General features: G+C 37.3%; 1 protein-coding gene and 2 long non-coding RNA genes across 3 annotated transcripts; 1 reads left to right on the forward strand and 2 right to left on the reverse strand.

Annotated features, from left to right (window-relative positions):
• Window positions 1–11,254: 11,254 nt before the first annotated feature.
• On the reverse strand, window positions 11,255–16,578 carry LOC139083762 (uncharacterized). The gene is made up of 2 exons (XR_011540673.1): window positions 16,353–16,578; window positions 11,255–16,069 (listed from the first exon to the last, which is right to left on the reverse strand). It is a non-coding gene; the product is annotated as an uncharacterized lncRNA (long non-coding RNA).
• A 36-nt stretch (window positions 16,579–16,614) lies between these two features.
• On the reverse strand, window positions 16,615–36,169 carry SPESP1 (sperm equatorial segment protein 1). Its single transcript, XM_008507543.2, has 2 exons — window positions 35,959–36,169; window positions 16,615–19,590 (listed from the first exon to the last, which is right to left on the reverse strand). Exons 1-2 carry the CDS (start codon window positions 36,026–36,028, stop codon window positions 18,563–18,565), a joined length of 1,098 nt encoding a protein of 365 aa, XP_008505765.1. The 5' UTR covers window positions 36,029–36,169; the 3' UTR covers window positions 16,615–18,562.
• On the forward strand, window positions 35,946–54,889 carry LOC139083761 (uncharacterized). The gene is made up of 2 exons (XR_011540664.1): window positions 35,946–36,080; window positions 53,808–54,889. It is a non-coding gene; the product is annotated as an uncharacterized lncRNA (long non-coding RNA).
• Window positions 54,890–72,089: the final 17,200 nt, after the last annotated feature.

Here is a 72,089-nt window from a genome sequence, read left to right on the forward strand (position 1 = left end):
CCATCGACAAACATTAACTCAAAAAGGATCAATTACCTAAATATAAGAGCTAATCCTATAAAACTCAATAAAATATACAGTATCATATGTATCTTGGAAAGCAAGGGCTAAAGAAAGAATTTTAAAATGAACAAACAAAAAGAATGAACACTATAAAATTCTTAGAAGAAAACATAGGGGTTTTTAATGGCCTTGGATTAGGCAATGGATTTTTAGATATGACATCAAAAGCACAAGCAACTCAAGAAAAAATATATAAATTGGAGTACATCAAAATTTAAAACCTCTATGCATTAAAGGTCATTATCAAGAAAGCAAAAAGATAACTCACAAATTCAGAGAAAATATTTGCAAATCACATATCTGATAAGGGTCTAGTATCAGGAATATATAAAGAACTCAACAACCAAAAGACAGCTCAATCAAAAGATAGGCAAAGAACTTGAATAGATGTTTTGCCAAAGAAGATATATAAATGGCCAATGAGCACAGAAAAAGATGATCAACATCATTAGTCATTAGGGAAACGGAAATCAAAATCATAATGAGGTGCCACTTCACATCCATTAAGATGGGTACAATCAAAAAAATGGAAAATAAGTGTTGGTGAGGATGTGGAAAGACTGAAACCCTCACACATTGCTGGTGGAAATGGTCCAGCCGTCTCCAGCCACTATGGAAAACAGTTGGACATTCCTCAAAAATTTAAACACAGGAGCTGGCCCCATGGCCAAGTGGTTAAGTTCGTGCACTCCACTTCAGCGGCCTGGAAGTGGACCTAGCACTGCTCATCAAGCCATGCTGTGGTGGCATCCCACATAGAAGAACTAGAGGGACTTACAACTAGGATATACAACTATGTACTGGAGCTTTAGGAGAAAAAAAAAGGGAAGATCGGCAACAGAATTTAGCTCAGGGCCAATCTTCCTCACCAAAAAAAGAATTTTAAACACATAACTACCACGTGATCCCACAATTCCACTCCTAAGTCTATACCCCAAACAATTGGAAACAGGTAATCAAACAAGTATGTGTACACACATGTTCATAGCAGTTATTCATAACAGCCAAAAAGTAGAAACAGCCCAAATGTCCATCAACAGATGAATGGATAAACAAATTGTTGTATATACATGCAATGGTATATTATTCAGTCATCAAAAGAAAGCTTGAAAACATTATGCTAAATAAAAGAAGGTAAACACAAACGTCATATAATGTATGATTCCTATTATACGAAATATTCAGAGCAGATAAATCCACAGAGACAGAGCACAGACTGGTGGTTGCCAGGGGTTGAGGGGAGTGGGGAATGGGGAGAAACTGCGTAATGGGTGAGGAGTTTTACTCTGGAGTGATGGAAATGTTTTGGAACTAGACAGAGGTTGTGGTTGCACAACATTGTGAATGCACTAAATGCTATTGAATTCTTCACTTTAAAACAGTTAATTCTATGTTATGTGAATCTCACCTCAATAAATAATATAATCAAAAGGACACATTTTATTAAATATTGTTTCAATTTACCCTTGTTTCAAATGCATGTGTTGATATTTTTTCTTTCCAACAAATCTGACTGTAAATATTACCACTGCTGCAGAATTTAAAAATTGACAAATAAAAAAACAATTTCAATAATTGTTTAAAAATTCAACCTATAGCCCTGATGTTCGACTTATCCATAATCATTGCCAATATATGAATTATATATTACTAGGTACTGGAAATTATGTGACTATCAGTATAATAACATTTTTATAGGCCAAAATGTTCATAGGTCAGTTAAGTGAGATGTGTCCAGTTCATTAGAGTTCTCTGATAGATATCATTCAATGATATTAGTATGGTAAGGGTGGGGTTGCAAGAGGTTTTGTAAGTTATTTTTTCCCAAATTTTAAAATTTATATTTACTTCAACTATTTTATTTGCTCAATAGAAATAAGAATATCAAAAATATATACTATCTATAAGAAATATGTATTACTATGCATGTTAATAATTCAAAACAATCCTGCTGGTTTTTATTTTTTTCACTTATTTACAGTTTAAGTTTCCAATAATTAGTATGTATTTTTCATGTAATAAGAAAACAAAGTCAAAGTTATTTTAAACCCCACAATTTTTATTGAAAAGATGCTAATAAAGAAGCTTCTTTTAATACTTTGCTTGAGAAAGTTATTTTGAATAACATTTCTGCCTTTATCTACATTAAAATATCTGATTAGTAAAATTTCAATTATTTGGTCTTACTCTGTGTATTTTGGAACACTTTCTTTTAAAGACAGTCTAAGAGAGAAGTTATAGCAATAAACACCTCCATTAAGAATTAAGCACAATCTAAAATAAATAACTCTAACTTTACACCTCAAGGAGCTAGAAAAAGAACAAACTGATTCCAAAGATGGTAGAAGGAAGGAAATAACAAAGATCAGAATGGAAATAAATGAAACAGAGATTAGAAAGACAATAGAAAAGATCAACAAAACTAAGAACTGTTTTTTTGAAAAAATAACCTCAACATGATAAAGGCCATATATGACAAGACAACAGCTAATATCATCCTCAATGGTGAAAAGCTGAAAGCTTTATCTTGAAGATCAGGAACAAGACAGGGGTTCCCATTCTCACCACTTATATTCAACATAGTGCTGGAAGTCCTAGCCAGAGTAATCAGGCAAGAAAAAGAAATAAAAGGCATCCACATCAGAAAGGAAGAAGCAAAATTATCTCTGTTTGCAGATGACATGATCTTATATATAGAAAACCCTAAAGACTCCACTAATAAAAAACTATTAGAACTAATAAACAAATTCAGTAAAGTTGAAGAATACAAAATCAATACACAAAAATCTTTTGTCTTTCTATACAATAATAACTAACAGGAAAATAAATTAAGAAAACAATCCTATTCTCAATGGCATCAAAAAGAATAAAATACTAGGAATAAATATAGGCAAAGAGGTGAAAGATATGTATACTGTAATTTATAAAACACTGATGAAAGAAATTGGAGAAGACAGAAATAAATGGAAAGATATCCCATGTTCATGGATTAGAAGAATTAATATTGTTAAAATGTCCATACTCCCCAAAACAATCTCCAGATTCAATGCAATCCCTATCAAAATTCCAATGGCATTTTTCACAGAAATAGAAAAAACAATTCTAAAATTCATGTGGAACCACAAAAGACCCTGAAAAGGTAAAGCAATCTTGAGCAAGAAGAGCAAAGCTGAAAGCATCACACTTCCTGATTTCAAACTATATCACAAAGCTAGAGTAATCAAAACAGTGTGGTATTGACATAAAAACACATAGATCAATGGAACAGAATAGAGAGCCCAGAAATAAACTTATGTATATATGGTCAATTAATTTTTTACAAAGTCACCAAAAATACACAATGGGGAAAGGACAGTGTCTTCAACAAATGGTGTTGGGAAAACTGGACAGTCACATGCAAAAGAATGAAGTTTGAACCTTATCTTACAGCATACATGAAAATCAACTCAAAATGATTAAAGACTTGTGGGGCCAACCTGGTGGTGTAGTGGTTAAGTTTGCATGCTCTGCTTTGGTGGCCCAGGGTTGCAGGTTTGGATCCCAGGTGCAGACCTAGAACTGGTTGTGCAGCCATGCTGTGGCAGCATCCCACATAAAATGGAGGAGGATTGGCACAGATGTTAGCTCAGCGACAGCCTTCCTCAAGCAAAAAGAGGAAGATTGGCAACAGATGTTAGCTCAGGGCCAATATTCCTCACACTCACACACACACACACACACACACACACACACACACTCACACACACAAAATGATTAAAGACTTGATCCTAAGAACCAAAACTGTAAAACTCCTAAAAGAAAATATAGAGGATAAGTTCCTCAACATTGGTCTTGGCAATGATTTTTGATTTGACACCAAAAGCAAACGCAACAAAAGCAAAAATAAATAAACGGGACTATGTCAAACTAAAAAGCTTCTGTACAACACAGGAAACCATCAACAAACTGAAAAGGCAATCTATGGAATGGGTGAAAATTATTTGCAAGCCACATATCTGATAAGTGGTTAATATCCAAAATATATGAAGAACTCATATAACTCAATAGAAAACAAAAATAACCCAATTTAAAAATGGTCAAAGGGGGCCAGCTGGGCAGCATAGTGGTTAAGTTCTCACACTCCACTTCGGCAGCCCAGGGTTCAGATCCCAAACACGGACCTACACACCACTCATCAAGCCATGCTGTGGCAGCGTCCTGCACACAAAATAGAAGAAGATTGACACAGATGTTAGGTGAGCAACAATCTTCTTCGTCAAAAAAAAGGGGGGGGGGGGTAAAGGACTTGACTAGACATTTTTCCAAAGAAGACATACAAATGGACAATAGGTATATAAAAAGGTACTCAACACCACTAAGCATCAGGGAAATGCAAATCAAAACCACAATGAAATATCACCTCACACCTGTTAGGATGTCTATTAACAAGAGGAAAAGAGATAACATACGCTAGCAAGGATGTGGAGAAAACGGAATCCTTGTACACTGTTGGTGGGAATGTAAACTGGTACAGCCATTATGGAAAACAGTATGGAGGTTCCTCAAAAAATTAAAAGTAGAACCACCATATGATTCTACAATCCTACTTCTGGATATCTATCCAAAGGAAACAAAATCATGATCTTGAAGAGATTCTGTACTTGCATGTTCACTATAGCATTATTCACTATAGCCAAAATATGGAAACAACTTGTGTCTGTCAATGGATGAATGGATAAAGAAAATGTGATGTATATATATATACAATGGAGTATGATTCAGCCTTTAAAAAGAAGGAAATCCTGCCATTTGCAACAACATGAATGAATCTAGGGGTATTATGCTATGCTATGTGTATTTCACAAGGACAAATACAGCATGGTACAGCTTATAGGTGGAATTTAAAAGAAGTCAAACTCATAGAAACAGAGAGGGTTGGTTGCCGGGGGATGGAGGAGATGGGAAGAGGTTGGTTAAAATGTACAAACTTTCTGTTATCAGATGTACAAGCTGTGAGGATCTAATATATAGCATGGTTACTATAACTGATAATACTGCATTGTATAATTGAAATTTGTGAAGAAAGTAGATCTTAAGTGTTCTTACCAAAAAAAAGGGTAACATGTGAGGTGATGGATGTGTTAATTAACTTGACTGTGGGAATCCTGTCACAATGTATATGTATCTCAAATCATCATGTTGTATACTTTAAATATCTTACAATTTTGTCAACTATACCTTAACAAAGCTGGAAAAAATTTAAAAACAAGGAATATGACAACATAAATAATATGAAACATAATTTATAGAAAACAAACTTCCATTTTGTAAAAGAAATGCTAGCAAATTCTCACAGAAAATGTTACCAAAGTCATTAGTGTATTTTTTCTACAGAACATATTTCATTGTTTTTATATCATTTGAATCAGAAACTATCATTTTTATTGCAAGTGTCCATTACAATGCAAAATACTAAGTACTATTGGATGCATTTCTTTAAAAAACAATAAACGTGTTGGATTATTAATATAATGGGATTTACATATGCTAATCTGTGACTTTATTCTCTGAGTAGAATTAAGACATAGGTAGATTTTTGTCTATCAAATCTCTGACTACATTTCCTAATTCTACATGAGAGCAAATAGGATTGAGTAGGCTGGGAGGAACAAATACTAGACTCAATTCACAGAGATGTGGTGGGCAGTGAGGGTCAGATGCAACTATCCACACTGAAAATGTAGTCTATCAGGAAGAGCATGTGCAAAATAGAAAACAGATGTGCTGTCAGTGATTCAGCCTAGTGTAACTGCATGCCCTAGAAAGAAGCAGGTGGTTGTGGTGTAGTGATTCGCAGACAAGCATGCATCAGAATCACCTGGAGGGCTCATTATAACACACTGCTGGGCTCCACTTCCAGAACCATGGAAACAGAAACTCTGCGTTTAGGGCCCAATAATGTGAATTTCTAACAACTTCCTAGGTGATGTTCATCCTGCTGGTTTGAGGAGCACAGTTTGAGAACCAGTAACGTAGAAGAAGAGAATTTCATGGAGGCTCAGGTAAACTTGTTAGGTAGTGCCAACCCTCTGGGCTAGGACACAGAAGAGTTCTACTCCCCTAGCAGGGATTGATCTAGAGCAGGACAAAGGGAACGACAGATTACTAAATCATGGATTCAGGCACAAGGTCCTTGTTATTAAAACAGAAGCATGAGGTGGGTATGAAGTCTAAGGAATAACGAAGAAATATGGATCTCAGAACTAGTGCACAAGATCAAGGCTAGTCTAGTAGTCAAGGTGACTTGATGCTAAGTCTCAAAGTGTTGAGTTGGTGCATCTAATATTCTTCCTGCTTAAAGTCAGAGGTGGTCCTAGGGTCAAGGCCCAGTCTACAAGATGCATCAAAGGAGATTTAAGTAGGAATTAATAACAGTTTGAAATCAAGTAGAAGTTGGCTTTAATTTAAGATAATGTATCCCACCAAAACATGCACATAAAAAAGTTAAAGCAGTATCTTAAAATGCTTTAATCCAATGTAAACATTTTCTCAAAGTATAGTTTCCAGTACTATAGAAGAGATACTTTGAATGTTCTCAAATCACATTATATTACACTGGTCTTACATAATTATACAAACCTCTCTAAAGCTAACGAAGTAACACAAAGCCACCATTTATTAAGCACCTCCTATGTACTAGGCCCTTCACATGTGCTATCCCTTTTAAACCTTTTGACTCACTCAGTCTCAACAGATAACCTCAATTTCTACATCACTGAAAAAAAAATAGAAGCTACAATCTGGAATCCCCTTAATTTTTGCTACCAAACCTACAAGTTTACCTTTATCTGAGTCCATTCTTTCTCCTTCTCTACTGTTGCAATAAAGGAGATGACAATCTTTTTATCTAAAAATCTTCTACCAGTGCTCTGGATCTCATTTGCTCCACTGACTATTCCACCCTCCCACCCCATCTTCAGCCTCTCCTTTTCTACTGGTTCCTTCTCATCAGCTGCTAAGCATAGTCTAGTCTCACCTACCTGAAAATAACAAACAGACTAATATTTTCCCTGGGCTTTACTTTCCCTTCCAGATACCATCTTTTTCTCTCATTCTAGTCAGTTAAATATTTCAAGAATTGTCTATATTTTCTGTTTCCATTTTCCATCTCAACTTATTCTTTCAATAAGCCTTCCTCACCAATACCTCTACCAAAATCCTTTTTGCACTAACTTCAGTGGATGATTTTCAGTTTTTATCTTGTTTGATTTCTAAGTTACAAGAGTGTTAACTCTCCCTCTTTCTTTAAACACTTTTCCTTTGGTTTCTATTTAACTACACTTTTCCTGGTATACCTCCTACTTCTCTGACTAGTCTTACCCAGTTGCTTTAGGAGCTCCTTTTCCTTACTTATCTCTTTAAATTGAAGTTCCTTAAGTCTTAGTTCTAGGCCTTTTTCTCTTGTCTATATACTCTACCTCAATGGCGTAAACTTCCATTTATACGCAGATGGCTCTCGAATCTCTATTTACAGCTATCTCTTAAGCTCTAGACCAACTGTCTAATTGGAACAAGTCTCCTAGACACCTTAAATTTAATATATTCAAAAGTAACATTTCCAAAATCATCTTCCCAACAAACATGCTTCCTCTTTTAAACATACTGTAAGGTATCAATATTTACTGAGTATACAATTACAGGGCACACATTGTGTGAGGTGCTAGGATTACAGCAGTGAACAAAACTCTCAAGGCCCCTGCTCTCCAACACTTAGTCTGGTAAGGGGAGACAAATATTAAACAAATAATTATACAAATAACTATAAAATTATAATTGTGATAAATACTATCAGAAAACAAGGTACACTACCACCCACCCAGTGGCTCAAGTCAGAAACATAGATGTCATTCCTGACTCCTTTCCTTGTCTTGGACATCAAACAATCACCAAGTTATATGATTTTTAATTCCTAAATCTCTCTCAAATTCAACTACTTATTTCCACTTCCTCTGTTACCAACCAAGTCCAGGACATCATCTTTCACCAGATTCCTATAAGTCTTCTAACTGGCCTCTGTCTCCATTCCTGCTCCCTCCTATCCTTCATTTACACTGCAGTAAACCAGAATGACTTATAAAAAGTACTTAACATCTTTCAAAATATTCTCACTGTCTTTAGGATAAAGTACAAACTCCTGAATGCAAATAAAACCCCTGGACATTATTTATAAAACAAACATAAGCAGACTATAAAAGGTGGAAAAAAAGAAGGCATAGATCTCTGGACCCAGCTAGAGATCTCTGGACCCAAGAAACGACATAGTGGTGCATTCTCCAGATGTTTTTTGCCACATATATCCCACACTTAGAGCTAAAGAAGCTGAAAACCCAGAAACATGAGCAGGCATGAACATGAAACCCCCCCCAAAAAGCCATTTTCTCTAGCCAAAGGATCTGGAAAAGGGTAGCCTAGCAACACAGAAAACTTTTAGACAGTAACCACTCTATTCCAGCCAAATATTACAGAAAGACTGTGACCTCCAACCCAATCCCCATCCTCACCAGTAGAAGCCAAGTAGGGACCCTCTCCTCACTAGGATGGTGTCAGAGAAGGCTGAGTAGGGGACCCAGATTTTTATCTGTGATGGGTATATTGAATTCCCCCTTCATATTAGTGAAGACCATGTGGACAGCCTGGACTTCCACCCCTATCCAGCAGTAATGAGTCATCCCTCCTCCTCACCACTAGCGTGGTGTCAGAGGAGGCCTAGTGGAGAGTCAGGACTTACACCACTACTCAACAGAAATGATAATCAAGAGATGTCAACACCAAGATAACAGAGATGCTAGAATTATATGACAAAGATATTAAAGCAGATATCATTAAAATGCTTCAATGAACATTACAACCATGCTCAATACAAATGAAAAAATATAATCTCCTCCAAAAGAAATAGTCTTAGCAAAAAATTAGAAGATATATAGGAGTACCAAATGGAAATTTTAGAACTGAAAAATAAAATAACTGAAACAAAAAGCTCAATCGATGGGTTCATCAGAATAATGGAGGGAATAGAGGAAAGAATAAGCAAACTTGAAGATAGAATAATAGAAATTACTACATATGAACAATACAGAGAAAGTAGACTGAAAAAATAAGTGAACAGAGCCCCAGGGACCCATGAGACTATAATAAAAGATCTAGGATTCATGTCATTGGAGTCCCAGAAAGAGAGAAAAAGAAGATAGAGCTTAAAAAGTACTCAAAAAAATAATGGATGAAAAGTTTCCAAGTTTAGCAAAAAAAAGCATAAACCCATATATTCAAGAAGCTGACCAAATTCAACTACTTATTTCCACTTCCTCTGTTACCAACCAAGTCCAGGACATCATCTTTCACCAGATTCCTATAAGTCTTCTAACTGGCCTCTGTCTCCATTCCTGCTCCCTCCTATCCTTCATTTACACTGCAGTAAACCAGAATGACTTATAAAAAGTACTTAACATCTTTCAAAATATTCTCACTGTCTTTAGGATAAAGTACAAACTCCTAAATGCAAATAAAACCCCTGGACATTATTTATAAAACAAACATAAGCAGACTATAAAAGGTGGAAAAAAAGAAGGCATAGATCTCTGGACCCGGCTAGAGATCTCTGGACCCAAGAAACGACATAAATTTTAAAAAGGATAAATCCAAAATAATCCACACCAAGATATCCTATGGTCAAGGTTCTGAAGATTAAAGTCAAAGAAAAACCTTTAAAAGCAGTGAGAAAGAAATGGCATCTTACCAATAAGAAAAGACAATATAAATGACAGTGGATTTCTCATCAAAAACCATGGAGGTAGGAAGGAAGTGGTACAACATTTTTCAAGGAAAGAAAGGAAAGAATTATCAACCCAGAAGCCTATATCCAGTAAAAATATCCTTCAGGAATGAAGGGAAAATGAAGCTATTTTTAGAAAGGTAAAACTAATGGTACACTGGAAAATTAATGCCAATTTACACAATCTCTTCCTGAAAATAGAAGAGAGGAACATTCCCCAATACATTTGATGAAGCTAACAGTCTGATACTGAAACCAGAGGACAGCACAAAAAAAGAAAACTATAGGCCAATATTCCTCATTAATATAGATTCAAAAATCCTTAATATATATTAGCATATGGAATTAATTAGTATACAAAAATAACTAAACAACATGACTATTTTAGTTTCCTAGGGCTGCCATAACAAAGTACCACAAACTGGATGGCTTTAAACAACAGAAATTTGTTCTCTCACGGTTTTTGAGGTCAGAATTCCAGAATTGAGGTGTCAGCAGAGCCATTCTCCCTTTGAGATTCTGAGTAGAATCCTTCCTTTCCTTTTCCTAGCTTCCAGTGGTGGCTGTTGATCCTTTGGATTCCAATCTCTGCCTCTGTCATGACATAGTGTTCTCTCTGTGTGTCTCTGTCTTCACACGGAATTTTTCTCTTCTTACAAGGACACCAGTCATACTGAATCAGGGACATAACATTTGCTGATTGTTTCTTAGATATGACACCAAAGCACAAGTAGCAAGAGGAAACATAATTTGGACTATATCAGAATTAAAAACTTTTGTGCTACAAACAATACTATTAAGAAAGTGATAAGACAACTGACAGAATGGAAGAAAATATTTTCAAATTATATATCTAATAGGCAGTAAGTATAGAGAATATATAGAGAATTCTTACAACTCAATGATAAAAAGACAACCCAATTAAAAAATGGCAAAGGATCTGAACAGACTCTCCTTGAAAGATATACAAATGGCCAGTAGGCACATGAAAAGATGCTCAACATCATTAGCCATTAGAGAAATACAAGTTAAAACCACAATCAGACAGCACTTCACTCCCACAAGAATAGTTATGATAAAAAAAGAGAGACAATGACAAGCATTAGGGAAGATGTGGAGAAACTGAAACTCTCATACATTGCTAGTGGGAATGTAAAATGGTTCACCCCCTTTGGAAAACAGTTTGGCAGTCCCCCAAAGAAGTTATACATAAAGTTGCCATATGAACCAGAAATTTTGCTCCTAGGTATACACCCAAGAGAATTTAAAACATATGCCCACACAAAAACATGTATCTGAATGTCTGTAGCAGTGTTATTCCTAATATCCAAAAGGTGGAAACAACCCAAATATCCATCAACTAATGAATGCATAAACAAAATGTAGTATATCCATATAACGGAATTTTATTCAGCCATAAAAAGTAGTAAAATAATGATACATGGTACAATATGGATGAACTTTGAAAACACTGTTAAGTGAAAGAAGCCAGTAACAAAAGAACACATATTATATGATTACGTTATACAAAGTGTCCAGAATGGGCAACTCCATAGAGATAGAACACAGATTAGTGGTTGCCAGTGGCTGGGAGAGAGAGGAATGGGGAATGACTGCTAATCGGTATGGAGGTTCTTTTTGGGGTGATGAGTTTCTGGAATTAGATAGTTATGATGGTTGTCAAACTTGATGAATACACTAAAACCATTTAATTTTACACTTTAAAATACATAAATGTTTAAAAACAGTGATAACATCAAATGCTGGTGAGGTTCCAGAGAAACTCACGTGTTTCTGGTGGTTATGTGAAATGGTACAGCCACTCTGGAAAACAGTGGACAGTTTCCTGTAAAACTGAATACACGACTAGAATACAACACAGCAATTTCACTCCTGGGCATTTATCCCAAAGAAATGAAAACTTAGGTTCACACAAAAACCTGTAAATAAATGTTTATAGGAACTTTGTTTGGAATAGCCAAAAACTGGAAACAACTCAGAGGTTCTTAAACAGGTAAATGGTTAAAAAGCTGTGGAATACTACTCAGCAATGAAAAGCAATGAATTGATACACTCAACAACTTTGATAAATCTCCAGAGAATTAAGCTGAGTAAAAAAGGCCAGTCTAAAAATATTACGTACTGTATGATTCTGTTTATGTAACATTTTAAAAATGACAAAATTATGGAAATGGAGAAAAGAATAATGGTTACTGGTGTTTAGGGGAGGTGAAGGCAGGAGGGAAGTAGGTGTGGCTGTAAAAGGGCAACATGAGGGATCCCTGTGGTGATGTAGATGTTCTGTATCTTGTAGCAAAAAATCCATATCTTGGTTGCAGTACTGTACTATAGTTTTTAAAGACAGTACTATCGGGTAAAATGAGTAAAGAATACATTAACTAGATTTCTTTGTATTATTTCTTAAACTGCATATTTATAATTATCACAAAATAAAAAGTTTAATTAAAAGATAATAGGTCACAACAAGGAGACCACTGCACACCTATGTGAATGGTAAAAACCCAGAACACTGACAAGACCAAATGTCGGTGAGGATGTGGAGGAACTGAAACTCTAATTCACTGCTGGAGGGAATGCAAAACGATACAGCCATTGTGAAAGACAGTTTGATGGTTTCTATAAAACTTAACATACTCTCACCATACGATCCAGCAACTGTGTTCTTTAGTATTTACTTAAGGAATTGAAAACTTATGTCCACACAAACACCTGCACATGGATGTTTACAGAAGCTTTGCTCATAATTGCCAAAACTTGGAAGCAAGCAAAATGTCCCTCAATAGGTGAATGAATAAATAAACTGTGATACATTCAGACAATAGAATATTGTTGAGAGCTAAAATTAAATGAGCTAGCAAGCCATGAAAAGACATGGAGGAACCTTAAATGCATATGACTAAGTGACAGAAGCCTATATTAAAAGGCTACATACTGTATGATTCCAACTATATGACATTCTGGAAAAGGCAAAACTAAGGAGACAGTAAAAAGATCAGTGGTTGCCAGGGGTTAGGGGATAGAAAGAGATGAATAGGCAGAACACAAGCAATTTTTAGGACAATGAAACTACTCTTTATGCTACTGTAATGGTGGATACACGTCATTATACACTTATCCAAACCCACAGAATGTACACCACCAAGAGTGAACCCTAACGTAAACTATGGACTTGGAATTATAATGATGTGTCAATGTAGGTTCATCAATTATAACAAAGGTACCACTCCAGAGGGGGGACGTTGATAATGGGGGAAGCTATGCATGTGTGAGGGCAGGAGGTATAGGGGAAATCTCTACTTTCTGCTTAATTTTGCCTAAAACTGTTGTAAAAAACAAAGTCTACTTTAAAAAAAGGTAAAATCATTAAAACACTAGAATAAACCAGGGGAATTTTGTAAAATCTCAGAGTGGGAAAGGCAAGACCCAAACATAAAGGCCCCCAAGAAAAAAATATATAAATTTGATTTATAAATGTTTTAAATTTCTACATGGAAAAATCAAAAGACAAATAATAAAGCAGACATAATCTTTGTAAAACTATGACACAAAATTCCAATTTCCTTGTTATACAGAGAGGTTGTATCACTAAGAAAAAGTAAACCAATAGAGAAATAAACATAAACAGACCATTTCCAGAAATAAAAACATAAATATGAAAAGATGGCCAACTTCACTCATAAAGAAATATACATTAAAACAACAACTAGATAGCATTTTTAATCTATCAACTCAGCCAAAATGTAAAAGTTTGCCAAAATATTGCATGTTCACAGGTGTGAAAAAACTAGCACAAATGAAAACTTACGCCTACACAAAAACCTACACACAGATGTTTGTAGCAGCTTTATTCATAATTGCAAATCTTGGAAGCAACCAAGATGTCCTTCAAAAGGTGAATGAATGAACTGTGATACATCCATACAGTGGAATATTACTTAGCACTAAAAGAAATGAGCTGTTAAGCCACAAAAAGACACGGAGGGATCTTAAATTCATATTACTAAGTAAAAGAAGCCAATATGAAAAGGCTACACACTATATGATTCTAACTACATGACATTCTGGAAAAGGCAAAAGTATAAAGACATTAAACATATCAGTATTGCCAGGGGTTGGAATGGTGGTGAAGGGAGAGGGAAGGATGAATAGATGGAGCACCAGGGATGTTTAGGGCAGTGAAACTATTGCGTATGATACTACAATGGTAGATACGTGTCATTATACATTTGTCAAAACCCATGATCAAGGTACAACACAAAGAGTGAACCTTAATGTAAACCACGGACTTCAGTTAATAATAATGTGTCAACATTTGTTCATCAATTGTAACAAATGTACCACACTAATACAAGATATAAGTAAGAGGGGAAACTATGAGGGAGGAGAGGCAGGTATATGGGAACTCGGTACTTTCTGATCAATTTTTCTGTAAGCCTACAACTGCTCTAAAAGAATAAAGATCTAATTTTTAAAAAATAGGTCACAAACAAGTGGGACTTCATCAGACTAAAGAGCTTCTGCAAGGCAAAGGAAACCAGGAACAAAACAAAAAGACAACCCACCAACTGGGAGAAATTTTGCAAATAATATATCCGACAAGGGGTTAATCTCCAAAAATATAAAGAACTCACACAACTCAACATCAAAAAAACAAACAACCTGATCAAAAAATGGGCAGAGGCATCCCACTACTGGGTATTTATCCAAAGAGCCTGAAGTCAGCAATCCCAAAAGTCCTGTGCACCCCAATGTTTATTGCAGCACTGTTTACAATAGCCAAGACGTGGAAGCAACCTAAGTGCCCATCAACAGACGAATGGATAAAGAAGATGTGGTACATATATACAATGGAATACTACTCAGCTGCAAAACAGAACAAAATCATTCCATTTGCAATAACATGGATGGACCTTGAGAGAATTATGTTAAGTGAAATAAGCCAGCAAGAGAAAGATAATCTGTGTATGACTCCACTCATATGAGGAATTTAAAACTATGGACCAAGAACAGTTTAGTGGATACCAGGGGAAAGGTGGGGTGGGGGGTGGGTACAAAGGGTGAAGTGGTGCACCTACAACATGACTGACAAACATTAATGTACAATTGAAATTTCACAAGATTGTAACCTATCAATAACTCAATAAAAAAAATGGGAAAAAAAATGGGCAGAGGATATGAACAGACATTTTTCCAAAGAAGATATACAGATGGCTGATAGGCACATGAAAGGATGTTCAACATCACTAATCATCAGGGAAAAGCAAATCAAAACTACACGAAGATACCACCTTATACCCGTTAGAATGGCTATAATCATCAAGACAAAAAACAAGAAATGTTGGAGAGGATGTGGAGAAAAGGGAACCTTCATATACTACTAGTGGAAATGCAAACTGGTGCAGCCACTAAGGAAAATAGTATGGAGATTTCTCAAAAAATTAAAAACAGAAATATCATACAACCCAGCTATCCCACTACTGGGTATTTATCCAAAGAACTTGAAATGAAGAATTCAAAGAAACTTATGCACCCCTATGTTCACTGCAGCATTATTCACTATAGCCAAGAAGTGGAAGCAAGCCAAGTGCCCATCGACTGACGACCGGATAAAGAAGATGTGGTATATATTTAATACTACTCAGCCATAAAAAAAGACAAAATCGTCCCATTTGCAAGAACATGGACGGACCTTGAGGGTATTATATTAAGTGAAACAAGCCAGACAGAGAAAGATAAACACCGTAGGATTTCACTCATACGTGGAAGATAAACTAACAAATGAATCAAGAGAACAGTTTAATGGTTACCAGAGGGGAAGGGGGTTGGAGGGTGGGCACAAGGGGTGAAGGGGCACATATATATGGTGACTGACTAAAAATAATGTACAACTGAAATTTCACAATGTTATAAACTATTAGGACCTCAATAAAATGAAATAAAATTTAAAAAATAGGTCACCATTGGTGGATTCTATGAACAAATTATTTTGAAAATTGTTAAACAAAGATTCATGCATTTGATGTCTTTTCAACACATACCAGACCTCTGGGGAATCAAATAATAGATGAGAGGAAGTTTCTCTTTATACACACATTCCAGCTAATGAAGGAAGAAATGATATCTTCATTTTGCAAGACTCATCAATTAATCTATCCAGGTAATGATCATCAAAGGCTGCTAAAAACACAAAAGGAGACACAACCAGATAGAAGAATACAACACCATTTTGACAAAAAAAACCAAAAAACAAAACCTGAGTCTGATAAAGCCTCTCTAGATCCAATTTCAATTTACAGAAAATACAGAGGACAGGAAAACACACTAAATGGCATTATGGGGATATGATCAACAAAACCCATATTGTGTAAAACCACAGGTCAAATGACTTTTTTTTTTGATAAATAAATTTCCAACGAGGAAAAAATGGTGGAAAAAAATCTTTAGATTAAAAGAGACTTACAGGGCCAGACTGGCGGCATAGCAGTTAAGTTTGCTCTGTTTCAGTGGCCTGGAGTTTGCCAGCTGGGATCCAGGGCACAGACCTCCGCACTGCTTATCAAGCCATGCTGTGGCATGCATCCCACACATAACATAGAGGAAGATGGGCCCAGATGCTAGCGCACGGCCAATCTTTCTCAGCAAAAAGAGGAGGATTGGCAGCAGATGTCAGCTCAGGGCTACTCTTCCTCAAAAAAGAAAAAAAGACAAGTCAAATCAACCAATCTCAGTATGTGTACTTTATTTGGATCTTGATCCATTCAAACAAACTCTAAATTTAAAAAATTATTAGACAATTGGAAATGTGAACATTGGATATTTGATGATATTAAAGAATTATTAAATTTTTATGTGTGATGATATTGTGGTAGCGGTTTTTCAAAAAGCTTATAGAGCTTCACACTGTCATATTTGCAGATGAAATGAAAAAGTACCTGGGATTTAATTCAATATAAGACAGGAAAAAGGGAATGGGGTGGGGGTTTAGGTGAAGACTAGTAGATAATTGTTGAAACTGGATGACACGTACCTGGGTTTATTATATTAATCTGTTTAGTTTTGCACGTGTTTGAAATTTTCCATAGTAAAATTATTTGTAAAAATAAACAACAGTAAACAGTAAAGAGTGTTATTATGAAATAAAACCTATGTAGTCCTTTTTATAATATAGCTAATTGTGTGGGAATTTTTTTTGATCCCTGAAAATTCCTCAGTTCCCATATACACTCAATCATCAACTTGTGTTGTTTCTAAGTCTTCATTGCCACTGCTTTCCGCCTAGTCCAAGCTAAATTTGGCCTGTGCGCAGTGCACTTCTACTTTAGCTTATGTCCAAAACTGTAGCCAAAGTGGTTTTTTTAAAATACAAATTTGATCTTACCTATCCTTTGCTTAAAATCCACTAATGGCTCCTTGTTGATCGCAGGATAAAGGCTAAAATCTTCAATATGCACTTTAAGGCCTTGCAGGATCTATTCCAACCCTGTGTACCTCAGCAGCTCCATCTTGAGATGCTCTTCCTTGTCTTTCTAGACTCCAGCTGCTTCTTGACCTTGCCATATTCATTTTCAACTCAGAGCATTCATACATGCTGTTCTCTCTGCCTGGAATGCCCCCTGCCCCCTTACACATGCCCTCATCTTTCAGATCTCACCTTAAATCCTACTTTCTCAGGGTAGCTTTCCCAATATTCTTGGTCTAGGTGAGGTCAAATTTCTTACACCTTCATAACAACTTGTCACAACTGAAATTTAAAAATTGTTGAAGTTATTTGTTTAATGTCTGTCTTTCCTGCTAAAATATAATCTTAAAGAAAGAAGGAGCTAGGTCTTATTATTGTATCCCCAAAGCCTAGCATTTTGTCCTGCACCTAGTAAAAGGTCAATAAATCTTTATTAAACTATAAATGACTGACTTGATAAATGAACAAATAAATAAATTTAAATATAATACTGGTCAAATCATGAAAGAGAATTACCTAAACCATAATTACAATAGTACACAGTTAATCTTAAAGGTGTTAGTCATACTCCCAAATAAAAGATTTGCAAAGCTTCAATGTATACGTGAATAAACAAACAGAGGAGATAAGTGAGAATGACTTCATGACAAATCCAGGTTACAGCCCCCTGCTGATACTTCAAAAGTACTTAACAACAAAGGAACAGACATATATCTTAATATATCATCCACCTTTCAAATGAGGCACATATATCTCCAAATAAAAGTTGTTCTGATACAAGCTCCAACTATGCTATTCAAACAGAAAACTCAGATTCAATGAAAGATTACAAAGACCATATATCCTAAAATTTACATTTATATGCAATTATTTAAAACCAGCTACATATATAGACTGTACAGTCTCTTAGCTCTTATAAAATAGGTGGATTTAACTAATCTATTCAAGTAAAATCAAAGCTTAAACATTTTAAAGATTAGATCTTCGTAACTTTTTAAATTAATTAAAGAGAAAAAACTACAAACTCCTGAACCAAAATTTTATTTTAAATTATTAGGCCCTTAGTGCATATCAAAATTTTCCATAACACATGACATGTAAAGATGTTAGCATATTGAACTATAATAGAGAATATTTTCATACAACTTTTGAATCATTAAAATGGTTATTTCTCCTGTGAATAAATGCACAGTTTGCTTAAATTAACTTTGTCATGGAATATCAAGTAAATTTAAAATTTTTATATTATTGTTTAATAACTTCCTAATAAGGTTTTGAGTTTCTGCTCGACTTACACATAATATTTTTTTCAATGTATTGAATACTGTAGTAGCTCTTCTTCTCATCTCTGGTGGAACATATTTAATATCTAAATATTCAGGTAATTTAGATCTAGAATTATACAGCATGTTAATAACAGTTTCAATGTCATCAATTTCACTACTGCTTCGTCCTACTGGTGACATCTGGGATTTATACATATTTTTTAATTTATGTTCTGCTGCTGCTGCCAGAGCAAGGCTTCGTTTTAGGTGATCTCTAGAGGCTTGAATGTCCTCCCTATATTCCGGCTTGAGGCTCTCAGCAAGAGGCACCTGTTGCACCTCTGAGTTAATATCTGAAATTTTTTTCAAAATGTCATCATTATTCAAATGTTTGTCAAATGTTAGCGCTTCAGGTTTGTCCATTTCATATTCGCCTGAGAGCTGAGGAACATCCTCTGTTTCTGCGCCGGTATCCCAGTCAGTGCTCCTACCTGAAGAGGTGAGAAACGGTTTGCCTGAGGTGACATCTGGACTTGGAGATAATTGAGTAACATCTGGGAATGGCTTTGGTGCCTCCTTTTCTTTTAAAACTGGCTCTGGCTCTGGCTCTTCTTTTTCAATATAAGGTTCTTCTGCATGTAAAACAACAGAAACATTGTTTGGTTTAATCGACCAGAATGCTGTACTTTCGGTATCTTTTTTCTTCCCTATTCCCAGTGTGAAGCCGCTAGTAGGGAAAGTTGTAGGTTCTTCACTGATAGGATTGATTAAAACATCATTCTCAGTTGAAGCTCCTCCATGTGTAACTGTCTCCTCAACTTGTGATACCTTCGATCCTCTAGAATAAATATCATTTGGGGACTTTGATTTTCTCCCACGAATTGGCTCCCTAGTAGGAACACTGAGTATTAGGTTCTGTAAAACTTGTACATAATGATTCAAGTTCTGTTCTTCGTCAGGTGTCACAGTCATGCCTTAAGGGAAAAAAATAATTCAAACAATAAGTAACCTTTATTATTATATACAACATTGATGGAATCTACTGACCTAAATTTACTTCATATGCTATCACTTAAAAGTTGAGACAAAGAACCAAAAAATAAAGCACATTAGACACAATTAACTCTCAGTTAAGTGGACAAAATTATTTTTTCAGATGCTTGTTAAAACAGATAAGCAAGATTCGTGCAAAAGCTGCATATTAACACAATTCTGTATGCCTTTTTGCTTTTACTCTCCCATATAACTTATGATTCAGTAGGCAACTTATTAAAACAAAATTCTTGATTATGTCCTCCAACACAGTGCTGTGCTAGAGGAGGTTCATACTGGCTCACCAGAGCCAATTACTAAATTTTGAGGAATATTGTGAGCCAGATGTTAAACACAGACATCATTAAAAATTAAATGAATTTTCAGTTAAATAAATTATATTCAAAACAAAGGTAATAAATATTCATCCTAATAAACTCATCACTTTCTTATTATTTCATTCACTATTATCTACGCTCTTGAGGTTATTTACTTCTGGTGTATCTGTACAATACAAATGCTATGTTAGTGTGCTATTGTATATCTCTTTCTACCTCCCTGTTCAGTGATGTCAAGTGGACAGCTTGAAATCAACCATGGTGGGAGTATTTACACCATGTAAATGGACAAATGCTATAAATCAGGGCTTACCCGTTTCTCCCAAAAGCCAGCTGTTAAACATTTACCAGTATACCACTGCCTTCAACCCAGCAAATCCTGTGGTTTTATTACAGCCTATGGGTCATATTCACCCAACTGTTTTTGTGGATAAAGTTTTATTGGAACCCAGTCTTGCCCATTTGTTTATGTATTGTCTATGGCTGCTTTTGCCTGTAACAACAGAATTGAGTAGCTGCAACAGAAACCACACGGCCTACAAAGGTGAAAATACTCACTCTCTGGCCCTTTACCGAAAAAGTTTGCCGATTCCTGGTCTAGACCATAAACATTTCACTCCAACAACAAATGGTAGTTCTATTATACTGGTATTTTGCAGCATCTACATGGCGAAGCCTCTCATTTCCAATGTGGAAAATAGAAAAGATTACTGTACAAGACATTCTGAAATTCTGCTCAACTCCCCTACTCCTGAATTAGGAGTTTTTAATTTTAAGTGTGGCAATTTTGAATTACATATAATTTTGAATTGATTTTGCCATTATCATGGATACAAACTGATTTAATTCAACGAAGTAAGTCACTTTTTACTAAACTCTAATGCGTAACTCCTATCTGAACCCACCCTTGGCAGACAGAATGAAATAAGAAACTTTCTTTTCAGGAGGCACTTTTATTCAGCTCTTTGGCAAGCACAAAATAGTAAAAAGTGCTTTATATTTACATGTTTCTCCTCTCTTCCTTAACTGTTCTGTTGCACCTTAGAAAGACCAGATGGAAGTTTAATCAAAATTGAAAGCATATTTCTAAATTTTAAAAAATTCTTAGTAAGAACAGTTTATTGACACAATATGATAGTAGAAAGACACTAGTCTTGTCTGGAGATCTAGATTCTAAAAGTAGATTCTGAATTTTATGTCATTCTTAGAAGAGCCTTGCATTCTCCAAGATCCATATAATGATGACCAGGGACAAAAGGAAGATACAGAACATAAGGTAGATTTTGATATTATCCTCATAATAATTAAAAAAAAAAATCACTGACACCGTATCATACATTTTGTCTGTGAACTTTGGATTTTTTAATGGACTAGAAGGATAACATACTAAACTCATGTGGGTAGTTGCCTCTGACGAGAGGGAATGGGACTAAGCCAATTAAAGGGGACTTTAGACTTACCTATAATGTTTTACTTCCTAAAAACACACACAAACACACGAACCCCCAATCACTTAATATACTAAACCATTAAAAGTCACATTTTAAAAAGGTAAATAACTTATTTATGTATTCTCATATAGATAAAATGCAGTGTCCTGAATCTAGAGTTTTACTGAAGGAAGATATTAAGTGAAATGAATATGTAGCCTACTGTAGTGAAAGAAATCTTTGATTCTGGTCCTGGCTCTTCCACTTTCTAGCATCATGACCTTAGATGATTACTTAATTTCTCTGAACATCTACTTAACTATAAAATTAAGAGACTATATCTGTCCTTTTATCTCTTAGAACCAAATAAATCAGGTATTTGAAAACACTTTAAAAGCTACAGAGCACTACATAAGATAATCTTATTCTCTATAAAGGTAACTGCTTACATTTCTCATTTTAAAATATAAATTTAAAACCCTAAAAAGAACATTAAAATATGCTTTGGATCCTATTTAGCAAAAAACACTAGAAGCTTTCCCACTAAAGACAGGAACAAGATCAGGATACTAATATCTCCATTACTATTTAACACTATGTTGGAGGTATTAGTCAATGTAAATAAAGAAGAGAAAATAATTGGAAGTATGTGAATTGGGAAGAAAAAGATAAAACTATCTTTATATATAGATAATATAATTATATATCTAGACAATCCAAAAGAATCAATTGAAAAGCTACTACAGAGATTAATAGAATTTAGTAAACTAGCAAGTTATAAAATCAACATACAAAAATTAATGTACAAACATAAACTAGTTAGAAGATAAAATGAGAAAGCAGCAGCTATTTTGATAAAAAATGAAAGAAAATATCTAATCATAAATTTAAGAAGACATGTCCAAAATCTATATGAGGAATTATACTAGGCTGAATACAGACGTCCAGAGACCAGGTCCGAATGCCTGGAACCTGTCAATGTTACCTTCTAAGAGAAAAGGATCTTCGCAGACGTGATTAAATTAAGGATCTTGAGGAAGGGGATTATCGGGGATTATCTGAGTAGGGTCTAAATCCAGTCACAAATGTTTTTATAACAGAGAAAAAGAGAGAGATTTGATACACACACAGAAGAGGAGGAGATAATATGGAGGAGGCAGAGATTAGAGTGAAGTGTCCACAAGACCAGGAATGCTGGCAGCCACCAGAAGCTGGAAGAGGCAAAGAAAATATTGACTCCTTGAGCTTCCAGAGAGAGCACAGCTCTGCTCTACACCTGGATTTTGGCTCAGGGAAACTGATTTTAGACTTCTGGCTTCTAGAACTGTGAGAGAATAAATTTCTGTTGGTTTGAGATACAAAGTTTATGGTAATTCGTTATAGCAGTCACAGAAAACTGACATAGTAATATAATAAATTCTTCTGAAAGACATAATGGAAACTTCAACAAATGGAAAGATATACCATGTTCTCAGACAAGAGGATTCAACATCATAAAGATGCTTAGATGTCAAATTCTCTGTTCATTTATATCTTTAACATGCTCCTAATAAAATATCATTAATTGTTTTCTGGAGTTAGAAAAATGGATTATAAAGTTCATTTTAAGAGAAAATGAGTAAGAATAGCCAGAAAAACAGAGGATAGCCCTACTAGATATTAAAAAATATTATAAAGCCTCTATTATAAAAATACTATAGCATTGCACATACATATACGGATGCGTGGAACAGAACAGAAAAGACAGAAATAGACCCAATTGCGTATAGAAAAATAGCCCAAGGTGAGGAAAGGTTTCATTTTATAAACTATTCCAGCTAATAAATGAAGAAGCCACTTAGACTATGATCATTTCACAATGATTATCAACGTGAATGATTATTTATATCACAAAAAGATACACAACTAGACATTACGTGCTTCCTGATGAAAGAACACAATACCACCTATGAAGCAGTCTTGCAAAAAATGTCTAACTTGAATCTAACAGATTTCTCTAGATCTAATTAACAATATACAGAAAATACATGGGACAGCAAAGGAAGATATAAACGATACCATGGGGAAGTAATAGCAAAATCTAGACTGTGGGAAACTACAGGGCATATGCTCCAATTTCTTCAACATTACATTGCAAGGGGGAAAATAGAGATGAAGGAGGAACTATAGATTAAAAGAGAATTAACAAACATATTAACAAATTACATATATGAATCTTATTTCAACTCCAATTCAATCAAATAAACTGGAAAAGAGAAAGAGAATCAGGAAAGTTTGACCACCACCAGATATTTGATAATATTAAGGAATTACTATCTTTGTTAAATTGGTAACATTGTTATTGTTTAAGTACTTACATTTTAGTGCTTCATATTTGAAATATTTACTGATAAAATTATATAATGTCTGGAATTTGCTTCTAAATAATCCAAGCCTGAGAAGTTGGGAAAACGGACCAGGGGGGTGAGGGGGAAAATAATGTGGGTAGAGATATCGATGAAACAAGATTAGTTATGGCTTAATAATAGTTGGAGCTAGTTATAGATGTTTGGAGATATATTATACCATTCTTTCTACTTGTGTACATATTTAAATTTTTCCATAATAAAATGTTTTTTAAAATCTGTTTTGAAAAAATTTCAATTCTGGGCAACTATTCATAAGCAAATCTAAAATCTATAACCAAGAGAGGCTTAGATGCTCTTAAAAAGACATTGCCATTAGATTATAGTCTGCTAAACTTTAAATATTTAATCATTTAACTTGTCTCTTCTCGAAGTAGTAAATAGGGTACCCAGGTTGCTATTAGGTGAATTATACTGTTAAAGGACAGGAAAAGGAGATACTGCTAGTTGATTCCTAAAAAAACAGCAGTACTCATTCTCTTTATACTGTTCCTTAGGCAACACTAAAGAACCTGTTCGTCGCTGCCTAACAACAGAGCACCCTACATTCTACCTTGCTTTTCCTCTCGTTTTCATTTACCCTTTGTTTCCACATTGTTATATTGTTAAATCTATTCTCTCCCCACACACTTCCCACCTCCTGTTTTTGTCCCCCCTAAAAAACCTACATATTTCGTGTTGACCTCCTCAGTTCTGTTAAGCAGGACAGCTCTTGCAAATCAATTTCATCTTTATAAAAATGTTTGCAGGCAAGGTAGTAAAAGATCGTCAAGCCTCAAATATCCCTATAAACGGCAGTGACCACAGCGAAAACCTGCTTCTCCCCATTCTTCAGGAGATGCTAGAAAGATGAACAAAATTCAAATTCTTACAAAGATCGGATTACTCTGCTAGAAATTGGGTTACTATACTTTGGATATTTGTAGTCTACACTGTTGTACTTTATCACTTCCCTTCTATTTTCACCAGGTAGTAATCCAACCAAACATAGCAATATCTCAGGATGTGGCTAACATAAGAATCTCTTCCACCTTGGGAAACCATAATGCCGCTTTCTAGTTCACCTCTGGTAAGCAGGATGGCTACCTGCTAAGCAGGCTTGAGGTTTAGCAGGAATCACCCATACGGAGGTTATAGCTGAGTTTGAGGCTGTCTGCATTTCTCTTCTTAAAATAATACAGGGAGAATCAGTCACATGATAGAAATAATATGAAAGTAAACAAAACGGTAAAACAACTGTAGGAACAAAAGTGGAATGAAATCTGAAGAGGAAATTGGAAAATAGTGATTGAGAAGACCATAACAGCTCTGACTGATTGAGTGATTACTATGTGCCAGGCACTATACTAAGGGCTTTGAATGTAAGGACTGTTTTTAAAAAGAGGAAAAGGAGGATACTTAGAAAGGGTAAGTAATTTGCTTAAGACTATATTCAACTTGTAAGTGGTAAGAATGAGATTTGAACATAGGCTACCTTACTTCAAAGCAGGTGCACATAACAACTACACAATGTATAAAAAGATGACACAAGGATGCTGCAAAACGGGAGGAGTATGATGATAAAATTGTCCTGGAGGAATATAACTCTATTTTAAAATACATATGAATATTAAAATACAATAAGTAAATAAATAAGTAAATATACAAAATTTTGCTCTACCGTCAACTGGACCAAAATGCATCTCTTTCATATATTAAGATGTATTTGCCAATATTAAAAATAACTGATCCAAATTTAATACATTTTATTACTACAAAGTATGGGTAGGAGCTGACAGTCAATAACTTACAAAACAATAAATTCACTTCACACAGAGGTAAAAGGCAAGTTAATTAGTTTTGAGTTTATGCTGAGGAAAATAATAAAACAATTTAAAATGAGCAATGAAATATAAAACTTCAATCAACAAACAATACATTCAAAACACATATTTCCTTCTCATAGAATGGCCAATTAAAGAAGGAAGAAGAGGATAAAAGGAATAACATAAAAGCCACTTAGCACGAAAACTTGCTAAAATTCATTGTTCATAAAAGAAATGCAAGTTAAAAACAATTTTTATTTTGCCAGTCAAGTAGGCAACTTTTCTTTTAATAATAAAACCTAGGATTGTCATGTGTATATGTTACTTCCTTAGTAAAAGAAGTAATTTCCTTATACGGCCCTTATGGTCCCCAGATCCTTCACTAGTCTCTCTCGAGCATGCTGATCTTAGGATAATTTTAACTATACATATTTGTTTAATGTTTGTTAACTGTACATATTGTGAGCTCTTTGAGAGCTGCGACCACATCTTTTTTGTTCTCTATAGACTCTGTTCTAACCAGTGCCTGGAGCCATAGCAGACAGTCAAAAGCATTTGTTAAATGAATAAGCGAATAAATGAGCCAAGCGCTGGCAAGTGCGTAAATTAATAGTACCTCCAGTAACTTATCTTCAGGAACTAATCACAGGTTAAAAAGTTTCCAGGGGCCGGCCCCATGGCTGAGTGGCTAAGTTCGCGTGCTCTGCTTCGGTGGCCCAGGGTTTTCTAATCCTGGGCACACACATGGCACCGCTCATCAAGCCATGCTGAGGCAGCATCCCACATGCCACAACTAGAAGGACCCACAACTAAAAATACACAACTATGTACCGGGGGGCTTTGGGAGAAAAAGGAAAAAAAAAAATTTCCGTAGAAGAATGTTTTAGAGGAAAACTAAACTTCACGTGACGTTTAAAATAAATCTGCTGATCTAAAGACTATTTTTGTTTGTTTTGTTTTGTTTTGGGGTTCTTTTTGGCTAATAGTCCAATAATTATTAGGGACAAAATCTGGGCAATAAAAAATTCTTTTATTTTAAGCAAAATAGGCAGTTTTTTTAGAATAATAAAAGATACAGCTTTAACCATATTTTTCTCAATTTCTAAATTTGAAGTTTATCTAAAACATCATCACAAACATAGTAGTTAAACAGCTCCAATTTTCAGAAAGCCCCTGCACTTCTAACTGGCCCTTACTAAATGGCCTAATATAAGTTTAGATCACACAAATTTAACTAAATTTAAGTTCCATTAATTTTCTTTTATTGGATTTTATCAATCTCTAAAGTAATATTGCACTAACATAATTTTAAGTGAATTACAATCTTAAGCAATGTGAAAATAGCTTCCTGGTTTATCTAGCACATATCTTAAAGTATACAATTAAGTGGTTTTTAGTATGGTCACAGCTGTGCAATCATCACCACAAGCTATGTTTAAAACCATTTCATCACCCCCAAAAGAAACCCATTTCCCATAGCCCCTACCCCTCAGCCCTAGGCAAGCACTAGTCTACTTTCTGTCTCTATGCATTTGCCTATTCCAGACGTTTCACATAAATGAAATCATACAATGTGTTCTTTTGTGAGTGGCTTCTTTCACTTAGCATAATGTTTTCAAGGTTCATCCACGCTGTAACATGTATCAGTATTTCATTCCTATTATGGTCAAATAATATTCCATTGTATGGATATACCACATTTTGTTTATGCATTCATCAGTTGATGGACATCTGGCTTGTTTCCACCTTTTAGTGATTATGAGTAATGCCACTATGAACATTCATGTACAAGTTTTTGTGTGGATGTATGTTTTCATTTCTGTTCAGGATTTGCCTAGGAGTGGAATTGCTAGGTCATATGGTAATAGTATGCTTAACCCTTTGAGGAACTGCCAAAGCAGCTGCATTCCCACCAGCAGTATATGAGGGTCCAATTTCTCCATCATCCCAATACTTATTATTGTCTGTCCTTTTTTTTGCTTTTTGCTGAGTAAGATTCACCTGAGCTAACATCAGTTGCCAATCTTCCTCTTTTTTGTATGTGAGCTGCCGCCACAGCATGGCCACTGATAGACAAGTGGTGTAGATCTGGGAACCACACCCGGGTCCTTATAATTTTACAATATTGTGTAGGTTTTATAATAACCAGTTTTTAAGACATCAAGTATTTGGTTTGTAACACATTTCCAGTGAAATCCTTAATTATGGACCTATAAACTAAAACAATTTAAATTAATAATGTGTATTTATCTAAAGACTTTTAAAAGCAAAAACTTGTGGTTCAGCACCAAACAGCTTGTAAAATAAAAGAATGTTGCTAGTAAAGTAATGTATACTGGTTAATTGCCTATAAAATGAAATTTAAAGGAGAATTTTACACAAGGTCTCAAAATATTTAATTTATTTACATTCTCTCTTACTAAATTATTTAGGGTGAATTTTGAATCACTACTCGGATAAAATTCTATGTAAATAATTTAGATAGATGTCTGACAGTCAATAAAGACTTCTCTCTCCTTTCCAATAACTAGTACTTTATACACAAACTGGAAAATAATATAGACAAAAGCGCTGTAAACCTAATTCCAATATATGTTGACCAAAATTAAGAATAAAAACAGGTCATTACATAATTCCCATGTATGCTCTACCTAAGTATTGTAAAAAGTTTGCTTGTAAAACACTGTCTCTTCCATAAGCCCCAAATAACTTGTTTTAAAACCATATTATCTGGACTTCCACTGCCAAAAAGATAGAGAACATGTACTTTTTCCCTAGTCTTCCTACTAAGCAGTTAAAAACCCTGAACATTATATATAACACAAGTATGGGAAGACTCTAAAAGGTGGAGAGAAGAAGGAAGGCCAACTATGGGCTTCAGGGCCTGAGGAATGACACTGCAGTGAGTTCCCTGGATTTTCTTTTTGCCACATAGACCCCAGACTTGGAGCTGGAGAAGGTGGCAACCCAGAAACACCAATGGACACAGACAAAAAAAGCTCCAAGGAAAGACTGCTCTCTTCATAGCCAAAGGACTAGGAAAGGGGTAGCCTAGCAAAACAGAAAAATTTTAGTCAATAACTGCTCTATTCCAGCCAACACCACAGAACACACTGCAGCACTACCCTTACCAGAAAAAGCTGAGTGCAGAACCAAGACTTCCACCCTCATAAGGCTTCAGTGAGGTGCCCAACCTCTCCGCCCTTATCCCACAGACGTGCTTGTCTTCCAGCAGAGAAGACTGAATGAGGAGTGGACTTTCATCTCCACCCTGTGGTAATAAGACAACATTACTCTTCCACCGCTGAAGCAGTGTCAGAGGCCTATTTAAATCTGTAATAGAAGATTTAAATAAGATCCAGACTTACAACATCATACCCTAAATGCCCAGGTTTTAATCAAAAGCCACTGGTCAAAACAAGAACTAGGAAAATCTCAATTTAAATAAGAAAAAAACAGTCAACAGATGCTAACCCTGAGATGACATAGATGTTAGAATTATCTGAGAGAGATTTAAAAGTAGCCATCATGAAAATGCTTCAACAAGCAACAATGGGTATGCTTGAAATAAATGAAAAATAGAAAGTCTCAGCAAAGAAATAGAATATCTAAAGAAGAACCGAATTGAAATTTTAGAACTGAAAAACACTAACTGAAATGAAAAAACTCACTGGTTGGTTCAACAGCAGAATGGAGGGGACAGAGAAAAGAATCAGTGAACTAGAAGACAGAACAATAGCAATCACCAATCTGAACAAGAGAAAGAAAATGGACTGGCAAAAAAAATGAACGGAGCTTCAAGGACTTGTGAGAATGTAACACATAAACTCTAACATTCATGTCATCTGAGTCTTAGAAGGAAAAAAGAAAGAGGATGAGTCTGAAAAAGTATTCAAAGACATAACAATGGCTGAAAATTTCCTAAATTTGGTGAAAGACATAACTTAGAAGCTGAGTGAACCTCAAGAGAATAAACCCAAAGATACCAATGCCAAGATATATCGTGACCAAACTTCAGAAAACTGAAGACAAAGAAAAAAATCTTGAAAGAAACGAGAGAAACAACATCTTATCTATAGTGGAAAAACAATTTGAATTCTCATGAGAAACCGTGAGGTCTGAAGGAAATGGCATAATATTTTTCAAGTGCTGGGGGAAAAAAAGAGTGTCAACTCAGAATTCTCTGTCAAGGGAAAATATCCTTCAGGAATGAAAGGATAATCAAGACCTCGCAGATGAAGAAAAATTAAGAGAAGTTGTTGCTAGTAGACCTACCCTAAAAGAATGGATAAATGAAATTCATTAAACAGAACGATAAAAGAAGGAATCCTGGAACACTGGGGAGGAAGAAAGAATAATGGAAAGAGCAAAACTATGAGTAAATGAAACAGACCTTCCTTCTCCTCTTGAGGTTTCCAAATTACGTTTAACAGTTGAAGCAAAAATTATAATACTGTCTGATGTCGTTCTCAATGTATATAAAGGAAATATTTAAGACAATTATATTATGAATGGGAGAGGGTAAAAGGACATAAAGGGAGGCAAGCTTTCTACATTTCACTCAAACTGGTAAAATGTTGCTATCACTAGACTGTGGTAAGTTATGAATACATAATGTAATACCTAGGTTATACAAAGAGATTCACTCAAAAAGTCTGTGTCAAGATGTAATTCTAAAAAAAACCTCTCTGTCTCAATATAAGATGGGTGCGATCTGATCAGGTGCTTAAAATACAATTTATATTTTAAAAAACTAAAGCTTTGAAAACCAATAATATTGTTAATTTAAACATGCGGTTTGGTATAAGAATAAATACTTGGTAAGTTAAAGACAGTAGCAAGATGTTCCACATAAACCTGAGAGCCCAGTAAAGAGGGAAGGATAAATTTTAAGACTGTCACATAAAAACAAAAAGTTAAAGGTTGATGGAATATATCTGGTCTTTGTGCTTTAACAACTTATACGTTTTTACTTTCCCCTTGGCCTGTAAACTTATGGAAACTGGTGATTGCACATAAAATTTAACCAAGAATCATGGATGCTCATTTTTCAAAAGATTCTAATACAACTAGGATTTTTATTACCACAAGAGTGAAAAACAGAATGCCTGTAATCAATACAGAACTCATGTATATAAAGCTTAACATACACCCAAGTATTTAATCATTTATAGGTGGAACAGACTCTGGCTCAATGTCCTTAACTTCGGAGAACAAATTGTACTTTCCATCTATGTCATGAAGTAGGCTCAAAAAGAACAGGCTTCCCTTACTCTACAGAAGTTAAGTGATGCAAGCAAAAATTGATACCTGAAAGCTGCCATCATGTAAGAACTGCCAGCTAAAGCACCAACACCTTCAAATCAAAATGAACTTTAAAAATGAGCTGAAGTACTTTCAATTCAAATCAAAGTTGTAACAAGTGTGCTTCATTAGTGGGGTGTGCTCAAAGAATGGTCACAAAAGGAAACATTGTATCTTGTTATTCATCCAGCAGTTTCCCTATAATTTGTTAATTCAAATTTTAATTTTTGAAAACAGGTAAAACAAACAAGTAATTATGTTCATATTAATTAAATGTTCCAGTTAAAGAAATGTAACTTTAGGGTTAGGGGATGGGGGAAACAGGGAGAGAAGCTGGTAAAAGGGTACAAACTTTGTGTTTTTTTCCTAAAGATTTTATTTTTTCTTTTTCTTCCCAAAGCCCCCTGGCACACAGTTCTATATTTTAGTTGCGGGTCCTTCTAGTTGTGGCATGTGGGATGCCGTCTCAGCATGGCCTGACGAGCAGTGCCATGTCCTGGCCCAGGATTCGAACTGGCGAAACCCTGGGCCACAGAAGCAGAGCGCGTGAACTTAACCACTCGGCCATGGGACCAGCCCAAAACTTTCAGTTTTAAGATGAATAAGGCCTGAGGATCTAATGCAATGGTGACTATAGTTGGTGATACACACAAAAAGGTAAATATGTGAGGTGATATGTGTTAATTAACTCAATGGTGGGAATCTGTTCATAATGTATACATATATTAAATCATCACACTGTACATTTTATATATATTAGAATTTTATTTGTCAATAATATGCCAATAAAGTTGAAAAAAAAGAAATTTAACTTTATGGCTTTGCACTTCTTAGTATTTATGTTCTTGAGCTGTGATTCCCCACACTGAATATGAGCTTGCCCTATGTAATTGCCTTGGTCTATAGCACATTAGCAAGTCTGACACAGCATAGGCTTGATAAGAGCTTGCATACTGGGAGTTTGTACAGCTCTCGCTGGGAAGCAAGCTGCCACGGTATAGACACTTGAGCTAGACTACCAAAAAACGAGAAGTCATGTAGAGAAAGAACCTAGAAGATGAGAGTCCATGTTGGATGTTCTCACCCAAGTTGAGCTTCCAGTTAAATACGGCTGTATGAGTGACCCTTCAGCTCCACCATATGAAGGAGAAGAACTGCCCAGCTGAGAAATAATAAATTTCGGGGGTGGCTTTTTATGGTGCAACAGATAACCAAAACAGCTTCATAAAATTCTATTTTCAAAAAGGAATACAAATTTAGTTTGGGTGAAGAGTTAAAAATCAAGAAGTTATCATACAAGTAATGTTCAAATTTAACTGGAACCAAAATAACCTCATGACTTTGATATATATCTCTTCTAGTTCTGTTCAATAAAATGATCCAAATAACAATATCACCCCAGCACATAAGTCTGATAGGTATCCCAGTTACTTTAGTCTCTAATACCATGTTCTACTACGTCTCCTTGTAAAAAGACAGTGGAGTCCATTCAGAGCAGGGAAGACACAAAGAGGTCTTGGGACAACCAGTTAATTCAGAAAACAAGAAGCCTTTAAAAACACGGGATCCTATAAAGAAGATATGGTGTATATATATATATATATATATACATACAATGGAATACTACTCAGCCATAAAAAAGGATAAAATCATCCCATTCACAACAACATGGAGGGACCTTGAGGGTACTATTTAAGTGAAATAAGCCACATAGAGAAAGACAAACTCTGTATGACTCCCCTCATAGGTGGAAGTTAACATATAGACAAAGAGAACTGGTGGTTACCAGGGGAAAGGCGGGGTTGGGGGAGGGCACAAAGGGTGAAGTGGAGCACCTACAACATGACTAACAATAATGTACAACTGAAATTTCACAAGGTTGTAAACTATCATAATCTTAATAAAAAGCTTAAAAAAAAAAAGGAAAAAAACCCCAAACAAACATGGGATCCTATCAAAAGAATACAGAAGGCAGCTCAACAAAGAGAAAGATAGGACTTTCTCTCCCCCATAAAACATTAATGGACAGGCTAATAAAACTACTACTCCTCCCCCAAAGGCCATCCTCTGGACATTCACATATTAGATGACATGCTCCTCATCCTCTGAAAGATTAATGAAGTGTGTCATGACATTCCATTCACAGGTTTGAGAGACCCTCCCAAGCGCCAATAGCCTTGGGCCTTGAAATAGTGTAAAGTGAGCTTGCAGCACAAGAACTTTACCTTTTGAATGTACTTGAAATAAAAGGAATCTGCTTTTCCTTTGAATTTATTTGCCGATAGATTTGAACAATTATTGCTGTTTGCTGCCTTACTACTTCCCTTGCCTTCTGTGGTCCATTAGGACAAAGGCCTTCCTAAGGACAAAGATGCCAAAGACTTAGATATTTAACCTTCTATTAACACCACTCTAGAGAAGCAAGTTAAGAGGTTTTGTTATTCTAGCTTAAAATAATCCTGTATCATTAACCCTGCTGTTGCTGATCTATCCAAAGAGATGACCAGGAAAAACAATTTATTCATGAAATATTTTTTTAAAAGCCCAAAAACTAATACCTCACCTTCTTGCATTTGTAGCTTCAGGCCCATGAATATTTAGTGACTTAAAATTATAAAAGTCAAATTATATAATTTATTTTAATAGTATTTAAACATATAACTATTATGTTAATGTTACTTTAGAAATTATACATTTTTTTAAAAGCAAAAAGAAGTCTCATTAAGAAGAAAAGCAAGTCGTACAGTGCAAATACATTAAAGAGGCGTGATTTTAAAAGTTTGAAAATATTTAAAACTAAAACTATGGAAAAACCAGATATAAGGAAATTAAATGAATATACATAAATTTAAGTATATAGTAAAAAGGTGTTTATCCGGCACCATCAGGATGCATGTGTATGTAGAGGAGTATAGATTAAACTGGCACCAGCTAAACTTGGGTAGGGCCTATTTGAAAGGTAGAGGCAGTTACAAGAAGTGCTGAGGTTTTTAACAAATGTAATGACTTAATACAATACCCACGATGTTTATATAAGATAACCTCAAAACTGTCTTAGTATTCTAGAAAAAAATTGTCAAAGCTGCACTTTCCTTATGAAAACCTATGTGCCTTTTCTTCAGCATGAGAGAGCATTTTTTACATGACCCTCTCTCCAACAATTGTTGGAACAGCAGCCATATCAAATAAAGAATACATAACTGATTTAAATCAAACACAATAAGCCTGGTTTCTTTTGGTATACTTATTTCAAAATAAATAAGTAAATCAACAAAATTAAAATTACTTAAACAAAAAGAATGAAAGAGACAGAGAAATCAGCCATGTTAACATCGCTCTACATATCTCTTAATCCATTTCTGTGGAAAAGAGGTAAATTACATTGTCCAAGATATCTTCTATGACCCATGACCTGCATATATTTTCCTTATGTCTTATATCATCTATGTATCTTCAACACAAAATCATTCCTTTTTCTGACAGGTATCTTTTCATTTGGTACAAGCCTTAAGAAAGCTTAGGGAAGACGGTACAAAGAAAACGAGCAGGCTATGAAATTACGGAGTTAGGCAGGAGACTGCACTGAGTTAACTGAGTATCCAGCAACTCTCTAGCAGTCTCAGAGTGTACTGTGTGACAGTATTACTGTCATGTCAACTGAAGCCTCCATGTTAGTCACTTGTGACCTACTGATCCACAACTACCAAAATGCAGTAACTGGTGTTGGTTAATAGTGACCATCAGACATGAAGAGAAGATATCATCTTCAGTACGTTCTGTTCCTTTGCAGCAAAGGAGAAAAATTTTACAAAGATTTTTGTTTAAAATAGCTAACAATCATAAGTGCTAATATTTAAAGGGCTAACTTTAGTTATCTAGGACACTTTATCCAGAACTTTTCCCACTACTATTCACGATTTAGGTTGTGTTGTATTTTCATTTTTAACCAAGACCTTTTAACAATTCTGAAATATAGCTCCACATAACTAGCGTGCACTCTAGTACTTTTTTCACACCTGTTAAATTTTATTTATTTATTTGGTTAAACCAAACCCCAACATTACTAAATGCTACAGTGAACTACAGTTAGACTAGACGGACAAGCCTCGCAGTCATATCTGGAGTATCAGATTATCAGACATTTAACTACTTAAATACTTCAAGGTGTCCACATGATGTTAATATAGCAGTCAGCTCCCCCAGTTGGAACTTACTAGTTTTCACCTGTTGGGGAGGGACAAGTAGTGAGTTCTAACTGCATAACTAAGGGTACGACTCTGTGCACCAGAGGATGCTCTGGGGGAGCGTCAGGGGTCAGTGAGCGCCCTAGAGAGCTGCCCACAATCCACACGCTCTCCCTGTCTTACCACAGGGGCAAAGTTTCTGTAAAGGGCCAGAGAGGAAATATTTTAGGCTTTGCAGGCCACACAGCTTCTGTGGCAACTACTCAACTCTGCTGTTATAACGCGGGAAAACAGCCCTGGACAATATATACAGGAAAGAGCAGGGCTGTGACCCTGCAAAACATTATTTACGATCAATGAAATTAGAATTTCAGACTTTCCCACCTATCACGAAAGATACTTCACATTCACATCTACAAAGGTAAAAACCACTCCTAGCCAGCCAGCCGTACAAAAGCAGGCCGCCGTGGCGCTGGCCGCAGTCTGCGGACCCCGCTCCATCACGCACGGTCCAGGCGGACGAGGTCAACCCCGAGGACCATCGGCCCCGGCCCGGGATGAGGAGGTCACGCCGCGAGCCCAGCGCGCCCAGCGCTGTGCATCCGGGTCCCGTAGGGGACCCACTGCCCGGATAAGCGCCCAGCGGCGGGAAGCGCCGGGCGGAAGAGGTCGCAGGAGGCAGGAGAGGGACACGCCTCCGCTGCGGAGGCCAGCCCCTGGACAGCGGAGTCTGCGAGATTAGGACCAGGGAAAAGGAAGAGCTGGGTCTCGGGCGGGCCCCGGAAGCCAGGAGGTTCCCCCAGAAGAGCCCCGGGGTCGCCGCCTCCTCAGGCCGGTCACTCACTCGGATACGCCGGCACGGACGAAGGCCATAGCAACAGCCCAACTAGAAGGACTAAGGACTTCATAGGCATCGTCCGTAGCACTCCGCCATGCGACGGGAACGTCCTGGGGCCACCAGGCCAGGTACCTCAGGGCCGCAAGGGGAGGGCGTCAGCGGCCGACCGTCCTACCTCAGGGCCTTGGGAGCCCTGCAACGGTTGTCCCCAGCGCGCAAGCGCAGCGCGGGGGCGGGGTCGGGGGGCGCGAGCGAGGCGCATGCTCGCTCGGCCTGGGAAGCTCTGAGTTCCGCGCGCCTCGGACCCTCTGGACGCCTGGGCAACGGCTGGGGCTGTGCGGACTGTGCTGGCTGTGCGGGCTGCGTGGGCGGCGGGGCGGCCTGGCAGGCAGGGTGGCGGGGCGGCCGGGCAGGCTGGGCGGCGGGGCGGCGGGGCGGCGGGGCGGCCGGGCGGCCGGGTACGCTGGGCGTGGAGCCGGGCCTAGAACGCGGCCCTGGCGCTGAAGGAACTGTCTGAGGGAAGAGACGGGCAAACGCTCGACGACGACAGCGGTGTGGAGGTGCCGTGATACAGGAAGCGCTAGGCACCCGGAGCGCAGAGGGGCCCCCTATCCGGGAGGGCGGGCAGGAGGTTGCCTGGGTGGAGGAACGCTTGGAGCGCCCGAGAACTGAAAACAGCTCTGTCTGACTGAGGGGGAGGGGAGAGTGGGTGGAGGAGAGGCAGGCAGCGGCATCAAAGCCACTTTAAGGGGTTTGGGTTTGTTTTGTTTTTTCAAAGGGTTATATTCCCTTTTTTTCCCCCCGGAAAAACAAACTATAGCTATGGAGAATAGGTCGGTGATGGTTTGGGGTTAGGACTGGGGAAAGCTTGGCTATATGAAGGGGTAGCTTGAGGGCGTGTTTCAGACTGATGGCTAGTTGTGGTGGCCTCAAAATCTGTACACGTGTTAAAATGCATAGAACTACACACCACAAAGAATCCGTTTTACCGTATGGTACTTTAAAAAATTTGACATACACCCATGTCTCTACCTCAAGGGGCTTGGATTTTGTTCTGAGGCAATGGGGAGATACTGCAAGGTTTTGAGCTGGGAAGGGTGTAATTAGATTTGTGTTTCAGAAAGCTTGCTCTCCTTGAAGAGTCGAGAATGGGTTGGAGGAAGGAAGCAAGACTAGAGGCAGGGAGTCAAGTTAGGTGGCTGTTCCAGTAATCCAGGCACAATCCATAGGGACTTGGACTCATAGTGGCAGAGGACATGGGACGTGTGGACAGATGTGAGAGACGTTTAGAGTTAGAATCAATAAGACTGGGAAGTTGAATGTGAGGAATGAGGGAGAAGGAGATGGCGCTCATATTTCTGGCTTGGGCATCTCGGCATGTGGTGTGAGATGGGGAATACAGGATAGAGGCGGTGGAGGAAGATAAGTTCAGTTCAGCATTGTTCTGTTGAGATGGGCTTGGGATCTCCTACTGGAGAGGCCTGTCCAGGAGCAGATGGATGGCCCTGGAGAGAGCTGAGATGGAGATGGAGGTTTAGGGAGGCATCAGCATCTAGCAGTGGGGATGTATGAGATTGCCTGAGGAGAGTTTTTAGAGTGAGAAGGTCACTGAGCTTTGGACAGATCCCTGGGACACACAGGCAGGCTAGAAAGGGCGGGAGGGACTTGCAAAGGAGACTGAAGATGGGGTGAGGTAAACCAGGAGAACGTAGAAGTTTCATGGAAGAGGAGGAGTCCAAGACTGTCCAATGCTTCTGAGAAGTCAAACAAGAGAGGGACTCAGATTTAGCAACGAGATCCTTGGCAGAAACAGTTTCGGTGGAGTGGTTTGGGCAGAAGCCAGACCACAGTGAGTTGAGGAATGTGTAGGATGTGAGGAAGTGGTGACAGCTAGTACAGTAGCTAGTACAGACAACTTTTTCAAGGTTGGTGCAAGAGTTTAATGTGCTTTACCACTGCTTAATTCAAATATAGCAGCCTTCTAGAATCAAACCGTTAGAACTATTTGGAAAGCAATCTGGAATGTGTAACAAAAGCCTTAACATAATTAAATACTATGATATAAGTTATATAAATTCGGGGGGTAGGGGAATATGTCCTAAGATAACCATAATGGATCATCTACAATATAATAAAAAACAAAGAAAAACACAAAATAAGAGAATGGTAAATTATATTTGTTGGTTAGAATACTGGGCAACTATGAAATTGATGCTCATAAGCTATATCTAATTTGGGGAAATGTTCACCTTGCAGTGGATCACATTTGAGGTTTTAATTGAGGTCCTACCCTCCCTGAGCTTCCTGGTTCCATTACCTTTCATTTCACCATTGAGATATCAATGATCACCTTAATGCACTAATTCATGGTGGGGTTGAAAGTCAAAGCACTTTTATAGGAGCTGCTGCTTAGGTGAAAAGTTTTGTTTGCTTTGTTAATTCTTTTGTTGATGTTTTCAGTGGACGCACTTGACTTTGAATATCAAAAGCTAAGTAAACTGAAAAACAGGAGAGCATAAACCATAGATTAGGGGGGTATTCAGAAGATGTAAGGTCCGTTTGCCAGACGGAGGTTAAAGTTTCTGGAGGCAGAGGAAGCGGATTGCAGCTTGCAGACAGAACTCCCAAAAGGTTTTGGGGAATGCAAAGATGGCTTGTGTCTCCCTTTCCAGGGTAGAGTTCAAGGAAATTGAGGGGTTGTAAGGGAGAGGTTCAATTAAGATGTCTGTTAGGCCCAGAGCTGGGGTTGTTTCTTGCTTGGCTGTTTATATAAATGAGATAAGACCTTAATGGCTCTCATCTTACAGACGTTCAAAATGGACATGGCGAAATAGCCAAGATACATCCTTACTGTGGAATTCTACTTAAGAATGGTTTTTAACACTATGTACTTGACGATCTATGTACTGACATAGAAAAATCTCCAAAATATGGTATTCAGTTTTAAAAAAAAGAGTGCAGAAAAACACATACATCCATTTATGTAAAATCACAGCACAGTTTTATGTATAGTTCCATGAATACACTAGAAGTCATTCTGAAAGGAAACACAGCAAGCTGAAAGCAGTGCTCGCTTCTAGGAAGAGAAGAGGGAGATGGGGGAATGGGAGATTTTGAAGGGAGAGTTTTTTTACTCTAAATATTTTTCTTATCCTTTGAAATTTTCCAAACATGCATTGCTCATGCAATTAAAAATAAAAATGGTAACTTTTCACAAAATCTAGAAACTTGGAGAAGGGGGCAGCAGTAGAAATATGTATTTTATGCCTCATGCTTTCTGCTACTGACTTCACTGAAGTATTTTTAAAGTGGCTAATTCACTGCCCACCCCTGCAAAAAAAAGTATTTAGCCTGCATCTCTACTTCACCTCTGGATTCTGTACAATGTTTGATACCTGATCACACAGCATCATTTAATGTTATATGGCTTTTTTCTCAGGGGTGTATTTCATCTATATTTTAACTGGTGTAAAGTAGTTCTTCTGCTTCTCTCTTTCACACAGCACCTTGTGGGCGCTCAGTGAAGACTTAATGAATAAGCACCGGCTCATGTTCTTCCACCCTAAAGGAAGAAACCTTCTTCCCCTCCTGGTCCTGTCAAAATCCTCCCTCCTCCCTCCCATTAGAATATCTTTCCTATCCCATGTTTCCATAATGCTATGTTATAGCCATTATTTCACTGAATTACTCTATTCTATGTTTTTCAAGTCAGTCTTCTCTAGGCCAAGGCTTTGAGATCAAGGAACCAGATCTAAGTTATCCCTGCATTGTATCCTCCCAACCCAGCCAAAGTCTTGCATTCACCAGATGTTCCATAAATGCATGTTTGAGTTCAATTGAAATTAAAAGGTTGGGATATTTTTATATAGGCTTTTACAGAATCCTAAAAAGAGCTAAGAATAGTAACCCAGCTACAGAGGCAACTTCCAGCAACAATTTTCAGTCTTAAGAAGGAAATCCTCAGCTCTAAGTAACTGCATTATTCAAGTCCAAGTGAAACAAATGGCATGCAGTCTCTTCACTGGTTCTTTTCTCCATATACCCCTGCAAGTAATTCTGGACAATAAATTCCTAATTGTGGAATTGCTTTGTCCAATAGAATGCACCAATTTGCATACTCATCAGTAAAATATAGTAGTGACTTACTAATACTAGGTGTCATCTTTGAGGACCAGTCATGTTAAATATGGTATCTTGTTTTAATCTGTTTCACTTTGTTTTTCAGTGAAGCAAAGAGTTCTGCCTACTCTCTCTCCCTGTGCCCACCTCAGGCTTTCCCTATATTCCTTCTAGTGTAAGTCTAAAGCTCACATTTGCCTGCTGGGTATTCTTTCTCCTTCTAACCCCATGAATTTGAATTAATAGGCTATGGTTTGCCAGAAATATGTTTTTCCCCCTAGGGGAAGAGGCATATTTGGGAAGTCCTGCCCCCATCATCCCAGGTCACTTCCCCTTTCTTTGCCACTGCCTCAACTATTCTCCTGGATCCACTACACAGGTAGCTCTGGCTATAGCCCTTGCTTTCTAAATGCCAATGCAGATTTCATATCTCAGGTCTCAGATGTCACTTCCTAACAGTACTGGGCACAGTGCCTGGCAAAATAATTGAAATTTGGTATCTATTAAATGAGTAAATAAATGAATGAATCCACCCATCTGCCTCTCCACCCATCCACTCCACCATTCTAAAAATCACTATAGCGCTTATCAGCTGGAGAGCACCAGTAGTTTGTCAGAGAAGGGCTTCAGCCAGCTGGGGGCGGCAGAACCCCACCAATGGCTGGGATGGTACTTGTAATTACTTCAGAGTATCTCTCCAGCTGTGAGTCTGGGAACTGGATTCTGATTTTGTTCCACTGGAGCATGTTTTTCTATTGTGTGTTTTGTTTTACTCTTATGTCTTGCATTCTAAATGCACAAAATAGCATGTAGTAATATTTAAAATGATTCAATAGCAGTAACTTTTGTTGTCCAAGTGAGATTTTCTTCAGTGCAGGCTGCCTAGAGTAATGTTGCACATCCAAACCTCCTCTGATTATAAAGCTACTCCATATGCAGCTACATTGCAGATATACCTGGGCTGAAATCACTTTGTAAAATGAGACCTGGGAGCACACAGAAGAGGCAGGCTGACCCTTGGGAGTGCCCTCTTTCTACAGGTTCTGCCCCACTGGAGGTAGGCAAAATGCAGTTTTTTGTTCACAACTCAGGACTCTGAATTTGCTCTAAAGGATGTTTTTGTTTTGTTTTAATAAATGGATGGCAAAGAAATCCTGGAATGGGGATGGGAATAGCTGAGAAGCATGTGAGCCTTGGAGTGTTTTCAGTTTGTCCAGGAAAACCCTCCCTGTTTCCTTTTGGCTCCACCAAAGTCATTGTGCAGCCCTGTGAAAGTCTGAGAATGTAGTTGGTGACTTATAAACACATCAGAACAATGATTTATTGCCCCAAGGATCCACCTACCTAGGAGGGTCCTGGAATTCTAAAGGAGTCCTCAATACAAATTTAATTTGAATTCACTTAACTTTTGAAAATGGGATATGTTCCCACTAAATAGGAAGATTCTTAAGAACAGGGACTATGTCTTTTTGTGTTTGTATCCTAGGGACGTTTCATAGTGCCTGGCAGAATGTGGGCTCCATATTTGTTGAATAACATATGAAACTTTCTATTTGATGCCACTGAATCAAATAGAAGATGACCTTGGGGAAGAAGGACCTCAATGTCTCGGGATCTCATTTTCCCTATCCCTCAAATAATAACCCTTTATATTTGAATATTGGCGTTAGTCTAAACCTTATGGACTCTATATTTCCTTTTATACTCACAGCATCCTGGAAGGGTAGGCTAAACAGGTATTAGTGTCCTAGTTCCATAGATGAGAAAACTGAGGCTCAGGCTAAAATATTAGGCCAGGTCACCCAGCCACATCCTGATGCACTAAGACTGCAAACTCAGGTCTTTTGCCTCTAAGTATATCATGCTTTTCACTGTACCTCTCTGGATTATAAGAGATAATTGTACTAGTCAGTCTCTTGGAACCTTTTTTCTAGGTCCTGCAGTGGTTCCAAATCCTCACTGCACATTAGAATTTGTGCAGAGTTTTAAAAGAAATAACCAGTGATCAAGACTGTGTGGTACTGACAGAGAGATAGACACATAGACCAATGGAACAGAATATAAAATCCAGAAATAGACCCAGACATATATGCCCAACTGATTTTCTATAAAATGCAAAAGCAATTCAATGGAGAAAGAATAACCTTTTCAAAAAATGGTGCTGAAGCAATTGGACGTCTACAAGTTTAAAAAAATGAAACTCCACCTAAACCTCACACCTTATACAAAAATTAAAATGAATCACAGATGTAAATCTATAAAACTTGAAGGAAAAAAAACAGGAAAAAACCTTCGGGACCTAAGACTAGGCAGGAAATTCTTAGTCTCAACACCAAAAACATCATCTATATGAGAAAAAAAATTGATAAATTGGACTTCATCAGAATTAATAACATTTGCTCCAAGAAAGCCTCTGTTAGGATGAAGAGCAAGCTACAGACTTAGAGAAAATATCTGCAAACCACAAATCTGACAAAGGACTAGTACCTAGAATATATAGTGTTCTCAAAACTCAACAGTAAAAGAAAAAATTCAATTAGAAAATGGGCAAAAGACACAAACGGACACTTCACTGAAGAAGATATACAGATGGCAAGTAATGCACATTAAAAGCTGTTCCACATCATTAGCCATTAGGGAATTGCAGAGTAAAATCACCATGAAATACCACTACACACATATCAGAATGACTAAAATTAAAATATTGACAATGCCAAATGCTGCTGAGGATGCAGAGAAACAGTATCACTCATAAACTGCTGGTGGGAGGTAAAATGGTGTAGCCATTATGGAAGAAGACAGTTTGGCATTTTCCTATAAAACTAAACATGAAACAATTATATGACCCAGCAATTGAAATCTCGGGCACTTATCCAAGAGAATTGACAACTTGTCTTTACACAAAACCTGGACTTGGATTTTCAGTGGCTTTATTCATAATAACGAAAAAAGTTGGAAGCAGCTCAGCTGCCATTCAATAAGTAAATGGTTAAACAAACTGTGGTACATCCATACCATAGAATACTACTCAGCACTAAAAAGGAATGAGCTATTGATACCTGCAACAACTTGCGTGAATCTCCAAAGAATTATGCTGAGTGAAAAAAGCCAATCCCTACTTTCTCATAAGCCTTTTCAATATGCTCTTGAGGGGCTGGCCCTGTGGCCGAGTGGTTAAGTTTGCGCGCTCCGCTGCAGGCGGCCCAGTGTTTCGTTGGTTCGAATCCTGGGCGCGGACATGGCACTGCTCATCAAACCATGCTGAGGCAGCGTCCCACATGCCACAACTAGAAGGATCCACAACGAAGAATATACAACTATGTACTGGGGGACTTTGGGGAGAAAAAGGAAGAAATAAAATCTTTAAAAAAAAGAATATGCTCTTGAATTGTTTGCTATTATTTTGCTGAGGATTTTTATAAATATATAAATATATTGGTCTGTAGTTTTCTTTCTTGAGGTGTCATTGTCTGGATTTGGTATCAAGGTAATACTGGCTTTACAGAATGAGTGAAGAAGTGTTCCCTCCTCTTCTTTTTGGAAGCGTTTGAGAAGAATGGGTATTAATTCTTCTTTAGTGTTTCATAAAATTCATCAGTAAAGCTGTCTTGTTCTGGACTTTTCTTTATTGGGAGTTTTTTTTTTGTTACTGATTCAATCTCTTTTACTTGTTAATAATTTGTGAGATTTTGTATTTCTTCTTGAGTCAGTTTTGGTAATTTGTATATTTCTCAGAGTTTATCCATTTCATCTAGGTTATCCTATTTGTTGGCATACAGTTGTTCATAGTATTCTCTTAGGATCTCCTTTATTTATGTGAGGTCAGTATTAATGTCTCCAGTTCCATTTCTGATTTTAGTGATATATGTCTTCTCTCTTTTTTTCTTAGTAATTCTAGCTAAAGGTTTATTAATTTTTGTTGATCACTTTAAAGAACCAACTTTTGGTTTCAATGATAATCTCAATTGCTCTCTCTTCTCTATTTTGCTTATCTCTGCTCTAATCTTTATTACTTCATTCTGCTTGCTTTGGGTTTAATTTTCCAGACTTTATGTCGTTCTTAAGTTGTAAATTTAGTTTGTTGATTTGAGGTCTTTCTTTTTTTTTTGATGTAAACATGTGTGACTATAGATTTTCCTCTTAGCACTGTTCTCACTGCATCTTGTAAGGGTTGGTATGTTGTGTTTTCATTTTATTTATCTCTAAGTATTTTGTAATATCTCTTGTTATTTCTTCTTTGACCCATTGGTTGTTTAATAGTATGTTGTTTAATTTCCACAAATCTTTTTAGTTTTCCAGTTTTTATTCAGTTACTTGATTCTAGCTTCATTTCATTTTGGTTGAAGATACTTTGTATGATTTCAATCTTTTAAAATTTATTAAGATTTTCCTGTGGCCTAACATAGGGTCTACTCTGGAGAATATTCCATGTGCACTTGAGTAGAATGTGTGTTCTGCTGTTTTTGGGTGGAAGTCCTATATATGTGTGTTAGGTCTGGTTGGTTTATAGTGTTGTTCTATTTCCTTACTGTTCTTCTGTTTAGATGTTCTATTCGTTATTAAAAGTGGGGTACTGAAGTCTCCAACTGTTATTGTAGAAATGTCTATTTTCCTCTTCTATTGTGTCACTGTTTGCTTCATATGTTTTGGGGCTCTGTTGTTAAGTGTGTATGGTTTGTAATTGTTATAACTTCTTGATGAATTGACCTTCTACCAATATATAATGTTCTTATACCAATATATAATGTCCTTCTTTGTCTTTTATGATAATTTTTGACTTAAAGTCTATTTTTTTCTGATTTTAGTATAGTCACTACAATTCCCTTTTGGTTACTATTTGCATGGAATGTCTTTTTTACATCTTTTCACTTTCAACTTGTTCATGTCCTTAGATCCAAAGTGACTCTCTTGTAGACAACATATATTTGGATCGTGTTTTGTTAAATACATTCTGCCAATCTCTGCCCTTTTTGGGAGAATTTAATCCATTTGCATTTAAAGTGATTACTGATAAAGACTTACTTCTTCCATTTGCTATTTGTTTTCTGTATGTCTTGTACCTTTTTTCTTCCTTATTTTCTCCAATACTGCCTTCTTTTGTGCTTAATTAATTTTTTTTGTATTTTGATTTCCTTTTGTGTGTAATTCTTAGATATTTTCTTAGTGGTTACCATGGGGATTACAATTAATATCCTAAATTTATAGCAGTCTAGTTTGAATTGATTCCAACTTAACTTCAATAGCATAGAAAACTGCTCCTATACAGCTCCGTTTCCTCTTTTAGGTTGTTGTTTTCACAAATTACATCTTTATATGTTGTGCACTCATTGACATAGATTCATAATGATTGTTTTATGCATTTGTCTTTTAGTCATGTAGGATATAAAAAGTGGAGTTAAAAACCAAAAATAAAATAATGCTAGCTTTTATATTTATCTGTGTAATTACTTTAACTGGAGATCTATATGTTTTCATATGACTTAGTTACTGCTCAGTGTCCTTTCATTCCAACCTAAAGAACACCCTTACCACTTCTTGTACGGCAGTTCTACTAGCAACAAATTGCCTCAGCTTTTGTCTTTCTAGGAGTGTCCTAATTTCTCCTTCATTTTTGAAGGATAATCTTGCCATATACACAATTCTCAGCTGCCAGTGTTTTTCTTCCAGAACATTAAAAAATTCATCCCACTCCCTTCTGACCTCCATGTGTCTGATGAGAAATCTGCTGTTAATCTTATGGAAGATCCCTTTTTCATACTTAGTTACTTATCTCTTGCTGCTTTCAAGATTCTCTGTCCTTGGCTGTTGACAGCTTGATTATGTGTCTCAGTGTGAATCTCTTTGTGTTTATCCTTCTTGGAATTTGTTAAGCTGCTTGAATGTGTAGATTTATGTCTTTTATCAAATTTGGGGAGTTTTTGGCCAGTATTTCTTCAGACATTCTTTGTGCACCTTTCTCTCTCTTCTCTCCTTCTGGGATCCCCATTGTACATGTGTTGGTATGATGGATGGTGTCCTACACATCTCTTAGGCTCTGTTGAGTTTTCTTCGTTCTTTTTCTTTCTATTACTCAAACTGGATATTTTCAGTTGATCTATTTTCAAGTTCAGTTTTTTCTTCTTCCTGCTCAAATCTGTTATTAAAACTTTCTAGTGAGTTTTTCATTCAATTATATTTTCACCTTCAGAATTTCTGTTTCATTCTTTTTTATCATTTATATCTCTATATTAATATTTCCTATTTCTTCACATTGTTCTCCAGCTTTCCCTTATCTGTTTTTTTCATGGATTCCTTTTTAGCTCTTTGAGAATAGTAAAGACAATTGATTTAAAGTCTTTTTCTAGTAAATTCAATGTCTTCCTCAGGGACAGTTTCTGTTAATATCATCTGTTAATGGGCCATACTTTCTTGTTTCTTTTCATACTTCATAATGTTTTTGAAAACTGAACATTTTGAATATTATAATGTAGCAACTCTGAAAATCAGATTGTTTCCTCCTTCAGTAGTTGTTTTTTTTGCTTTCTGTAGGCTTTAGCTATTTGTTTGCCTAATTAGTTTTCTAAACTATTTTTGTAAAGTTTTTAATCTTTGTTATAAGTAGTCTCTGAAGTCTCTCTTTCTTTAGCTTGTGTTCAGGTAGTGTTTTGACAGGTTTCCTTGAATGCTAGGAACTTAATGGGAGAGAGAGAGAGAGAGAGAAAGAGAGAGAGAGAGAGAGAGAAAAACCTCTCCATGTCTTTGCGCATTGGCTCAGTCCTAGGGCATTCCTTCAGTACTCCTTTAACTCACTTCAACTCCTAATTTCTCTGGCTAGAACTTCCAGTATAATGTTGAATAGCAGTGATGAAAGAGGGCATTCTTGTCTTGATTCTAATCTTAAGGGGAAACCTTTCAGTCTATCACTATTGAATATGAGATTAGCTGTGGGTTTTTCATAAATCCCCTTCTTGGGTTTTTGTTGTTTTGTTTTGTTTTTTGTTAGTTTGTTTGTTTTCTTGTCAAGCCTGTACAAAATCACTGGTCTGGTTACAGAATAGAAACACTGAATGTTGGAAGTGGAAAGAACTTCAAAGTTTACAGTCCAAATCTCTCATTGTACAGATAGAGAAGCTGAAGCCTAGAGAGGCCAAATATCTTATCCAAGTTCACTAGGTTCTTAAAGGCAGAGCTTGGACCAATGATAATATCTATGTTTTATTACCTGCCTACTGAATGTCAGTTACTATACCAAATAACACTATCTCATTTACTCTTCATATTAATCTTATGAGGTAGATACTGTTATCTCTATCTTACAAATGAGGAAGCTGAAGCTTGGAGACTTTAAGAAATTTGTTCAAGGTCACACAGCTGGTAGGTTGATGAGCTGTTGAATCTGGGTGATCTTACATGAGGAAGTAAGGAAATTTTCAAAGGCTTATAAAAGCTTGTCAAAGGAATAGACCAACTTGAAAGGATTCTACTGGCCAAATGTATAACAATGTCAGCATCAAAAAACACAATGTAATTGTTTGAAATACATAGAATTCATAATGATATTATATTATAAATTCATAATGTTACTCAAATAAGAATAAAACAACAAGTTCATTTGTTACCACTGGTGGCGGCTAGAACATTAACTTTGGAAATTAGTAATTACTTTTTTACTTTGAAAATAGGTTATTAAAGGAAAATAATTAAGCATTTATCCCATGTTTTAATTAGGAACTGTTACAGGATAATCAAATAAACCTTGTTGATGAGGAGTCTTATTTATAGAAGAATATCAAATAATAAATGGAGAAGGAATGATAAAGTTATAAAATCAATTTACAGCTCCTTAATGAAATAGTTCATTAGTGCAAAGATCAACAAAAGATGTTAAAAGCATTAAGTGAAAGATTGATAGGGAACATGTTTTACATGTTTGCAGAATTTCATCTCACAGGTTGCTTGTTAAGCACAAGCCAGGAAAGTGTAATTTTACAATTCTATGATCAGGCTATTATCATCTTAACCTGAGGATCAATCTTAGCATTGCAAATATTGGGAGAACTAGATTCATACGCCTTCTAATATGATGAAATATAAAGCATACAGCACCACCTATGAAGTATTTTTTGCAAAAAAATAACTTGTAATTGAAAGGAAGGAGGATGGATGGAGAAACAGCTCATACTGCTCTATGAGGAAACAAGCAACAAATCCAGAAGGCAGGGCTTCAACAAGTGAATTATAAGACAGTTCAAGATTGAAGAGACATACAATAAGATAACAAATGAATAAGCCAGTTATAAAGATACTTTGGGGACAGTTAGAAAATCCTGAATAATTTCTGGATATTAGATTATATGAGGAAATTATGGTTAATATTGTTAGAGATGATAATGTTATCATGGTCATGTAGGGAAATGTCCTTGCTTTTTAGAGATGCCTGCTGAAATACTTGTGATGAATTATGATGATGTCTGTATTTACTTTACAACACCTTGACAGCAAGATCAATGTGGCAAATATGGTATTTTAGTTGATTGGTATATAGATATGAACTATTCCATTTTTTCTATTTTTCTTTATGTTGAAAAATTTTATCATAGAAGTTGGAGGAAGCATTCCAGGTGAAGAAGGTATCCCTGTTTGCCCTTAAGACACACCAGCATGAAAAACAAACTTCAAGGACAGTTCCAGGATGGTAGGTCAAGTCCACAAGGAAGCCAGCAGTACCACTCTATAGTGGCCAGCAAGGAAGGATGCTGGACCAAGAGCCCTGCACCTAAGATGGAAGGCCATAGCTTTGCTGTGGGTCATACTGGAAATTCTTAGCAGAGGATCTGAAGAAAAAGTGGCACGAGATGATGAAGGATGTCCTGTGGAGGGAGGAAGACCAAACACCTGCAGTGATTGGGATGGTAAAATGGGAGTAGTGGCTAGAAAACTGGAGGCTCCACATGGCAACTTTACTCAGTTCATGAAGCCAAGGAGCACATCCACATCCTTCCTGGGGAATATGGTGAAACAGGACATCACCCTGCAGGGACCCTCAGAAGCCCGAAAGAAGTTGATGAACTTAGTCACTTACTGATTTTCCTGCATTTCTCAGATTGGCTATTGAATCATAAAGCTACCCTTTGTAAGAGATAGACCATGTTCATAGATTGGAGAACTCAATATTGTGACAATGTTGCTCCTTCCCAAGAGGGTCCAGAAACAGGCACATATACTGCCACACATATACTGTCACCTGACACTTAAAAAAATGGGATTCCTGGGGTATTGATAATGTACTATTTCTTAATCTGGATGTTGGTTACATGGGAGTGCTGAGTTTGTGAAAGAAGCTGTGCATTTATTATTTGTGTACTTTTATGTTTATATAGTATACTTTAATTAAAAGTTGATCCCAGGCCAGCCCAGTGGTGCAGCGGTTAAGTTTGCACAATCCGCTTTGGGGGCCCAGGGTTCACAGGTTCAGATCCCAGATGTAGACCTATGCAGCACTTGTCAAGCCATGCTGTGGCAGGTGTCCCACATATAAAGTAGAGGAAGACAGGCACAGATGTTAGCTCAGGGCTAATCTTCCAAAAAAAAAAAAAAAAGTTAATCCCTATATAAGAGTTCAAATGATGTTTTCCAAGATTAAACTGCTATTGTTCAAAAAGTTCTCCTCAATTCTCTGCATTTTTAATACTCCCCATTAGTTCTTTGGTGGCTTTCACAGAGTACTAAGTTGATTGACAGGCATTGTTAATGGGAAGGAACAGAAGTGTCATCTTGATGAGTTACCGGTGTCATCTTGATGAGTTACCCGTGGTCTTTGCATAGTTGCTCTTTAGTCTCCTAGTAATTGTTGAGTCACTTGTTGGATCCCACAAATACATCCTGACCCACTCCATTCCCCCAGCCCATTTGGAACCTTTCAGAAATAACACTTCTTTTAGAGCCACTCACAGACAGCTTCTGCTTTCTGTTTTAAAATATCTTAAAATTTACTTTCATTGAATGGTATCTAGAGAGAGACAGATATAGAGTTAGGAAGACCAAGGGAAGTAAGAAATAACTTAGGGAAGAAGGAAAAGCATTCTTTATCCTCCAGATTTAAAATAGAGCAATATGTATAGGTATAAATATATAACTTTAATTCTTTAAATAATATATTATCTTTATTTGTAAATGACTTTCATGTGTTACCTAATTGAAACCTTTTGCCAAAAATATAGTAGGCTAGAGCAGCTCTTTTTTTTTTATCCCTGTGCCTGGGATGGTGTGGAGAGGCCTGATTTTACTTACGGGGTCCATGGTGTCTTTTTGTATACAGTAACCACTGCCTTATGTCTCTGATGTGATCAGTGCAGGGGAGAAATACAATAATTTGTCAGAGTTAGGACCTGACTGACAACATGCTCCTCAGTTCTTAAAAGAAACAAACAAACAAAAAATTCTGCTTTAAAAAACAAAAAGTAATGTTAAGTACATCCTAAAAAATTTCAAATGAAACACTCCCACTCCTAAGCATTAAACACTCTTAACAGTTTGCTATGAATATGGTATTTCCAGAATTATTTATGTGCACACATATGAATGTGTATTATTTATGTGCAAACATATGAATGTATATTCAGATTGGTTTAAATTTATTTGACAAAATAAAATCATACTACGCATACTGCTCTGCAACTTGCTATCTTCTCCCCAGTAGATCCCAGCCTTATTTCCAAATCAATGCATATAAATCCACCTCCTTCTTTCTGATCACTTCAGTATGGATCTACAGTGAAGTTTTTAACTCTATATTAAACATCTAGGTTGTCAACTTTTCACTATTACTAATATTATAAATATTCAGAAATATCTGCCCTTGTTCACGTATTTTTGCAAATCTGTGCCAGCATTTCTGTGCACCAAATTCTTAGCAATGGCTTTGCTCAGAGGACATTGTATTTAAAATTTTGTATATAGAGCCAAATTGCCCTCTGAAAAGTTTGTAGCAATTTACCTTCCCACAGACACAGATGTGAATGTGCAAACCACATCCTTGTGATGGGACCTTCTTATTTGGCTCTCCACTTTCATAAAGCTGATCCATTTTCAGTCATTCATAAACTACAGTTGCCTTTGTTCTGACTGACCTTGCAGTTTAAATCTTACTGATGCTGTGAAAGGCCAAGTTTTGAGTGGTCAGTTAGTAAAGTTTCTGTAATCTATTTATTCTTTTAACATGTTGATGATTATCTTTCAGGTCTTGAAGTCTTTTATTTTATTGTTTTTTAAGTATCAACAGGCAAAGATGTTCATCAAACTTGATCACAAATGACTATTTCAAGGCTTGAGTCTTGCTGTAAATCATTATTTATGGTTTCCCCAGGTCATGCCATTGGTTGGAGGGCAACATATGATGCATGGAAAACACCATCATTCTCTTTTACGACTCTCTGTTTCATCACAAAACCTCCACAATACAATAGCTCGGTTGTCAGTAACATTGTGTATTGATTTTTCAGTTATGTAACGCAGACAGGTTACAGTTTTAGCTGAACCGTATACTCTCCAAAGCTTTTATTTCATTACATATTCAAAAGTCTATTCCCTCAGTTGTCTTGGATATTCCAAATTTCAGCCCTGGAACTTTGGAAGTTTCTGAATTGACATCACATAGGTGTGGCAGCAGCCTCCAGGTGATTTTGAGAAAGCTAAATTTCTGCCAGGTCCTAATAAAAATTGTAAAATTTCTACATTCATCTTGTTTTTAGTTTATAAAACACTCCTGTGACTTATATAAAGCACATTATGTAATGGCATTGGTTGTCGTTGTCGTCAAATGTTCTATTTGAGTTAGAGGTTGACTTGGGAAGGAGTGGGCAGCAGTGTGTGGAGGCGTCTGTGCTTCCAGGCTGATTGCTCCTAGTGTGAGTGCTGTTTCAGTAGGATGGGGAGATGGCTTCTAGACTCAGCCAGTGAGAAACCAGCCATCCTGTAAGATCAGAGTGTGATACACTCTGAAGGGCTTAAGTAGGGTGACCAACCATCCTGGTTTGCCTGGACAGGACTGTCCTTGTGTTAGCACTGAAAGTCCTACATGCCAGAAAACCTGTGACATTGGTCACCCTAGCATTGTGAACAGGCTCAGCTACATTTATTACTTTGTCATTTTGCAGAAATGGCAAAATGGTTATAAAAATTGTAGCACGTTTAATAAAATAATCCATTTAAAACACCCCAAATGTACAATTCATTGTACCTGTGCTATTCACAAGATAATTTCAGAATTTTTAACAATAATAATTTACACACAAGTGGCCAGCCCCATGGCCTAGTCATTAAGTTGCATGCATTCTGCTTTGACGGCCCGGGGTTTGTGGGTTTGGATCCTGGGCAGAGACCTACACCACTCCATCAGCCATGCTGAGGCGGCAGCCCACATACAAAATAGAGGAAGATTGGCACAGATGTTAGCACAGGGCTAATCTTCCTCAAGCAAAAAAGAAAAAAAAATACACATGGCAGTCCAGTGATGGCACAAGTTGAAAATTGTAAGGTGAACACCTTCTTTCATTCTTTTTTTTTTTAAAGAAAACATGATTTTAAATATTCATATCTTATTTATTTCTTAATGTCAGAGTTCTCAGTCAGACTTGAAAACACTTCAAAACAAGTCCCTAGCAATCTCCAAATTATTCTTGGTGACCTTGCTATCCATCTAGACATAATCTTGGGACCAGAAGGGCATATAAAAAGTCACCTTCCTTCATTCTTGTTGGTCTATCTCTGTGACTACAGGAATCGCCTCATGTAGAAGAAACACCTAAATTGTCAATGTAAGGCCCTCTGTGAATGCCAGGTCTGGGCCATGGTAGGCTCTGATGGGGACTTGAGGGTAGTCAGTGGTCTCACCATTAAAGTGGCAAAATGCAAGAGACTTGGGAGGGTGGGTTACCATGGGCAAGAAAAGCCTGCCCATGGTGCAGACGATAGGGGAACGTTGAAGAGAATTTAAAAACAACAATAAGCCCGCCTGAAAGTTGACCTGTTTTTTATTGTCACTGTGTGCTGACAATTCTAAAAATTGTCACTGATAAAATACTTCTTGGAAAAAATATTTTGTTGGTCTGCGTTCTAACCAAAGGCAGTGATTCCTGTTGAGTTTTAGGAATTTACATGTAAGCTTTGAATTAGCACATCTGTGTATCACTTAGGCTTTGGTGATATCACGCTCTATGTGGAGGCTAAGTTGGAGAACTCCCAGTTAGACAGTTAGCCCCGAAATACTCAGCCATGCACTTTTGTTTTGAGATTAAGTTCAAACCGTTCAGCATGTTTGAGCTCTCTTTGGCACAGTGTGTGCCTCCAGCGCTTGTGATATAACATATCCCTGCACTTGGATGGTAGATGCGACATAAGCAAAGATGGCATACAGTTGTAACGATGAAGAAGCAGAGCCCAAGTTACTTAAGTTCCTTCATTCTTTGCGACCTCTTGGAGTTTTTACTTGTATATAAAATTGAAAACAGTGAAACAGCATGCCAATTGTGAGATATAATGTTTTTGTTGTAAGTGCAAGTTTTAGTTCACACATGCAGTATCTTTAAAATTTATATCAGTTCTTTTTAAATAGTTTTAAAACTAAAGAACAAATCAAGATAATTATTACTGATTATTAAAGTAATTTTATCATTAGAGGATAATGGTGTTAAATATGTTAATATTTGCACATACCTGCTTTAACATTAACTTTTTAAAATTTTGTCTTTTGTTTATAGGTCAAGTGACTTGCCCAAGATCACACAGAAACTAACTCAGCAGAAACTTAAACTGTTCTTCTGACTCTGACATCGTACTTTCCACAACTGCACAATCATCTTTCATCATCTGTTCTTGCTCATTTTTCAAGTGTAATTTAAGGTCTTAAAGATTTGGGTCTAGAAGTTCAGCTGCAAAAGAATTTATTGTTTAAAAGGCAAAATGTTTTTTATGTGCAAAAATTTATTTTGCCCAAAAGTTACTGTGGTTCTCCCAAATGTTTTCTTTTTCTTTCTTTCCAAGTATAATTTAATGTCTTTGAGACATTCCAGACAGCTCCTCCATAAACTGTGGGCCCCTCTGGAATGCTCTTCAATGAGTGCGTAGGTGAGCTTGTTGGGAGCTAGACCGGAAGCAGGAATATTCAGGCTCACAGACAAGGTGAGACCAACACAGAAAATAATCCCAAGAGTTAACTGCAGTGGTTGGGGAGAGACCCATAGCAGATGCATGAAGATTTTGTACTCAGATTGCACATCTACGTGGCCGATTCCATCTTGGCCCAATATTTAGATAGACCCTAGGCATTGTCACAGAATGGTCCATTTTGCTGCTAATGACAATTGGCAGGTGGAGATGTTTTTCATGTCCAGTGAAGGCATGGGTTGCTAAAAACCTTTCTATTTTCTTCCCAGGCTAGGTCTACCATTTAGTGTTGAAGCATACTGATGTCATAAGCCTATGAACATCATAGACGTGTTACTACTCTCTGCTTTCAAGGACAGACATTTATGAGGTTTTTTCTCCCCCATGGGGAGGGAAGATAAAACCATGTCAGTACAAACACTTTATATTTATTACTAAACATGGTAAACTAGGGTGCATGTTTAACTTTCGTTTTAGTTTAACACATTCTGGTCTAGCTAGCAGTGGGTTTTCAATGAACAGTTTTGGAACGTTTTCTGCTCTTACCATCGAAAAAGTTGTACAGCTTAGCTTGAACAATTTTGCTTGTTTGTTTACTAATTTGTAGAAGAATGAACTCAAAATGTCAGACATGTGAAAAGTGAAATATTTTAATAATAATTCAATTGATACACAATTCTGCAGTCTTACTCCAGATTATTTTTCTACTCAATCCTAGCACCTGTGGCCTCCTGGCTACTTGCTCAATTCTGACATGCAGGAATGGCTATGGAAGGCTCAGATAAATTTGGCACATAGTCCTTCTTTGGCATCATCTAACATATTTACACCTAGTGGTGTACCTATAGGCAGACAATCTTTTCACCACTGGGTTTTAAATATGTTAAAAGACATATTGCAGCAAGATATCAGAATCCAGACTTGTTGGGTTCTCACTGGGTTTCATGACTTCTCTGGAAGGTCTGGCCAGCCCACTCTGGTGCTGTCCTTGGATGGGCAGCCCTCTTCTCCTACTCCTCCCACGACAAAATTCACCTTCTCTTGATTTCTTCATGGTCCATTAGTTCAAAAGATATGTTGGCTGTTTTTTATTTTCTCTGTGAATTGATTTTTTAAAAAAAATTTTGAACTTCCTTTTAGGAGTACATTTTAAAACTAGAATCACTGAGGATTTCGTTTATAGTAATTTAAGAAATTAACTTTCCTATTTTTAGAATAGTGCATGCAAACAAATCAAGATTTATTGTTATTAGTAAAAATTAAATGATAGCTTACAAAATATGAATAGGTGAAATATTCACTAATATCAAATGCAAATGAATCAATCCCTTGTTTGTTATTCATAAGGGAGGAGAAGGCTAACCTCCATTTTTACCTCAAAAAAAACAATAAAATTGAGCAAAATATATCAAGACCAAAGCAATTCACATTTTGGCAAAATTGGTCTTTCTACATCAGCAATAAAGAAGGAACATGAGGTCTTGATGACATTATAACTTCACTTACTATTGATTACATGAAAACAGGAATTATTCAATGTAGTATGCAAGCTGTGGGTTTGTTATTTGCAGAAAGAATGAGATTTTCTATTTTCATACCTTACACTAAAAAATGTCCAGGTAGATCAAAGAGTTAAATACATAAACATCAAGCCATAAACAGAAAAAAATGGAGTTGCATATCCATCAGGTTCTATTCATCAAGCAGAATAGCTCCTTGAATAACCTCCAAAGTTTAAGAGCGATGTTAGAGACTCAAAGAAAAGTAGCAGCAGATTTAACAACATTAAAGTTTTAAAATCTATGTGAGACTACAAACAAAATTAAAAGACCAACTTGAAGCTGGAAAAAAATTGCAACAAATATGATAAATGGTAAATATCTTTACCAAATAAAGGCCTCATATATAGAAGCAAGGAAACCATTAAGCATCAAACAGAACAATGGGCAAGAAATATAAATAGACAAATTCTAAAAGAAAAAAAGAAAAAGTGGCTAATCAACAGGCAAAAAATACATTTAACCTCAATTGTATGCAGATTAATGCAATAACAAATACTATTTTGCCCAATTCAAATAGTACATTTTTAAAAACTGATTATTATAGGCAATTCTGGTCAAAGTTCAGTAAGATGTTCACTAGGGTGAGTGGGTAAATGTTTACCTTTCTGGAACTAGTTCAACCATGCATACTAATAATCTGAAAGGTGGCACTGTTCCTTGCTATAGGCTACCTTAGGCCGATTGTGTCCTTGTGCTCTTGTTTAACATGTCGGGTTTACTGGTTGATTAGAGTCAGGTTCAATGTCTTTCCTCTTTAGACAAGGGTACTGCATATCTGGTGCTGTGTACTTCCTTTTGCATTACCTCCGGAGGCACAACATATCTGGTTGTCCCATCCTTAGTAATGATAAGTAACACAAGAGTGAACCACTCAGCCTTTGCATCTAGGATGTAACTCTGTTTCTTTTTGATATAAGTAAAATAATGAAAATCAGATACGAATTACCTTAGGAGGGTAACTACAAACATAAGTTCTATTTGTAAAATAGGGAAAGGAGTGTTGTTTCTAATGTATGTTGTAAGAAATTTTTTAATGTTAAGCATGTGGTTGAATACTTCAACTTACAAAGTAGTTGATTCAAATTGGGTACAATTAGAATGCCATCCAGAGAAGCCTTCTTTCAATTTTTTATACCACATGGAAGAACCATTATCAAAATGAGTGAAGCCAGGATGCTTCTAAAAATAGAACTATAATGCATTGAATTTTGATCTGATGATCAGTCCAGGAATTTTCCAATACCAAACTCCAATGCTCAGTCTAAGGAAGGACTCTGTCCATATTTTCAGTTTATCCTCAGTTACTCTATGTAAAGGGAGTTTGGGTTCCTAGGTCACCCTCTGATCTTTGTACTACATGAAATAAGCTGTTTGCTTCTGCTGAGAAGAGCTGAATGGGAGACATCCATACATGAACTGGCAGGGTTTTAATGGTTTCCTCTTCTGGGAAATGGGCATTGGCCTATCACACTATAACCTGAATGGTCTTAAATGTGATTTTAAAAGTGTTCTTGAAGATGTATATTTACCATCAAAGAGAGTACAATTATGAGACAATAACTTTAGATTCCACATACCATATTGAATGATGGCATTTGTGATGGTCAACCAAAGCTTCCTCTCTGGTTAGCTGGCATATGATGGATGAAATCTGGGGAGAGTCCAATCATTTTATGGTACAAGATGGCTAAAACATAGTTAGGAATATTAGGTTGTCTGATATAAACCTATTTTGAAATTTTGAGGTTGTAACCTCAGTGTTTTTTTTTTTTTTTAAGATTGGCACCTGAGCTAACAACTGTTGCCAATCTTCTTTTTTTTCTGCTTTTTTCTCCTCAAATTCCCCTAGTACATAGTTGTATATTTAGTTGTGGGTCCTTCTAGTTGTGGCATGTGGGATGCTGCCTCAGCCTCGCCTGACGAGTGGTGCCATGTCTGTGCCCAGGATCCAAACCAGCGAAACCCTGGGCTGCCGAAGCCAAGTGCACGAACTTAACCACTCAGCTACGGGGCCGGCTCCCGTAACCTCAGTGTTTTGAGTCTGCCCCCAACGCCCTCCATGGCCCTGTCCTTCCCCTACTAACTGTGTGTTGGAGGTACACAAAATCCCATGCGCCTGTTCATTCATATTTCACAGGAAGAGTCTTATCCTTCTGTGTGAGTATAATAAAAACATCTTCAGACTATACTTACAGTTAAACAAAATTTTTTCTCACGTGAATAAAATTAACCTGAGTATAGTACTATTTATTTGAAAAGAAAAGAAACTCTTCATTTGGAGTCATTAGAGTCTCATGATTTTTTATAATATACTTAACTTGCTTTAATAAATTATCATTTTTTCTGAAGCTTAAATGGTCACACCTTTACTATGGCCATTCAGTTTAATATCAAAAATCCCACCTGAATTTTTTATGAAACTTGATAAGCTACCTCAAAAACTCAACTGGAAAATCAAATGTACAAGAGTGTCCAGGAAATTTTTGTAAAAAGCAATGAGGAAAGACTTTCTAGAAAGCAAAAGATACTATAAAGATATCACAATTAAAATCATGGGAGACTTGGGACCGGCTCCGTGGCCAATGGGTTAAGTTCGCGCGCTCTGCTGCAGCGGCCCAGGGTTCGGATCCTGGGCGCGGACATGGCCCCGCTGGTCAGGCCACATTGAGGTGGCATCCCACATCCCACAACCAGAAGGACCTGAAACTAAGATATACAGCTATGTACGGGGTCGGGGGGGGGGGGGGGCCGGTTTGAGGAGATAAAGCAGAAAAAAAAAGAAAAATGATTGGCAACAGTTGTTACCTCAGGTGCCAATCTTAAAAACAACAACAACAAAAAACCATGGGAGACTTTAGAGCAAATTCCTACAGACAAAAAGTAGAATGGTGATTGCCAGGGGCTGGGTGGAAGGAGGAATGGGGAGCTGTCTTTTAATGGGTATGGAGTTTCAGTTTTGCAAGATAAAAAAAGTTCTGGAGATAACTGGTGGTGATGGTTGCACAACAATGGGAGTGTGCTTAATGACACTGAACTGTAGACTTAAAAATGGTTAAAATGGTAAATTTTATGTTATTTATATTTCACATAGTTAAAAGTTTTTAAAAATATTAACAACAACAAAAATCATGTGGTACTATCACAAGGAAATGACAGTAATGGAAACATGTCTATCAGGCCATGTGTATAGTAGCCTTCATACTGCCTTTTATGGTGGGGCTTGCCCTGGACTCCATGCAGCCCAATCTGCCACAGATACTTTGAACACCATTGGACATACTGAGTTAAACAGGCTAGGGGCAGATCGCTTTCACTGCAGCCTGGTATAGCTTAAGAAGTGTTCTGTTTTTCTGGGCCTCATCTGAAGCTGGCAAGCTTTTGCTTCTCCAGAGATGTCCTATAAAGTACTGTACCTCTGTCAAGACTCTAGAGGGACACAAGATGAAGAGACTTGTCTTTCATTCTGGAGCAAGTATCCAACATAACTCAAAAGACTGGACCCCCGGAAACTGTACTGATGTGGTAGTTCCCTGATTTTTCTTGGGATTTATTTCTCATCTTCAACATGCGGTATCTTAGCAATTCAGCCAGGATACCTGCCCCTTTCTGCTGCTTCCTGCTTGTCAGGCCCTCTTAGCATGACATGTCTCTGGTTATTGGGATTGAGAAAGAAGCACTTGCCAAATTGATAATGACATATCATGGGCTGTGAAAGAGACATCTGTAAAAGCAGATGCAATTAAAGTCATTGTCATCCCATTTTCCAAGTTCTTCTAAACTGTGCTTCAGCCACATTGTCAAGTAAATTGCAGATATGATAGAAATCATCATTCCTGCATCTTTCAGGTTTTTGAGGGTGACACTAATTGCTGCAATTCTCCCAAGGATGCAGTATTACTTTTTGATTTAGTAAAAAGGGGGAAGTTTGGGTTTTCCAACCATAATTGCTCTCACTCCATGGATTAGGGATCAAGTGTGAAGATTCTGCCAGTTTCTAAGTCCCTCACTTTCACCTACACAACCAGGGAAATAATTACCAGATATGTTCAAAATACCTTACCCAGAGTTTGTTAAATTCCATGATTTAAGTAAAATAGAAGTTTATTGGCTTCTCTCGTTCTCTGCTTTCTCTCTACGTATCTGTGAGAGTAATTCTATGGGATAATTCCTAAAAGTGGAATTGCTGGGTCAAAGGGAAAGATGGAAAACACTGATTTCCATCCCTTAACCAATGTATTGACTTACCATTCAGCTTGGTAAAATGAGTATCTTGCTTTAATTTTCATTTCTTTCATTTTTAGTGATGCAAAGAGCTCTATCTAGTCTTCCCTTCCCCACCGCAAACATCTTTGAATGTCCTTAAAGTCTGTGTCCCAATGAGCCTACTATGAGATAGATTCAAATCTAAGCACTGTTTATTCCCCTACCCACTAGGAGCTCCCACCCTCACTGATGGACCACAGTGGCTGTCAAGCTCTTATATGTCCCTTTTCTCTTAAGTGTATAGTTACTTAGTCAAAGACCACCAGACTCTTTGGGGAAGGCTTGGAGTAAGATTCTCTGTTCACTCTTGTAGTGCTCATTGCTGTGTTCTTCTTCAAGGGTCCTCAGCTTCCCCTTCATTCTGGATCTGTGAATTGATTCAGACCTTGGGATCAGCAGTGGGGCCATGACTCTAGAGTGGTGGCTCAAGACAGGGCTCCATTTACTAAACCCAGACAGGGTCGTACTATTCTTGTTGTTGTACAAATCAAGGAGAACCTTAATAGGTTTCCCATTTTATGGTTGACCACATGGAAATAGTTAAGTAAATAAGATGCACCATACCATGGAATACTAGTTAAAAATAGCGAGGTTTATTTAAATGGACTGACTTGTAAAGTTCCCTAAATATATTGATGTGAAAAAAAAAAGTTGAAAATGCTTAGAATGTTCCATTTACATAAAATACACAGAGACCAAAAAACCATATATTTGTGTACATATTTGTATGTAAATGCATAGATAAAATTCTGAGAGGATCCACACCAAGCTGGCAATAGTAATTATATCTGAGGAGAGATGTGGGATTGGAGGGGAGTTGAGAGTGGGAAGGGGAAGCTTTGATTTTTTTTTTTTTTTTTTTACCCTTTATGCTTGAATTTTTTGCCAGTGTTTCAGGTATGGTTCATATAACTTTAAGAAATAATAATACTTTTTAATCCAGAAGCCTGAGGAAAAGCAATGGTAAGAATGTACCTCTCATTTCTCCCTTTGCCCTCAGCAGGCTTCTTTCCACTAAGCTTCAGATATTTTGGGCAATGCCTCTGCTCCATCTCTTGATCCTGCTGACAATATTAACACCTAATACACAGTGTAATTTAACATCTTACCTTTCTCTTGTGTGTTTTGTCTCCTTTTCATGGTGGAAAGTTCTCACACTTCTGTATTCCGCACAGCATCTAGTAACATACTCAGTATGTGCTCAGTAAAGAGTTATCAAAAAAATAAAACCTCATGCAGTTCTTTCCTTAAAGCAGGAGGGTCTTCCCCTACCACTGCCCCTGTGACAAATCTATTAAAATCCAATTAATTCTTCAAAACTGGTTCAAATGTCACATCTTCTGGGAATCTTCCTCACCCACATTTCAATTAGAATTTATTGTGCTTTTCCTTTCTCCTTGTAATGCATTTAAACACACATTCTTATACCTCTAATATTTATTTCCTTATAATTACTGTATTTGAATTTGTCTTGTGTCAACTTCCCCTGCCAGACTACATTCCTGGAGGACAGGGAGCCAGACATTACCCATTCTCATTATAATGCAGTTCTTCATCCCTCCAAAGCTCTGTATCAGCAGGTACTCAATAAGTGTGTTGAATTCAACTGAATCTAAAAGGATGAGAGAGATTGTTATATAGAAATTTTTCTACACATGAATCTGCTTTTCATAATCCTACAAGGAGCGATCACTGGTAATTCAGCCACTGAATTACTCACACAATACTTACTCTTTCTCTCTCACAGGGAAACCTCTCCTCCAGAAGGGGTCCTGTAATTTAATGATCCCCATTATTTAAGCTCAGCCATACTTCCTTTCTCTGCTAGACTCTCCACATATCTATACCCGTAATTCTCTAGGGTGACTTCCTAACTGTGAATTTGCTGAGTCAGAGAGATAAGAATTTCCATTCTCACCAGCACTGTGTATTATCCACCTTTGCCAACTGGTTTGATAAAATATGGCATCTTTTTATTTTAAGTTGCATTTCTTTGATTTTCAATGTTCCATCTTGTCTCCTTCCCCTGTCTTCCTCACCCACACACCTTTGTTCCTAGAATCAACACTTTCCTACTTTTAATGTTTTCTCATATTAATCCAATGAAATGAATAGGTAATTGTCTGTGGTCATCCAGGGATAAGCTTGTCCATGTAGGGAGGAGACCAGAGTGACATCAAGGAAGACCTGCCTCCAACTCCATGGGCCATTTGCCCAACAAGGACAGGGATACCTGGGGCAGTTAGTTGGGCAATTCAGTACATCATGACCTAGTTAACTCCAACTCACTCCTCAGATCTCACTTCCAAGGTCAGTTCTTGAACAAAAAATCCTAAAATTTTTCTGGAACCACAAAAGACCCCAAATAGCCAAAGCAATCTTGAGAAAGAACAAAGCTGGAGGCATCATGTTCCCTGATTTCAAACTATCTTACAAAGCTATAGTCATCAAAGCAGTATGGTACTGGCAGAAAACCAGGCACAGATCAATGAAACTAAATAGAAAGCCCAGAAATATACCCAGACGTATATGGTCAATTAATTTACAACAAAGCAGCTGAGAATATACAATGGGGAAAAAACAGTTTCTTCAACAAATGATGTTGGGAAAACTGGACAGCCACATGCAAAAGAATGAAGCTGGACCACTGTCTTACACTGTACACAAAAATTAACTCAAAATGGATTAAAGACTTGGATGTAAGACCTGAAATCATAAAACTCCTAGAAGAAAACATAGGCAGTAAGCTCCCTGACATCAGTCTTGGCGATGAGTTTTTGGCTCTGACTCCAAAAGTAAAGGCAACAAAAGCAAAAATAAAGAAGTGGGATTACATCAAACTAAAAAGCTTCTGTGCAGCAAGGAAACCATCAACAAAATGAAACGGCAACCTACAGAATGGGAGAAAATATTTGCAAATCATATATCTGATAAGGGGTTAATATCCAAGATATATAAAGAATTCATATAACTCAGCAAAAAACAAATGATCCGATTTAAAAATGGGCAGAAGGTCTGAACAGACGTTTTCCCAAAGAAGACATACAGCTGGCCAATAAGTACGTGAAAATATGCTCAACATCACTAATCATCAGGGAAATGCAAATAAAAACCACAATGAGATATCACCTCACACCTGTTAGAATGGCTACTATCAAAAAGACAACAAGTGCTGGTGAGGATGTGGAGGAAAGGGAACCCTTGTGCACTGTTTATGGGAGTGTAAGTTGGTGCAGACACTTTGGAAAACAGTATGGAGTTTCCTCAAAAACTTAAAAATAGAAGGACCATGTGATCCAGCAATTCCGCTTCTGTGTATTTATCCAAAGAAAATGAAAATACTAAACTTGAAAAGATATATGCACCCCCATGTTCACTGCAGCATTTTATTTACAATAGCCAAGATATTGGAAGTGTCCATTGATGGATGAATGGATAAAGAAAATGTGGTATATATACACAATGGAATATTATTCAGCCATAAAAAAGAATGAAATCTTGCCATTTGCAACAATATGGATAAAACTTAAGGGCATTATGCTGAATGAAATAAGTCAGACAGAGAAAGACAAACATTGTGTGATCTCACTTATATGTGGAATCTTAAAAAAGCTCATGGATACAGAGAACAGATTGGTGGGTGCCAGAGGTGGGGGGTAGGAGGGACAAGCAGGTGAAAAAATCAGATTCTAGCTTCTTACTAGGAAAGGAAAGCGTTTGACCATATGACAACATAAGCAAAACACAAGTGGAATTATATCAAAATGAAATGATTCTACATGCAAAGGTAAGAATTACAGAGAGAAAAAGGCAACCTACAGAATGGGAGAAAATATTTGAAAATCATATGTCTGTCAAGGGTTAATATCCAAAATATATAAGGAATTCCTACAACTCAATAGCAAAAAAAGCATGTCTCAACTTAAAAATGGGCAAAGGACTCAATTAGACATTTCTCCAAAAAAGACATACATGTGGCAGTCAGGTATATGCAAAGGTGCTCAACACCACTAATTATCAGGGAAATGCAAATCAAAACCACACTGAGCTATCACCTCAACTGTCAAGATGGCTATTTTCAAAACAGCAACAACAAATGTTGGCAAGGATGTGAAGAAACTGGAAACTAGCACGTGGTAGGCAGGAAGGCAAAATGGTGCAGCTCTTGCAGAAAACAGTATGGAGCTTCCTCAAAAAATTAAAAATTGATCTGTCATGATCCAGTAATCCCACTTCTAGGTTTTTATCTTAAAAGAATTGAAATTAGTACAATGAAGAGATATCTGCACTCCCATATTCGCTGTGGCATTATTCACAATAGCCAAGACATTTCCGGAAGCAATCTAAATGTCTGTCCATCAGCAGATGACTGGATAAAGAAAATGTGGTATATACAGACAATGGGATATTATTCAGCCTTTAAAGAGAAGGAAATCCTTCCATATGTGACAACGTGAATGAATCTGGAGGACGTTATGCTAATTTGTCAGTCACAGAAGGACAAATGCATGATTCCACTTACGTGAGATATCTAAAATCATCAAACTCATTGAAGCAAATAATAGAATGGTGATTCCATGGATTGAGGGGAGGAGGAAATGAGGAGTTACTATTCAAGGGATATAAAGCTTCAGTTACACATAATAAGTTTTAGAGTTCTGCTGTACAGAGTTGTGCCTATAGATAACAGTGCTGTGTTGTACATTTATAATTTGTTAAAGTGGTAGATCTCATGTTACATATTCTTACTACAATAAAAAAAGTAATCATTGGGGCCGGCCCCGTGGCTGAGTGGTTAAGTTTATGCCCTCCGCTTCAGCGGCCCAGGGTTTCAGCGGTTCGGATCCTGGGCATGGACATGGCACCGCTCATCAGGCCACGCTGAGGCAGGGTCCCACATGACACAACTAGAAGGACCCACAACTAAAAATACACAACTATGTACCGGGGGGGCTTTGGGGAGAAAAAGGAAAAATTTTTTTAAAATCTTTAAAAAAAAAAAAAGGTAATCATTTGGGGCCAGCCCTGTGGCCAAGTGGTTAAGTTCACGCACTCCGATTTGGTGGCCCAGGGTTTCACTGATTCAGATCCTGGGCACAGACCTAGAACCACTCATCAAGCCATGCTGAGGCAGCATCCCACATGCCACAACTAGAAGGGCCCACAACTAAAAATACACAACTATGTACCAGGGGGCTTTGGGGAGAAAAAGGAAACATTTTTAAAAAATAAATCTTAAAAAAAAAAAAATCATTAAAAATGTAATTGTCAAAAATAAAAATAAGTCTGTGGTTGAAATAAATAATGAGTAATCACAACTGAAGATGTAATTAGTGATAAACTCTCAAGTTTAATATCACTTCTAAACCCAGTGCAAAAGACTGAACCCAGTGCAAGAGTGAGGAAAAACATGGGAGAATCATTAAGGGACACAGAAGACAGATGCAGAAGTTCTAAGATACTTGAAAGAAAAATACTCAAAATTGTCATAATATATTTCTATGCAGCTGGAAGGATAAATATCAACATGTTAACGATGGTCACCTCTGAACAGTAAAAATAAAAGTAATTTTCTCCCTTTTTATAAAAAAAAAGAAAAATACTCAAAATAGAGAACTGAGATTATGGAAGGGAGGAAATGATGAAAAATAATAAAAAATAAATGGATTGAAAAGACTATCTGGGGCTAAGTGTCTTAAAATTCACAATGAAAAAGCATTTGAAAAGAATACCTAGACGTATTTGAGTATAATTTTAGGACCCGAAGATGAAAGTTTGAAGAGACAGAAAATGAGTTAGCTACAAAAGGATTTCTGTCTGTTCCTTCATCATATCAAGCTCTTTCCAGCTCCTCAGAGTTTTTGTGCTCACTGCTTCTTCTGCTGGAATTTATCTTACTTTATCTCCTCACATGACTGCTTCATTCTCATGTTTTAGGTTTCAGAATATATTCTTTCTCAGAGTGGCCTTCCTCTCACCCCACTAATTAAATAGGTTGCCTACTATTCTCTGTTATAGGCACCCTATTTATTTCCTTCTAATACTTATGAATGAAAATTGTAATTGTTAAAAAAAAAAAAAAAAACAGAACAAAACCACAAGATCATAGATACAGAGAACAGATTGGCAGTTGCCAGAGGTCGGGGGTTAGGAGGTGGGTGAAATGGGTGAAGGAGATCAAAAGGCACAAACTTCCAGTTACAAGATAAAGAAGTCATGGGAATGTAATGTCAGCATGGTGACTGTGGTTAATGACGCTGTATTGCATATTTGAAAGTTGCTAAGAAAGTAGGTCTTCAAGTTCTCATCACAAGAAAAAAAATTTGTGACTATGTATAGTCACAGATGTTATCTAGATTTATTGAGGTGATTATTTTGCAACATATACAAACATTGAATTGTTGTACACCTAAATGTTGTACACCTAAAAATAATATAATGTTATATGTCAGTTACACCTCAATAAAAAAAGAAGAAGGAAATCTGGAAACAAAACAGGGAGAATGCCATATGATGATGGAGGCAGAGACTGGAGTAATGCAGCTGCAAGCCGAAAAACGCTAATTATCGCCAGCCACCGCTGGAAAGTAGGAGGGAGGAGGCATGGAACAGATTCCCCCTCAGAGCCTCCAAAAGGAACCAGCCTGCCCACACCTTGCTTTTGGACTTCCAGCCTCCAGAACTGTCACAGGATAATTTCAGTTGCGAAAAAAAAGGTCAATTCCTCGGGTAAGCCTTTGCCAACCCCCAGATGAGCTCACGTTGCCCTGTTCTTAGCTCTGATAACTATTAAATAATTGTCTACTTATTTTATTAATATCTGTAATCTGCATGAGGACAGGGGGCTAGTCTTTTTTTGCTCATCATCTCTTAACACAGTGCTGACCACCCAGTAGGAACTCAATAGTATTTTGTGAAATGATTCAAATAAAACCATCAATCACCAATTCTAAATGAAATCCCCCTAGCACAGTACTTCTCAGCCCCAGCTGCACATTCGAATCACCTGTGAAGGTTTTTTTTTTTTAACAATACCAATGTCCATCTCTACCATAAACCATTTTATTTTTTTAAAAAAGACTAATTTTTTAGAGCAGTTTTAGGTTCACAGCAAAATTAACGGGAAGGTATAGAGATTTCCCATATACTATTTCACTTACATATAAGGCATATGTAAATGTATATATAATATACATAAGCATCGTAATTGAATATACTGTTGCTATTGTTATTTTGAACAAACTATCTGTTAGGTCGATTAAGAATAGGAAAAATCACAGTATTTATTTTACTTTCAGTTAATTCTTCTTTGATGCTGTTCTTTTCTTAATGTAGATCAAAGTTTCTGACCTATATTGTTATCATTCTCATTAAAGAAGTTTTTTTACACATTTCTTGCAAGGCAGGTCTACTGGCAACAAATTCCCTCAGTTTTTGTTTGTCTGATAAAGACTTTATTTCTCCTTCACTTTCAAATTATACTTTTACAGAGTACGGAATTCTAGGTTGGTGGTTTTTCCTCTCAACACTTTATTAAATATTTCACTCCACTCTCTTCTTGCTTGCATGGTTTCTCAAGAGAAGTTGGATGTAATTCTTATCTTTGTTCCTCTATAGGTAAGAGGTTTTTTCCCTCTGCTTCTTTCAGGGTTTTTTCTTTATCTTTGATTTTCTGTAATTTGAAAATGATATGCTTAGGTGTAGTGGGGGTTTTTGTTTTGTTTTGTTTGGGGCATTTATCCTGCTTGGTTAAATCTGAGCTTCCTGGATCTGTGGTTTGGTGTCTGACATTAATTTGGGGAAATTCTCAGCCATTATTCTTTCAGATATTTCTTCTGCCCCTTTCTCTCTTTCTTTTCCTTCTGGTATCCCCATTACGTGTATGTTACACCTTCTGTAGTTGCCCCACAGTCCTTGGATATTCTGTTCTGTTTTTTTCAGTCTTTATTTTGTTTGCTTTTCAGTTTGGAAGGTTTCTATTGAGATATCCTCAAGTTCAAAGATTCTTTCCTCAGCCATGTCCAGTCTATTAGTAAGCCCATCAAAGGCATTCTTCATTTCTATTATAGTAGGTTTTTTTTTTTATCTCTAGCATTCTTTTTAGTTCTTTCTTGGGATTTCCCTCTCTCTGCTTACATTGCCCATCTGTTCTTGCATGCTGTCTACTTTATCCATTAGAGCCCTTAGCATATTAATCATAGTTGTTTTAAATTCCTGGTTTGATAATTCCAACATCCCTGCCATGTCTGGTTCTGATACTTGCTCTCTCTTCAAATTTTGCCTTTTGGTATACCTTGTAATTTTTTTCTTGGTAGCTGGATATGATGTACTGGATAAAAGGAACTGCTACAAATAGGCCTTTAGAAATGTGAACGGTGTGGGGAGAGCGGAAGCATGCTATAGCCCTGTGATTAGGTCTCAGTCTTTTACGGAGCCTATGCCTCTGGACTGTGAACTTAACAAGTATCTTTCATTTTTTTCCTCCCTCTTTACATGAGAGAGCATAGTTAGAGTGGGCCGGAGCTGGGTATTTCTGTTCTCCTACATGGATGGCTAAAGCTGACTAGAGTTGGATATTTCTCTTCTTCCAGGTCAGTTAGGCTCTGATAAGACGCTGGCACATTAGGCTCTGCTTACCTAGTTTTCCCTGAGGGCGGGTGTTAAGAAGAACACAGTACCCTGGCATATTTCAAATTGTTCCTCTTCCCCTCTCCTTGGAGGAAGCATGAGAGGATTTTTCTCTGATACTTATTGTGGGAATGTGGTAGAGTTCCTGGAGGTAAATCTTATAATATTGTGGAGGCCCCTGTGAGTGGGTCCAGCTGGAGTTTTTAACTCTCAGAGTTGTCCCCACTGAGCCTCCAGCAATTCATCGATTATAATTCAGGGTTCCCCAGCCAGCATGGTTCCCGCAGCAGATTCTGCTCCTGAGTCTCTGCTCCATTAAATTATTATTCTCTGTATTTGTCTGCCAGTCTCTCCAATCTTGGGGGCAGCATTTTATCCTGTGTCCCCACCTCTCTTAGGGATCCTGGAAGAGTTGTTGGTTTTTCAGTCTGTTCAGCTTTTTACTTGTTGTTAGGGCAGAGTGGTGGCTTCCAAGCTCCTTACATGCAGAGCTGGAAACCGAAGTCCCAGAGACCTTTTAAATCAGAATCTCAGGGTGATTCTGAACACGTAGCGAGCGTTAAGAAACTGATGGCCAGAGCCAGTAACCTCTCCAACAGGGAAAGTCATTGGCCACCAGGTGGCACCCACACAACACCAGTGGCTCCAGGAACACACAGCCGCTGCTGAGGACTCTCCCTGCTTCCTAAGGTCATCCCTTCAGCGGAAAGTTTAGACACCAAAGTCTGGTTTTCATGTTTTGCTCTTGTAGGATACACGCACGCATGCACACACACACACATTAGTGCTTTGAATAGCAAATGCATCAAAGATCATGATGGTTATATGAATAGTGATTCAAAAATAAAAAATAAAGAATAGCTCTCACTCTCCAAATAAGATTTGCCTCATTCCAGGATATCTAAATAGAGCTTCTCTGCTTGCCATTTCTGTTAGAGCTTACCATCTGCAGCTAGGCTGAGGATGGGTCTTGGGCTGAAACTGCTTTGTATTATAAAAAAATCGGAAGTGAACAGTGGAGGCAGGGTGTCCCTTGTGGCTGCGCACCCCGGGTGAGGCAACACTGAGGTTTGAATCCTCTACTGGAGAACGTTGAACGGACTCTGTGGGCTGCACTGTTTCGTTTTAACTTATGGATGGTGGGAAAGTCTTGGTTGGTAGGGGTTGCTACTTGGTTAGTAGTATGGAAAGACATAATGTGCATGTATAGACCTCCAATGACCATCTGCAAAATATACATCCTTCACATCACACACGGAACATTTGCAAAATTTGACCGTACACTAGGCCATAAATCAGATCCCAGCAATTTCAGAGGATCAGCTATAATGCAATTAAGATAGAAATCAATAATAGAAACATAATGGAAAATCCATTCTTCCCAGTGACGTGTTGAGAGACAAAGCATAGCTGGTGACTTCAGAGATGTTAAAGCTGTAACTTCTACTCATTGGATCATATTGAGGTGTCGCTGGGTTTCTGTCTGCTTAGAAAAGTCCCAGAATTCTCAAGTATTCCTTAATCCAAATCAATAAGAAAAGGAAAACCCAGTAGAGAAGTGAGCAAAGTTTTGAGGAAGCGCTTCTCACAAAGAGAGATCCAAAATGTCAATAAGCATATCAAAAGGTGTTCACCATCAGGAAAAGGCAAAGTAAAACCACAGTGAGATACCACAAAACACTGGTCAGGCTGGCAAAAATTTTAATGTCTGTCAATGCCAACTGGAGTAATCTCAGACTCTGCTGGTGGGAAGGAGAACTGGCACGACCACTTCAAAATCCAGCCAGCACTTGGAGTAAATTTGAAGACACCCCTAAGCAACGACTCAGCTGTTCCACTCCTAGAGCAACTCATGCCCTTGTGCCCAGAGACACGTACAAGGATGTTCTCAGCAGCATTGTTCACAAGCGCCCTGTACTGGAAACAGCCCAAATGTCCATAACTAGTAGAATGGCTAACAAATTGCAGTGCGACACATGACAAATGCTATGCTGCCTTCAAATCTGTGACTGCCTCTCACAAACTCAAAATGAGTTCAATTTACTTTTCTCTAACTCTGTCTTGAACCCAATGTGCACACAGAAAAGTACACAAATTATTGTACAGCTCACTGGATTTTCAAAAAGGGAACATACCCACATAACCAGCGTCCACAAATCTATTTTATTTTTGAAAAAGAACTATATTACTCCACTTGATGATAAATTTCTTTAGGGCAGGGACAACATGTCTTTTATTGTTTGTGTCCTTTTCACAATGTTTTGCCAGAGGGTAAGCTCCATAGAGTTTGTCAAATGACATACAGAGCTCTTTGATTGGTGCCACCAAATCAAAAAGACAACATTGGGCACAGGGGACTTAAGTATGTCTGCATTTCATTTTCCTTATCTGTTTAAGAACAATCCTTAAATTTTCATTATCTTTTGACTTTACTAATACCTTTCACACCCTCTATCTCATTTTACCCTTGTGACAGTCCTGGAGGTAGACCAAGCAGGTATTACTTATCCCTCAGAGTTGTGGAAACAGAGTCTCGAAAAAGCTAAAAGTCTTGGCCAGTCAGCTGGATACTAGATGGGCCAAGATGAAGATGCCCAGGTCTCCTCTGCCTTAATGCAGCATTCTTTCTCCCACAGGACACCAAACAGGTCCAGTGGACTCATCAGCCTCCCACTCATCAGCCTCCCAGGGGCTTCTTCCAGCTCCAGTGTCCCATAATGCTTTGGGGTCACAGACTCCAAAAAGGAGTTGAAGATGACCCATTAGGGACTAGAGGGAAGCCAATGCAGCAGGGACTATACCAAACAGTCTTTGATTAAATGTTCACTCGTGGGCTTGGGAAAACTTCCCAGCACCCTTCTTTTTAGTGTCAGCGTGCTGAATTTTTCTGAAGAAATATTTTTTTCTTTCTGCTTTTTCTCCCCAAATCCCCCCAGTATATAGTTGTATATTTTAGTTGTGGGTCCTTCTAGTTGTAGTACGTGGGACGCCGCCTCATTGTGGCCTTATGAGCAGTGCCATGTCTGCACCCAGGATCTGAATCAGAGAAACGCTGGGCCACCGTAGTGGAGCTCGCGAACTTGAACACTCGGCCACGGGGCCGGCCCCTGAAGAAAATTTTTTGACATTTTAGTTGTTGAGTAAAAATTGATGAATAGGATGTAGTTTGCAGTAAGTAAATTATACCTCAATAAAGTTGATTTTTAAAAAATGACAGAAACCGCTGGTGGTCCCTTGAGTGGTTAACGCAGTCTGGAGCCTTCTCACTGGTTCAGCAGTGGCCACGTGATGGCAAACTTGAACTCCAGGGCAAGATCTGTGTCCCAAGAACTCGATTCCTGTGGGACACAAGGAAATACCTGAACAAACGGAAATTTACCACACGCAGGAGGAGGATCAACCAATATGTCAAAGATGTCAGTT

The sequence above is a fragment of the Equus przewalskii genome, chromosome 1 (assembly GCF_037783145.1).
Source record: "Equus przewalskii isolate Varuska chromosome 1, EquPr2, whole genome shotgun sequence".
In the NCBI taxonomy this organism is placed as follows: Eukaryota; Metazoa; Chordata; class Mammalia; order Perissodactyla; family Equidae; genus Equus; species Equus przewalskii.

Bases quoted from the DNA above. Each gene is read 5' to 3' on its own strand.
- SPESP1 (XM_008507543.2), bottom strand. From the start codon at position 36,028: ATGCCTATGAAGTCCTTAGTCCTTCTAGTTGGGCTGTTGCTATGGCCT. The intron at 19,591-35,958 runs GTGAGTGACCGG...TTTTCCCTTAAG, and splicing joins GTCCGTGCCGGCGTATCCGA to GCATGACTGTGACACCTGAC.